General features: G+C 40.3%; 1 protein-coding gene across 2 annotated transcripts; it reads right to left on the minus strand.

Annotated features, from left to right (window-relative positions):
• Positions 1–41,145: 41,145 nt before the first annotated feature.
• Positions 41,146–59,632, minus strand: LOC143017887 (solute carrier family 25 member 44-like). 2 transcript variants are annotated; one of them, XM_076172922.1, is made up of 5 exons: positions 59,494–59,612; positions 59,284–59,379; positions 56,651–57,607; positions 47,608–47,735; positions 41,146–43,707 (listed from the first exon to the last, which is right to left on the minus strand). In XM_076172922.1, the coding sequence occupies exons 3-5, from the start codon at positions 57,312–57,314 to the stop codon at positions 43,516–43,518; spliced, it is 984 nt and encodes a 327-aa protein (XP_076029037.1). In that variant the 5' UTR covers positions 57,315–57,607; positions 59,284–59,379; positions 59,494–59,612; the 3' UTR covers positions 41,146–43,515. The 2 variants fall into 2 exon arrangements, with proteins under 2 accessions (XP_076029037.1, XP_076029036.1); XM_076172921.1 differs by lacking the exon at positions 59,284–59,379 and having other exon boundaries at positions 59,494–59,632.
• Positions 59,633–72,089: the final 12,457 nt, after the last annotated feature.

The following is a 72,089-nucleotide window of genomic DNA, read 5'->3' on the forward strand; positions in this document are numbered from 1 at the left end:
ATGAGCTGCGGCTTCTGTTGAAAAATGGTTGTCTGATATAAAATGTTACCATATTTTATTTTATTTGATAATAGACATATTGAGATTATTATATAGGCTAGTGTACTACAGCCATGTACTGGTGACCACAGTTTTGACCTAGCTCAATAGATAGAGTAACCCTGGCTTTATGTACTGAAGGGGGATTCCTGCCCAGACTTATCCGGCATTGCTAACTTAGACTGTACCTCATTACTCATCAGGTGCCATGGAGGGCAATCAAATCTTCTTAGAGGAGTCATAATTCAGTATAGAGTGAGGGCTACCAATACAGTATACTGTTCATAGAGCAGTGAGGACTGTGTTGCACAGTTACTGTACAGTACAGTACATGTTGAACCTTCATGTATCTTTTATAAGCCAATTGTATTTAAAAGCAGGAAGGTATGGCAAAATTTGCATTTATTGTCTTTGAGGAAGGAAATTAAATTGCTGTGGTTCCTGATACCTGGCTGCTGGATGGGAAATGTTATTGGCCACAATACTGTGACACTTCAAAGCTCAACAGAGCTATCAATTAAGGAGAGTCACCCCAGAAGAAAGCTGGATACAGTATGATGCAAGAGTACTCAGTAAATGTGGTAAGTAACTTTAATTTCTAAATATCCTATATATGAATAAGTTTGAACAGTTCAGTTGGCAAAATAGCAAATTGAATGATTCATAAATTATATTTTAAATTGGTTGCTTTGAATGTGTGACTTATAGGCACTGTTGTATTTGTTTTTATTGTGAGGTTGGTTTGATGGGCTGGAAGCAGTAAGCTAGAAATAGGAGTATGTGGAGAGGCAAATATGATAGCCAAATAAACAATGACATCAGAGGTCTTCTGGACAACACAATAATATGGGAACTGACAATGATATTTTCCCACATACTTTAGTAGTATTGCTGCTACCATCAAATTTAGGTGAAACTATATTGTATCAGTACATTACTGTATAATTTGTATAGATACATCTAGACCAGTGGTTCCCAAACTTTTTTTGTTGCGGAACCCTTTGACATTATTTAAAAAAAAAAATGGAACCCAAAATAAAACATACTATATTGAAAAATGAATTTATTTTAAACAAACATACTTTATACTCAAAATAGTAAGTTGTACATAATTTCCTTAAAACAAACTATACTGAAAAATGAATTTATTTTAAATAAACATACTTTTTACTCAAAATAGTAAGTTGTACAACATAATTTCCTTAAACATACTATACTTTGCATGTCTGGTGAACTTTAGCTTACGACCTACGGAACCCCTGGCCTAGCTTCACGGAACCCACTTTGGGAACCCGATCTAGACTATATAATAGCCATGAAAAAGTGATCTAAAGATCAGTGAATTTCCTTTGTTGTCAAGAAGGAATTGCCTATACACGACACACAAACAAGGTCACCTGGCTGGCCTCAACATATTCCAGTTCCAAGAAGAGTACTGTGACACAGACTACACACTCTAGTTTCTAGCTGTAGCAGAAGTGATTACTTATTTTAGATCAGAATTCATAAGACCAGAACATATGTTGGATTTTAGTTGATGGCTGAAAACTGAGTACTACTGTATTTACCATCTTAACCCTTTAGCGGGCACACCTAGAAATACTTGAGGTATCAAAAATTACTCTTAGGGTCATAAACTAGATGCATTTCTAAGACACTTTTACTCATGAACATTTTTTGATTTGAGGCATTGATTGCATGCAATGTTCTGTCAATGAAGTATCCCGTGCGGGCTAACCGCCCGGCTCACGGGAAACCATGTTAGTCCCGTCCGGGATATTGTGCCCGGTCTACGGGGAACCATATATATCCCGTCCGGGCTACTTCGCCCGGTATGGGGTATAAATAATTTACCATATAATTCTGTTTATAGTTTGTTAATATAATATATTATTTACAATCAATAAATTCTTCTATATTTCTTAAAAAATAATGCTTGTTTGAAATAAAACACAAGGAGAAATTCAATGTTTTTTCTTACAAAAAGTGCAAAAATATATGATTTACATTCCAACACATGGAAAATCAAACAGAGGACATCAGTGGATGGGAGACGGGCTCAGGGAGAGGCGGCAGAAGTTGAGGGCTGCTGCTCACCTCTGGCGGGAGGGTTGTGGAACAAGATGAAGCAGTTGCGGTCTTCCGAGAGGCAGAGCGCGATCTGGCAGACATTGCACATCCACCTGGAGCGGTGGATTGTGACCTTGGTGGAGCAGTGCTTGCAAGTCTGCCGGTTACTGACGAAGATGGGCATGTGTTGCTTTGTGTTGTCATAGCGCTGCTGGTCACTGGGGAGTTGGGCCCTTTGCCCCCGACGTGGAATGGACATTGGCTGGTCAGGTGATGCCCTCGTAATCCTGGACACCGTGGTCTTCTGGCAGCGGGCAATGCGGCTGATATCAAGCCTGAACTGCTTTAGGGTCATTGGATCCTCTCCGATGGCCTGACAGTCCCGCTTGTAGAAGATCCAGGCATTGCAGACACAGAGGTCTAGGGCATACCCGAAGAGCCTCATGTACCACCTCCTGGCTCGCATGGGGGTCTTGTAGAGGTGGGTGAGCATGTCGGACTTGTCAATGCCTCCCATCTTCCCGTTGTACTGCTTGATGACGTTGGGGCAGGGCACCTCCACCTTCTTCTTGGTGTTACGGTCGTACCTCCTCACTTTGCCAACGGGCTCGACACCTTCGTCAGACGACAGGACCGTGACGTTCTTGTTGTCCTTCCATCGCAGGGCAAGGATCCCGTTAGTGGAGCAATAGTCATATTGGCCTCGAGGAGTCGTCTTCTTGTCCAGCTCCTTGGTAGACATCAGAGGAGCACGCCCAACACGGTTGACCCTCGCCGTCCCCACGAATCGGCAGCCCACCTTGTCCTTCAGATACTCCACGAGCTCGATGCTGGTGAAGTAGTTGTCAGCATATATAGCTGACTGAGAAGGTTTCTTCAGGGTCTTGGCCAACACAAGAACGGTCTTGGTGGAAACAAGCAGTTGTGACTCCTCCTGGGAGAGCTGAGTGTGGTGGCTGCTGAAGGTAGTCTCTCCCTGGTACATGAGGATATCATGGATGAAGCCATCATTGCTTGCCCGGCAGAACAGCTTAAATCCCCACTTGTCCGGCTTTGTCTGGATATACTGTCTCAGGGTCCCAGCTCTGGTGCCCTTGTAGGACACCATGACTTCATCGATGGACTGTGTTGGGGTTGCTTTCACCTGCAGGAACTGCCTGTTCAGGAAAGCAAAGAGGGGACGAACTTTGAAGAAGCGGTCAGTGGTGCCAGGAAGGTTCTCATTGTTGTTGAAGTGTAGAAGGGATCTGATCAGCCGGAACCGTTTAGAGGACATTCCGTCAGCCACCTGCACCACCCTTGTGTATGTTCCCCAGTAGTCCTCAATTGAAGGCAAGATGCAGACCCCCATGTACAGCAAGATGCCGATGAACACCATGAGTTCATGCATGTCTGTCTGGAAGGTGGTGTTGACGTTCTTCTGCCGGGCATAGAGGTTTGTTTGGTATACAATATCCTCCAGGAGGGCTGTGGGGAACATGTCCTGGAAATACTCAAAGGGCGACCTAAGAGCATCAGGGGCAGGGTGGGTAAAGTCAGGCAGTGGAGGGTAGCTGATGTCCGCTTTCTTCCATGTCCTTTGTGGCACATCTTTCTTGCCTCTCTTAGCCTTCTTGGGAGCCGGTCCAGTTGCTTCCTCTTCATCCTCACTGTCAGTGGTGTCCTCCTCTGGCATTGGCTGTGGCCTGACCCTGGTGACAGCGCCTGTGGACAACAAAGATGCTAAGTATCGACAATTAAGGTAGTACAAAGTTAATTAAATAGTCTGAGTGAATGCAGAGCATTGAGGAGACAAGTATGGACAATTAAGGTAAGTACAATGGTAAGTAAATAGTCTGAGTGAATGTGCAGCCTTGAGAAGATAAATATGAACAACTAAGGTAAGTACAATGGTACGTAAATAGTCTGAGTGAATGTGCAGCCTTGAGGAGGTAAGTATAAACAATTAAGGTAATTACAATGTGGTAAGTAAATAATCATAGATAAGTTATGTAAGCAGAATAAACATGGTAATAATGGAAAGAGAAAATACATGCCTATCACATTACAACACTTGTCCCTTTAAAAATGACGCAAAAAAAAACATAACAAAAACACTGGGGCCTTTTAAATCACATGGCTTGTCCCTTTAAAAATGACACCAAAATAAACACTGGGGCCCTTTAAATCACATGACTTGTCCCTTTAAAGCTTACACCAAAACAAACACTGAGGCCCTTTAAATCACATGACTAGACTTGTACCTTTGAAAATGGCAGCAAAACGGTCACTGCAGCCATTTAAAGGCCACCCATATAAATGACTCACAGCAAAACATGAGTCTGTTTCGTCTTTCTCTTCAAGTCTGTGGCTCACAAATTAAATGCCAATGACATCACAACACTTGGCCCTTTAAACATGGCACCAAAACAAACACTCCTGCTCTTTAAAACATTAGCTTCGTTGCTTACCTGAGGTTGAGGGAGTTAGATCATCAGGGAGGTTGAGGAGGAAGTCAGGGTCAGGGTCGCAGTCAAAGACATCATCCAGGGCATCATCCTCCACCTCCATGTCACTGTCGGAACAGTTGGGAGGAATCAGGTATTTGGAGAGGGTCTCCTTTTCCCTCTGAGCTTGCTGCCTACGAGTAAACCTCCTAGCATCAGAGTAGAATGTCGAAGGCTGAAATGAGGAAGCATGATAGGGCCATATTTAACTAAAAACACAAAATAATGCACCATAATCTTCACAATAAGTAAATATATTGCAGGTAATCACAGAAAACATCCGTATTTTCAGGCAATATGCCACATGGGTCTCACACACAAACCAGATAAATGTTCCACATCACCATAAGTTTGTTTCATCATGAATAAATCACCAAACATTTCGTTAAATAAGATACCCATAGCGGGCCGAAAGTCCCGCATGGGACTAATATGGTTCCCCGTAGACCGGGCATAGTATCCCATACGGGCCTAACATGGTTTCCCGTGAACCGGTCATAAGTCCCGCGCGGGACACCCTCTTATTTCACCATCATTTTTCACCAATTTCTTTTCACATTTTACACTTGACACCCATATCACATTGGAACATATTTATCTGGCTATGTGCTATTAGATTTCTATACACCTACCTTCATTATTGCGGGTGTGGGAGGCGTGTGTGTTGAAGTAACTCGAAGTAGATTTGCCTGGTACAGCGTCTAGACAGAGACTGCATGCTTCTGTCCACGCATCTCAAGCTCCCGCATGGGTTAGCGTGATCTGATTGGTGCAGAACAATAGCCAAGGAGTTCCCTCATTAGCTGAAACCAACCCAAGCCGTCTACGTTATCAACGTATTGCAATACGTTTCGTAAAAAACGTAGTATTAAGTATCCCGGAATGGCTACTTGCCCGCTAAAGGGTTAATGTGTATGAATGTATGCTGAAGAACTGTTCTGATACTAATGAACAAATTAGGTGGTATGTTTATAGTACAGTATATCTGACATATGTTATTATTAGTAAAGTTAACAGATATTTTAGCTTACACAGTGTGTTATTTTTCACAAAAATATCTCGTTACTAAAACTTTCCTTTTTGCATTTCAGCTGAGTATGGTCAAGCTCGACCAATGGCAAAGAAGGCAGAATAGTCCTCAGATATTCAAAGTGAAGCAGAACTTGGAAGAGGAAACAGAAGGCATAACTTTCATGTAGTCTTTCTTTCCAGTATTTACTTGCACCATTTTTATGTAACTGCACCACAAAAAGTTTTTGGAGCTTAACTGCTGAGCAAAAAAGGAATGGTTGTAAACCAATTTTAAGCTTAACTTTTCATTGCTGATTTTATTGTATAACTTGTTAAGTTCTGAATACCATGATCAAGTATCTTTAAATTTAAACATAAGGTTTAACAAAAAGGATGTGTAATGCTGTTAATAAAGTCCATTAACATAAAGTTTTCCTCAATGTATTTGCAGGGGTTTTCCTTGACAACAGAAACTTGCAAACCATAGGATGAAATTGGAAAAACCATCATGAAGTATTTAAGGAATGCATCGGACAGATGTGGTGGTCGCAAGAGGTATTCAGATATCAATGCTTCCACCAGTAGTGACACATCATAGGCCTCCTTTATGTAAACATTTGTCCAGGTGGAACATATACACTAATTGTTGCTGCCCAATGCAGAACAGCTGGACCACTGCATACCACGACAAACTTACTTTCATAAGGAATATCTGGCCATTCTTTCATACATACATACATACATATACCAAGGCTTTTTCCCCCTTACAAGGGAGGTAGCCAAAAAGGAAAAGGCATAAAATCATTTCCACCCATTCCATCCCTGAATATACTTTTGTTCATACCAAAGAATATGGATTTGTTTAATTATACTTTTGTTCACGCCAAAACAATATGGATTTGTTTAATTTAGGAATAATTGTGCCATGTACAATTGTACCCAGGTGTTTGTGTCCATGACCCCAATTCCAGCTAACATCAACATTTGGCATCCTTGCAGTCATGGATACAAAATGGGAATAAATATGAGATTATCCTCAGTTGTTTTCAGCTTTACATCTTGACTGAAGGTGCCACATGTTCAAATTGACTGGGAATTGATATAAACACCTGAAGTTGTAGTCATGTTCTGTAGTTATATTGCAATGTCTACCTTGGTCTGTTATAGCACTATCAAAGCATTCAATACTTCTGTGGTAGAGGGGCAGTATAACTAATGTTTTTTACTTAATATTTGTTTCCTTTGAAAATTGCACATACACTGTACTTTCACAATTGTTCAATGGCTTAAATACTATATTTTGTTCAACACTGTGATATTCATTTGATATTTTCATATTTGAGAATGTGAAATGAGAATACTTTATATTTTTTATACTTAAAGAGTACATTAGCATATTAGCACATTAGCATATATATACATTTATTTATATATATGTTTCCTTTGAAAACTGCACATACACTGTACTTTCACAATTGTTTAATGGCTTAAATACTATAATTTCTTCAACACTGTGATATGTGATATTCATGTGATATTTTCATATTGGAGAATATGAAATGAGTATATTTTATATTTTTGATACTGGAAGAGTACATTAGGATATGTTTTATGGAAGGTAAGTTGAGAGTGGAGGACAGATGGAGAAAGAGGAAAGGGACAAAAGGTAGGGAGGTGCTTAGAGTGAACTCTTTAAATGAAGAGGAAAAGGAGGAGTACAAGAAGAAGCTGAAGGAGGAGTGGGAGGGAGTGAAGGATAGAGTAGAGGTAGGTGTGGAGGAGGAATGGGGATGGTTCAAGGAGGGAGTCACAAAGTGTGCAAAGATGGTGTGTGGAACAAGAAGGACAGGAGGAAATAGAAGGAAGGGTAGTGAATGGTGGGATGAGGAAATGAAGAAGGTTGTAGAAGAGAAGAAGCGAGCTTACACAGATTGGTTACAAAATAGGACGAGGGAGTCATACGAGACGTACAAAGAAAAGAAAAGAGAAGTAAAGCAAAAGGTAAAGGAGGCAAAGAGGAGAGCAGATGTGAAATGGGGTAAGAGTATGACAGAAAATTTTGAAAGTAATAAAAAGATGTTTTGGAAAGAAATTAAGAGAGGAAGAGGAGGCGAATCAAGTAGAGAAGAAAATGTAAAAGGTGCAGATGGAGGAGAAGGCAGTAAGGGGAAGATGGGTAGAATATTTTAGGGAGTTGCTAAATGTGAAGGAGGATAGGGAGGGAAAGATAGCTGCAGTGGGAAATGCTAAGAAAATGAGAGTGATGAGTGAGGAAAATGGAGGGAAAATAAGGAAGGATGAAGTGAAGGCAGCAGTTAAGATGATGAAAGCAGGTAAGGCACCTGGTCTGGATGGATGCCATGCAGAATGTCTTAAAAAAGGAGGTACAGTGATGGTGGACTGGTTGGTGAGGTTATTTAATGTTTGCTGGAGAGAAGGTAGAGTGCTGGAGGAGTGCTTGTATAGTTCCACTTTACAAGGGAAAGGGGGACAAGTGTGAATGTAGTAGTTTCAGAGGGATTAGCTTGTTAAGTGTAGTTGGGAAGGCTTATGGGAGGATCTTGATTGAGAGGATAAGGAGAGGGAGTAATTGGTGAGGAACAGTGTGGATTTAGGACAGGTAGAGGTTGTGTAGATCAGATTTTTGTGGTAAGACAGATATGTGAGAAAGCTATAGGAAAGGGGAAGGATGTTTTTTGGGCCTTTATGGATCTGGAAAAGGCTTACGATAGGGTAGACAGAAAGGCACTGTGGGAGGTTATGCGGATATACGGGATAGGAGGAAAGCTTCTCGGAGCTGTCAAGAGTTTTTATGAGAGCAGTAGAGCTTGTGTCAGGATTAGAAATGGAGAGAGTGAGTGGTTTGAGGTAAAGGTGGGACTTCGTCAAGGATGCATTATGTCACCCTGGCGGTTCAACTTATACATGGATGGGGTAGTGCGAGAGGTAAATGCAAGGGTAGTGGGTCAGGGATTGGAGATGGTTAAAGAAAATGGAGAAAAGTGGGAGGTGAGCCAGCTGTTGTTTGCGGATGACACTGCGCTTGTGGCAGGATCTGAGGAGGGATTGAGGAAGTTGGTGACAGAGTTTGGGAGAGTGTGTGATAGAAGAAAGCTAAAGATAAATGTGGGTTAAAGTAAGGTGATGAGATGTACAAGGGGTGAAAGTGGCAGTAATCTGGAAGTGAGCATTAAGGGAGAGCAACTGGAGGAAGTGGATAGTTTTAGATACTTGGGTACAAATGTGGCAGGAAAAGGTGGAGGTAGAATGTAGATTGAGAGAAGCGAGTAAATGCCTTGGTGTAATAAAAAGTGTAATGAGGAATAGAAATTTGGGAATGGATACTAAGAGGAGACTGTATGAAGGAGTAATTGTGCCAACAGCACTGTATGGAGCAGAAACATGGAACATAAGAGAGGAAGAGAGAAGGAGCTTGAATGTGTTTGAGATGAAGTGTCTGAGAAGTATGATGGGGGTTACTAGGCTAGATAGAGTGAGAAATGAGGAGGTGAGGAGGAGAACAGGGGTGGAAAGGGAGTTGGGAGATAGGGTTGATGAAAGAGTATTAGGATGGTTTGGACACATGGAAAGAATGAGTGAAGAAAGACTAGTAAAGGAGGTATGGAAGGCAGATGTGGAGGGAGTGAACATGAGGGGACGTCCTAGGATGAGGTGGATGGATGGGGTGAAGGGGGCTTTGGGGAAGAGGGGAATGTCTGTTGAGGAAGGATGGGAGAGGACAGAAGACAGGGGTGAATGGAGAATGGTTGTATATGGAAGATGTTGTGATGCATGAGGTGGAATGGAGGGGGGAGGGGGGGGAGGTAGTGTGTGTGTGAGCAAAATTTTGATGCAGCCCGAGGGGATTTCTCCCCGCCCTCTCCTTTATATGGGGGGACGGAGAGGGGGGGGTCGCCGATTTAATGAAGCGGCCTTGCTGTGGATGTGCTGTGTCTTGCGACGCTGCTTCTGACCCAGGGCAGTGGACAGGGTGCAGGGATGACCCGTCATCTAGGAGGTGCTAAGATGGGAGGGAGGGTGGAGGGGTGTGGAGTGTTTTCAGGGATGGAATGGGTGGGAATGATTTTATGCCTTTTCCTTTTTGGCTACCTCCCTAGTAAGGGGGAAAAAGCCTTGGTATATGTATGTATATATATCAATGTGTATATAGTTCCTACTAGAAACTAGTCTACATAAGGACATAAGAATGAAGGAGACTGCAAGAGACCATAAGGCCTACACTAGATTTTCATTTTTACTGCAGTATGCATTGTAATAAAAATTTGGTTTTCATATTTCTCTTAATAAAGTCTACTTGTATATAATCAGGTGTGTTTCAGTTTGTGAGCTTCATCAGTATTGCATGATATTCACTTTCACATTTGACTGTACTGGTTAGATGTTTATCTGTAAACTATACTGGACTAAGTCAACTGGATGCTGGTAAGTGCATTGGACAAGTTGATATAGTTATTCATTTTCACATTTGACTGCATCTGTTAGACATCACAGCCTTTGATGAAGAACTACTTTTCTGCCTACATGTCATGTGTATGATTCAGGACCAGACTAGGTGCCATGCACACTCGCCCTTCATCCCTACTCCATTAACCTTTTTCCATACCTGCTATACTTCTTGGTGCATTTAACAGATTCTGGAATGCATCCAAAAATATGTATCAGGTGTGGTAATAGGTTAAAGTGGGAGGGGTGAAGGGTGAGTGAGGTGGCATGTAGCCTGATACTGAGCTATGCACATGAAGCATAGGCATAAAAGTAGTTTTCCATCAATGGCATAGATGTCTAACCAATGCAGTCAAATGTGAAAATGAATAACTATATCAACTGGTTCAATGTACGTACCAGCATCTAGTTGACTTAGTCCAGTGTGTATGCGGATAACTTTATTAGTCGGACCAATTCTGGGAATAAGAATTAACGGATGTGGCCCAATTTAGGGTACCCATTCATTGCCCCTACATTGGCCCAGCTTCTAGCCGACACAGTCCAGTGTACATGCGGATAACTTTATTAATCGGACCAACTCAGAACACCTGAGTTTACATAATTGGCCCAATTTAGTATAGGCCCAATTTAGGTTACCTATTAATTGTCCCTGCTTTGGGCCAGCATCCAGCCGACATAGTCCAGTGTGCATGCGGATAACTTTATCAGTCGGACCAACTCTGGAAATCTGAGTCTACGTAACCGGCCCAACATTTCTTAATTGGCAGTGCCTTAATAGATATGATGTTGGTCGGGTTATTTCATGTTTGTTGGGTAATGGTGTGTAGCATATGTATGACTGATTTTATGATTCATGATGATATGAAACAGAAGAGGCATAGTTTTCTAAATAAGATTTACAATTCAATTGAATGCATGAAATCTGAGGACCTGGTAAATATAAACCCATTCAATACCTTTCTTCCTACGAAACTAAAAAGGACAAACAATCTATCCATAATAAGGCCAAGGTAACCTAAAACAGATGTCATCTTGCCTAAAAAGTGAGAAGCTATGCCAGGTGTTGAGTAACTGCGACCGAAGCTATCACCTTTGCCCTGTCACACGTCTTGGAGACTTGTTGGGACAGGTAACAGACACTGCTACATAAGAATCGGAAAGAAGTGGGGAACTCGAACCTGCAACTAGCAGGAAGATGAAAGACCCGTACATTTATCACAAGGGTAATGCAGGGAAGGTCCTCATATTCAGACAGAGCTGTAGGACTCGTAGTAATGGGTTTAAATTAGACAAATTTAGGTTTAAGAAGGAATTGGGCAAGAACTGGTTTACCAACAGAGTGGTTAGCGAATGGAATAAACTTAGTACCGGTAACCATGTAGTCACGTAGTGAGCGCTGAAACTATTGGCTGTTCTAAGAGAAGATTATATAACTTTATGGATAGGGATGACAGATGGTAATGGACATGGAGCTGCCTAGTGTAGGCTTTGTGGTCTTGCAGGCTCCCATTCTTACGTTTTTACATGCACAATACGGCCACGTGACATAAAACTTATGCTTCTGAGTGTCATGGAGCTGAATAAAATAAAAAGTCAAGGGGATAAATATCAACAGGAGCGGAAAAGATTACGTAATCCAACAGGGATTTGTTATTGATCCATAAAGGAAAAATAAAAGTATTTACGTTGCATTGCCTCTCTAGATCAAACTTCATCATCCAAAGTCATTTGTATACATATAGCGCTATACAGTTACAGGTACAGTATAAGATAAAGTGTAGTGTTCTAGTAATCTAGAATCAAAACAGTACTCCAAAGGTAAGAGTAATAGTATAAGGTAAGCTTCGTATATTTAATTTATTTAGTGACCGCTTTTGTTTTCTTTTGTTGTTTTATATTTTCTCTTTCCCGTTTGTATTGCCGAAGGAGCGAAATGGCTTGTGAAGGTTGTCTGAGGAGGAAATTTGACTTCTCAGGAGTGCGCTCTGTGAGAAGAGTGAATACTCCCCACAGCCCAAAAAGCGTTCCACCTTATCTACTTCTGACAGTGCCGTGAGCGAGTGGCACTCCGTGGGGTCCTGTTTGTCCAGCCCGCGTTTGGTAAGCGGGTCCCCTGTGGAGCAACCGCTGGCTCTAGTCAATCGTTTTGCTCTGCTGGAGGATGAGGTGGTTGAAAATCAGGAGTTCTTGGTGGTAGGGACTCCATGGTGCAAGGCTATGACGACATCCTGCAGCGGAAGACTAAACAACGTTGCAAGCTTGTATGTCAACCGGCCCGTGGGGTCGCTGATTGTACCCAGACCATCAGGGAGCAAAGGCGGACGAACACGGTCATGATTGTTCATACGGGAAGTAACGATGTGGGTAGGGCGAGATCAGAGGAACTTGTTCGGAATTACAAAGTCCTTCTTCAGGAGATGAAGAAGCGTGGGAGCCGTCACTTAGTCTGTGGGATCCTTCCGAGGATCTATGCTGGCACGTGTTGGAACAGTAGAGCCATAGGGATCAATGAGAGGATATCACAATTGTGCACGCAACTGGGATACCACTTTCTTGATCCTTGGTATCTCTCTTCCAGGCATCATGACCTTTATGCTTTTGATGGGATCCACCTTACTCGCAGAGGCAAAGATGTTCTTACAAGCCTTATTGTGGGTTTTGTAATGAACTAGTTCCTTTTTTGGGGTAGGAACTCAAAGGGAAAGGGAAATAGAGTGTATTGGGGAAAACAGAGTGGGGTATAGTAATAATGTAGAGCAATATGTCAGTGTAGGACAAAATATCATTTTAGGATATAATGTTGGTAGAGGACGAAATATTACACTAGGATGTAATGTCAAAGGACAAAATATCACTATGGGATATATTAATAGTGGACGACAAAATATCACGATGGGACATCATGATAGGGGAGGAAAAAATATCACAATGGTATACAATGATAGTAGAGGACAAAATATCATGGTAGGATATAATGTCAGTGGAGGACAGAATATCATTTTAGGAAGGGATGCCGGACAGAATATCAGTGAACGACGGGTGGGCGGTGTGGAACGCGATGACGTAGTGGAACAAAGCGTACATAAGAGATCAAATGACCTTGAGGGACCAGATGTCTGTGATGGGGCAAATGTCCATAAGGCATTGAATGTCAATGAAGTACCAAATGTCATTATAAAGCAATGTGTCAATAAAGAACAAAATTATAATGTAAGGCATCATGTTGAAATACAAAATGTGTCAAAAAGAAATAATCGCGAGTAGTATTAGAAATAAATTCCAAGAAATACAAGCATATGTCAAAAGTGAAAATCTCGATATGATAGGAATAACCGAGACATGGTTAAATGGTAGAGTTTGAAGCTGAATTTAATATTGCGGGATTTAAACACTTTCATCAGGATAGAAACCACAAGAAAGGTGGGGGTGTTCTGTTATACGTTAAAAGCAATGTCCATGCCTGTGTTTTAGAGAAAGTAAAACAGGATACATATGATAGTTTGTGGGTAGAATTAACCCAAACAAATGGACAAAAAATGAATGTAGGTGTAATATATAGGCCAAAAACATTATCATTAGCAGACGACAAACTGTTGTTTCAAGAACTGTCTAGTTTCTGCAACCGGGACTTATTGATAATGGGTGATTTCAATTTTACTGACATTGATTGGATGACCCTTAAACATGGCCATATAGGTAGTCGCTTGATAGATTTTCTCGGTGACAATTACTTAGTTCAGCATGTAAAAGAACCCACAAGACATGGAAACTTACTCGATCTATTGATCACTAGCCGTGAAAGCATGATAGCCGATGTGGAGGTTGGTGAAAATATTGCAAATAGCGACCACAATTTAGTTAGATTCAAACTGCTCAATTTTTTAGAATAGATATATGTGCATCTAAAATACCCGATTTTAGTAAAGCTCAGTTCATAGGACTACGTCAGGAGCTTCAGCTTACAGATTGGGAGGCAATTTTAAGCGAAAGACCTGTAGATCAGATGTGGGAAATATTTCAAAATACGCTTACTAAGATGATTCATATTTACAGCCCGTTTAAGGACAGACGCCCCCAAATCAGACTCGCCCAAAATGGCTCGACAAAGAAATTGAAAAAAAAAGTATTGCTAATAAGAGACAGGCTTATAAGAAATACAAGTGCTTGGGTGTCCCTAACGACTATCAAAGTTATGTAATAATACAGAGAGATTTAAAAAAAGACAATAAAAAAACGAAAACGACAATACGAAATGAATATTGCTATAGCTACCCTTCGTAGCTATTTACGTATCTTCTTAGAATTACAGATACGATCTTGAGTTTCTTAATTTTATTACACAATTCTAAGGGGAGTTCACTACACTTTTATACACAGTTTTACATAGAGTTTGCAGTATAGTCTTATACATAGTTTTTCACAGAGTTTCCAGTATAGTATTATACATAGTTTTTCACAGAGTTCGCAGTACACTACTTTACACAGGGCACGTCTCTCAGACCGACGCTCTTGGAGCTGTGCACTCCGTTTTTGTGGGGCGGAAGTGCTGTCTCTGTAGAATTCTGAGGTGCTCTTTAGTCACCTTGAAAACAATTTTAATAGGAAAATCCGGCCCTTTACATGGTTGTTGTTAGTTCATAAATTATCTCTTATATCCCTTTTTATAATGTATAATATATCCAGGGGGCAAGGGTTGATTACTACTGTGTTATCGTGTGTTATTCGGAATTGGCGATCGACCGCATTTATGTGTGCGTTCGTATGTCTGTGTGTGTATCTTGGTTCTGAGTGCTCGATTACTGTTAGGTCAGCTTTCCTACGATAAGTGCTAGGTCAGCTTGTTAGGGCGGACGTGTCTGGCGACAGGATGTCTGGGTGATGATTGTGACACCGCTCACATGATTTGTGGAAATGGTGATGTGGTTATAGTGATGTATACATTGCTGATAAATCCAAAGAGAATCCCAAAGAATCCTACAGTTACATTAGAGATAAAAAGCTTATTAGAAACCACATTGTCCAACTATCTGATGACGGTCAACTTGATTACTCAAACGAAGGAATGTGTAACATTTTAAACAACTATTTTAGCTCAGTATTCATAAACGAAACACCTCAAAGTGAACTCCAAACTGAAACCTGTGAAAAATCTAGGGTAGACTTACTACGGTAAATATAACAAAAGAAAAGATTTAAAGGTGTATAGAGAAACTCAAACTTAATGAAAAATGAGATTGTTGTTCCATTAGAAATCATTTCAAGAAATCCATCATATCCGGAGATGTCCCAAGAGAATGGAAGCTGGCTAACATCACTCCAATATAAAAAAAAAATGACAAAAATAAACCAAATAACTACAGGCCTATAAGCTTGACTTCAATCGTAGGAAAAATGATGGAAATTATCATCAGAGATCCTATCGAACATCATTTAGAAAGTAACTGGCTCGGCAAAGAAACTGAAAAAAAGTATTACTAAAAAGACAGGCTTATAAGAAATAAAGTGCTCGGGTGCACCTAACGACTATCAAAGTTATGTAATGATACAGAGAGATTTAAAAAAAAGAAAAAAAAAAAAACAATATGAAATGAATATCGCTGATAAATCAAAAGAGAATCCCAACGAATGCTATAGTTACATTAGAGATAAAAAGGTTTTTAGGAACCACATTGGCCAACTATTATCTGATGACGGTCAACTAGAATATTCAAACGAAGGAATGTGTAACATTTTAAACAACTATTTTAGCTCAGTATTCGTAAATGAAACACCTCAAAGTGAACTCCAGACTGAAACCTGTGAAAAGTCTAGGGTAAACTTACTATGGTAATTATAATAAAAGAAAAAATCAAAGGGTGTATAGAGAAACTCAAAATTAATAAAATACCAGGGCCTGACGGTTGGCATCCAAGAATCTTGAAGGAAATAAAAAATGAGATTGTTCCAATAGAAATTATTTTCAAGAAGTCCATCATATCCGTAGATGTCCCACGATAATGGAAGTTAGCTAACATCACTCCAATATTAAAAAAAGATGACAAAAATAAACCAAATAACTACAGGCCTATAAGCATGACTTCAATCGTAGGAAAAATGATGGAAACTATCATCAGAGATGCTATCAAACATCATTTAGAAAGTAACTGGCTCAGCAAAGAAACTGAAAAAGTATTGCTAATAAGAGACAGGCTTATAAGAAATACAGGTGCTCGGATACACCTAACAACTATCAAACTCGTGTTACAGAAAACAGTGGGTCACCATAAATGGAGTAAAATCTAAGTGGGGCAATGTTACTAGTGGGGTTCCCCAGGGCTCGGTTTTGGGTCCCTTGTTGTTCATTATGTACATAAACGACTTAGACGACGGGATAAATAGTGATGTTAGTAAGTTTGGGACAACAGTAAAATAGGACGCCTAATTAGGTCAGAAGACAACGCAGAGATTCTGCAGGATGATCTTAACGATGGAAGTGAAGTTATGGGTGGGCACAAGGAACATGTCCAGGTGTCTGTCTTTTGTTTTAAGTCAGCAAGTGTTATGTAAGTGAGGTGGGCCAAGTGTTTTGCATAAATTACATTGAACCAAGCTCTTTGTCCAATTGCTTGAGGTGATGGGTTTGGAGCATGTTGGACATGCGTAACTTCTGATGGATCCAGGAACAATCGCCGGAAAATCACCTCTCGGCATAAAAAAATGTGATGTACTTTTGGGTAAAGGTTGTGGTACTTGCCCAGGTAACTGAAGCTGCTCCCAGCAATCTGTGCCACCCAGAGGGGTGCCAAGGGCTTCTTGTGGCAGTTTGGCCCCCCAAGTCTTGGGGATTGAGGAATGGTCCCACTACTTATACGCCCCCTAACAGTACCTTTTTTGTAAATGTGTTACATGCGTGTGTGTAAAATATCTCTACCTCTTGTTTCATTTATCACAATCATAAAAAGAAATAGTGGTTATAAAAATACCTGTATTCAAATTACAGTATATTTACAAGATATGTTTATTTACAAATCCATTAAATTAATTCATAAACCTGACAATGTTGCCCAATAACTGATTTATGTAAACATTTATCTTTTTAGTTTAATCCAATGTAAAATCATTTTAAGTTAGTAACAACTGAAGAAAACATCTATATAAATGGAGAGTTCATTACCAACTGAAAATACATTAATCAACAAAATTACCTTTAGAGTGGCACTCACATGATGACTAGTTAGTGATATCATAAGGTTCTTTACCAATGAGAACCACCACTCTGGGCCAGATTATCCTATGGACTAAGTACACCATGGCATAGGCCCCAAGAATTGAGGGGTCCACAAACCCAATAGACCTGACCTATAATGAGCACCAGCCCACATATGATTTATGGGAATTCCAGAAATCTGTATAAGTATACATACTGTATCATTAATCCATTCTGGTGTTTCGATAAAACATAAAATTGTTCAGGTCTTGTATGATTTGTTTAAGGGGAGGGAAACCCCAAAACTGTGGTTGAAGTAGGGCCTAATGTAAGCTTAATCTGGCCCTGCCACCACTTCTATTACAGCAATCACTCACTATCTTGAATTCCTCTGACAAAGAACCTGCAGCCCCATGGTACCTGGCAATGGACCTCAGGCCCTCCATTGGCTTTCTCTGGGAACAACTATCTGGTAAATAGATAGTACAAAGATTGATGACAGAGCTGTGTCCATACCACTAATTAGTAAGAGGATACAGGTAGTAGCCAGCAGTTGTTAGCTCTCCATACAATACGAGGTGGAGGAATGGGGGAAGGTGATGGTGTAGATATGCTATGGAGATGAGCAACAAGAAGATAATCCTCTCCTATGTTCATCTAGCAAGATCACCATATAAACATATGATCACTGGCTTAACTCTTCTTATACCATCAACATAAACCTCAGTTGGCCAAAATAATCAGTCAATATATAACTATCTTGTAAATGCCACTATGCATAGAATTACACCAATCCTGCAATATTTTGACAACTGGAGTATACAATAACCATTCAAGCATTCTGTAGACTCTGTTCTATTTCATATACTACAAAACATTATATACTCATAGGCAACTTCATCTACTATACTGCAAGTTGCACCTGACCAACATAACTTTAATGAGCTTCATTCTTTATATACAAGACATTATATATACTTGCTACAATCAACTCAGTTCTCTTAATATTAACCCTTGATCAACTCTTCATTTGTTTGATGAAACAAGATTGCATCAATACCCTTTTCATATTCGATGCTACATTATTACCAGAGTACCTATTCATACATACACATATGTAGGCCTTAATCTCTCTTACAAGGGAGTGACTAAGACAGCATACAAATACATGCAGAGCCCTAGTGCCCACTTCCCCCACCCCATTAAGTCACTTTTATGACATGCAAGGGAGTATGGTAATGGTATTCTCATACACCACTACCAGTGTATGAAAAATGAAGGAGTGGAGTCATAGGGGTGGTAAAGGAACAGAAAGGAGGAATAGCGGAAGTGATAAATATCTTAGTAGAGATTAGTTTCTAATTAAAGAAATGTTATGTGACTAGTCCATTGAGGTGTCACTAAAAGACTGCAAAAAACTTATTCAGTTATGATACAAGGACCTATTCTTGCCTAAGACCAACAATGAGTAACTGCAAGTGTTGGTCTAGTGTGTTGGACAGCAGAATATCACCTCTTTGCTACCCATCTTCAAACCCCATCAACACCTTTATTTCCATATTTCCTTTACCCAAGACCATTGTCAGGTACTTGCAAGATGCACTTTAAAAAATACCATCTCCCTATACTGTATCTACAAAACTCATCAATACCTTCACCTCCATCTAGAAGTGCAGCTCCAAGGGACTGACATCATCTCTGGACCAGACCCAGGATCTCTCTAGCAGACTGGCAATATGTTTGGTTTGATTTAGTTTAACACTACAAACTCCTCGTCTCAGAGAGGTCTAGGACAGTCCTACCTTACAAAGGACATTTTGAAATGGAGAGGCTAATGTAGTAGGTCCTTACTATGGACTCAATCTGCCAGGCATCCTCAAACCTCCACTCCTGACCTTGCACCGAAGTAGCAATGCTCTAAATGACTCAGTCAGTGAGCATACCAACAGTATGTAAAAAATAAATATTCCTTTGAAGATAAATGAATAAATAGACTATTTCAATAAAATACTGATGAATGTTGTCACATAATAATGTGAAATGAAGAGTTGTGATTTAACAAACCTGGATGAAAAAGACTGGCTGTGACATTCTTAACCTCTTCAATACAAGTCAAATTCTTGCAGGCAGCATCAGCCTACTGATGTATAATGATTCAATGATGCATCACTATACTCACATTATATAATATAAAGTTACAGCTGTATTACTCATTCTCTTTCACTCTAAATATATTTATAATCACAAAAAAGATGATAAAGCCAGTTCACAGAATATGGGGGTCACTCAGCTACAACTACAAAATAATCAAGATGCCAATGCTGGCATCCTCATATACCCACTTGTGCTTCATGACACCTACGTGGGCATCATCGTATGGAAGGGGCTAAGATTATCTCTTATTCACCCAAGTGACTCAACATCTGGTAAACTTCTTTTATATCCTTCCTTGCAATGTCCTGCTGGATTCATGTTCAATCAGCAATGGAATACAGTTGAAAATGTATACAGTATTCCCTCGCCACTTCGCGTTTCATGTTTCACGGCTTCAGTGCTTCACGGGTTTCTCCAAAATATTAATAAAAAAATTCATCAAAAATAATCAAATTTTCTTAAAACTTACCATGCTAACACATGAATGTTGTGCCTTTCTCATGCAAGTTTTGATAAATGATTAAAATGATAAATAATATTGCTAGAGGGAATTTTATCGGAAAAAAACACTATTGGGGCGACATCACAAAGTCATGCATTTTATGACCTATGTATATCTTGATCTATTAAGATTTTAGGAAAAAACAAAATTACATGCTGTTTGTATGGTATTTGAGATTTTACATGCAAAAGCAGGTTAGTCTAGGTAAAGTATTAAGATCAGAAAACATTTATGACGTCATCAATGACATCATACGGACTGACGGATGAAGAGACAACATACATCGTTCAAATGCTCATGGAATATGGAAAATAATAATTTGATTATACTGTAAAAATATCAAGTCGATATTTAAAAAAATATATTAATATTTTTCTATCAGTGCGTCTGATCCCCCTTAATTACTATATAATAAATGTTAATTATTTTATAAGGTTTTATATAATTAACGATTTAAGTAAATATGTGTACTGTTGTAATCTTTGTCTCAAATATGTTGAGTATAAATACTGTTTACATATTTTAAACATTCTGGTACCCACATACACATACACGAAAATTCCTGGGGGTGAGGGGCCAATCTTACTACGCAGTTTTACTCCTTTCACTGGGGGTGATGGTACCCAGAAACCACGAAAAACGAGGGATCACTGTAATACTACATATTGAGTTAAACTATACTTGCTGAATCTGGCCAAATGAGTATAACAGCACCTTGTACAGATTCCTCAAGGTGTCACTCATTCTTTCAATGTGGTGAAATACTTAAACATTTTCTTCTGATAATTTTAAATTATTTGAATTGACTGTGTACCAATCTTTGACTAATGGAGTTCATTATCTTAAAAAGCTTCAGGTCAAAACCATATTTCGTAGATTTTGTTTTAATACCTAACAATACAATTCAACTAAGTTGTGTAGCCCACAGGAAAGGGATAGAATGGCTCAGCTAATTATACAAATGCAGTAGTTTGCTATGTACAATTCAAATGCAAGTAAATTATATTCAAGGAAAAAATTAATGAAAATACATAGAACAGGAAACCATTAACATTGTCTTGTACTCACCAACAACTCCAAAAAACCTTTTCACCAAGTAATTTATGGGCTGAACCTGCAGCAATGGCCTGTTTCCACTGAAGCATGAAAACCCAGGCTAACGAGTAAGTGATGACCACCAACTTAATACATGAACTTCAAGATTTAAAGCCATACTATTGAACAAAAATTTATTATGGTATGCCCCACCCCACAATTCTTGTTAAATGCCATAGTAATAATTACCACTTCAATCTGAGTTTAACTAACATGTTTTCATTTGAATGTGGACTAGTGTTTAACCCATTAAACTCCGATGACAAGATGTCTTGTCATTTGGTCAAATAAAACAAAAAATCATAATAAAACAACAAAATGTTTGATGATCAAACAGCACCAGAAAAATATGACGTCGTCAGTCCTCCTCCTCCTCGAGGAGGAGGAGGACTGATGACGTCATATTTTTCTGGTGCTGTTTGATCATCAAACATTTTGTTGTTTTATTATGATTCTTTGTTTTATTTGACCAAATGACAAGACATCTTGTCATCGGAGTTTAATGGGTTAAATAGATATGTTTAATACAGTTTTCTCAAGTTAACCTCTTCAACACGAGTCAAATTCTTGAAGGCAGCATCAGCAGCCTACTGTACGATGATCCCATGATGCATTACAATACTCACATTATAAAATATAAAGTTACAGCTCCATTACACATTCTCTTTCATTCTGAATATTAATACATACATACATATATACATACATATACCAAGGCTTTTTCCCCCTTACTAGGGAGGTAGCCAAAAAGGAAAAGGCATAAAATCATTCCCACCCATTCCATCCCTGAATACACTCCTCACCCCTCCACCCTCCCTCTTATCTTATCACCTCCTGGATGACGGGTCATTCCTGCACCTTGTCCACTGCCCTGGGTCAGAAGCAGTGTCGCAAGACACAGTACATCCACAGCAAGGTCGCTTCATTAAATCGACCACCCCACCCCCCTCTCCGTCCCCCCATGCATAAAAGGAGAAGATGGGGAGAAATCCCTTCGGGCTGCGTCAAATTTTGCTCACACATACTACCTCACCTCCCATCCCCCCGCCCATTCCACCTCATGCATCACAACCTCCTCCATATACAACCATTCTCCATTCACCCGTCTTCTGTCCTCTCCCATCCTTCCTCAACAGACATTCCCCTCTTCCCCAAAGCCCCCTTCACCCCATCCATCCACCTCATCTTAGGACGTACCCTCATGTTCACTCCCTCCACATCTGCCTTCCATATCTCTTTCACTAGTCTTTCTTCACTCATTCTTTCCATGTGTCCAAACCATCCTAATACTCTTTCATCAACCCTATCTCCCAGCTCCCTTTCCACCCCTGTTCTCCTCCTCACCTCCTCATTTCTCACTCTATCTAGCCTAGTAACCCCCATCATACTTCTCAGACACCTCATCTCAAACACATTCAAGCTCGTTCTCTCTTCCTCTCTCATGTTCCATGTTTCTGCCCCATACAGTGCTGTTGGCACAATCACTCCTTCATACAGTCTCCTCTTAGCATCCATTCCCAAATGTCTATTCCTCATTACACTCTTTAATCCACCAAGGCATTTACTCGCTTCTCTCAATCTACATTCTACCTCCACCTTCACTCCACCTTTTCCTGCCGTATTTGCACCCAAGTATCTAAAACTATCCACTTCCTCCAGTCACTCTCCCTTAATGCTCACTTCCAGACTACTGCCACTTTCACCCCTTGCACATCTCATCACCTTACTTTTACCCACATTTATCTTTAGCTTTCTTCTATCACATACTCTCCCAAACTCTGTCACCAACTTCCTCAATCCCTCCTCTGATCCTGCCACAAGCGCAGTGTCGTCTGCAAACAACAGCTGGCTCACCTCCCACTTTTCTCCATTTTCTTTAACCATCTCCAATCCCTGACCCACTACCCTTGCATTTACCTCTCACACTACCCCATCCATGTATAAGTTGAACAGCCAGGGCGACATAACGCATCCTTGACAAAGTCCCACCTTTACCTCGAACCACTCACTCTCTCCATTTCTAATCCTGACACAAGCTCTACTACTCTCATAAAAACTCTTGACAGCTCCTAGAAGCTTTCCTCCTATCCCATATATCTGCATAACCTCCCACAGTGCCTTTCTGTCTACCCTATCGTAAGCCTTTTCCAGATCTATAAAGGCCCAAAAAACATCTTTCCCTTTTCCTATAGCTTTCTCACATATCTGTCTTACCACAAAGATCTGATCTACACAACCTCTACCCGTCCTAAATCCACTCTGTTCCTCACCAATTACTCCCTCTGTTCCTCTCCTAATCCTCTCAATCAAGATCCTCCCATAAGCCTTCCCAACTACACTTAACAAGCTAATCCCTCTGAAACTACTACATTCACACTTGTCCCCTTTTTCCTTGTACAGTGGCACTATACAGGCACTCCTCCAGTCCTCCAGCACTCTACCCTCTCTCCAGCAATCATTAAATAACCTCACCAACCAGTCCACCATCAATGTACCTCCCTTTTTTAGACATTCTGCATGGCATCCATCCAGACCAGGTGCCTTACCTGCTCTCATCATCTTAACAACTACCTTCACTTCATCCTTCCTTATTTTTCCTCCATTTTCCTCACTCATCACAGTCATTTGCTTTGCATTTCCCACTGCAGCTATCTTTCCCTCTCTATCCTCCTTCAAATTTAGCAACTCCCTAAAATATTCTGCCCATCTTCCCCTTACTGCCTTCTCTTCCATTATCATCTCTCCATCTGCACCTTTTACCTTTTCTTCTCTACTTGATTCGCCTCCTCTTCCTCTCTTAATTTCTTTCCAAAACATCTTTTTATTACTTTCAAAATTTTCTGTCATACTCTTACCCCATTTCACATCTGCTCTCCTCTTTGCCTCCTTTACCTTTTGCTTTAACCGCAGAAAATATGACCAAAACAGTTCACTGAATATGGGGGTCACTCAGCTACAACTACAAAATAAATATAACCAAGACATCAATGCTGGCATCCTCATATACCCACCCGCACCTCATGACACCTACATAAGCATCACCATATGGAAGGGGTTAATGAGACTCTACATGTGTGTGTTGTTTTCAAATCAGCTGTGCACCATGGGCAGTCCTGAGCCAAGTGATTGTCTCAGGCATCAGTTTGAAGTGAGCCAACATTGTGATCTAAACATCTAGAGCAATCTCCATATTCTTTTGCCCAAGTTTTTCAGTACAAAACATATCCCCTATTTATCACAATGGCATTCTTCCACTTCATCTGAAGAAAATACTGCCAAGAAGACCAGGAAGACTTACAATTGAGAAGATAGAAGTTTTGGAGTATTAATAGATGATGGATGGGAGTGGAATGGGTGGGAGTGGGTTTGTGCCTTAGCTGGCTACCTCCCCTGTATGGGGGAAAAGGCCCTTGGTATAGATAGACAATAGGAGAGAGGAGACCTCTGTCATTGTCCTTGCCACAGGTCTTAATGATAGCAGAGGAAGAGGAAGGATGGCAACATGATTATGAAGGACAGCAGAATATAGAGGGATTGGCATGATGAAGGCCAGAAACATGACCATCAATGCCCCTTCAATGACCAGTGACATCTCTTTATATACTTCATTTGTACACAGAGTGTAAATAAAGTGAGGATGTGTGTTTATATTCTTTAACCTGTGATTGTATTAATAATGTTGCTCTTCAGGTTAGAGTGACAATCCACCCAAAAGGCAAGACTTTCCCAGGGTCCAGGAGTGCAAATCCTACTAAAGATATTTTTTAAAGGAAAATTATGTTTAGCTAATGCAATTTTGAATGACATGGATTATCCATGAATTATTCAAGTCTTCTGTATTTCAATGTGTGTATCTACAGAATTGGTCAATTAAAAAAGATTAACTTATGATATAGTCCCTCCCAAAGTTTGACATATGATCATCCCATTAAAGAATATACATTTCCCTAAATTGCCAAATGAAAAAATAAAATCTACATTGGTATTTATATACAGTGGAGTTCCTATATACAAACCTAATTCACTTCAGAACTCAATTCACTAAATGAACTGTTGAATATGAGTAATTATCTATACATGGATGCTCTTAACATAATGAAACATTATGGAAAATATCATTTTCACTATCAAATGTAAAAATTTATGAGCAAAACTGACATTCTATTTACACAGTCATTTACACTCGAGCAGACTGTTGTGGTTCACTGATTAAGCTTGTTTTAGAATTAAATTTTCTTTGGAAAAAAAAAATATATATATATGTATGTATATATATGTATATATGTATTTATGTATGTATATATATATATATGTATATATATTTGTTCATGTGAACCATTTCTACATGAGAGCCCTACTGTATAAAACACTACACTGACAATTTGTGGCACCTAATTCATCACAGCTGTCTCTTCAGAAGTTGCCAAGTTAGCAACAAAATAGCTTTCCTACATTTTGATGACAAACCCCACTCAGATGAAAGATAATGACATCAGAACTACACAAAAGTATGGCATAGTAAAGTTATACATGCACATATACATACATGCATATACTGTATACCAGAGGCCAATGATGGGCACTTGCTTATGGTGGTCCTGTAAGATGGACAGCAAAGCTGCCCATTTTTAAAACCCATAAACAACCTCAACCAACATCAGGAGGTGCTGCCCTCAGGGGCTGACACTTAGTCTCCAGACTGGGATATGGATCTCTCTTTCCCTCAACTTCAACTGTAATTCTTACACCAATACAACACAGACACCAGTCCAAAATTTCTTCCCAAACGGATCTGTGAAGCCCAAGGACCATTGCCAGTTGCTGTGAAGCTGTCCATTTCTTACTCAGTGAAACTAAAGGCAACAATTCTATTTAATCCCCTACCATCTCAGCATAACCTGGATGAAGGATCATCCCTGTGCTCTGCCACAATACTCAGGTCAAAAGCAATGCAGGAGACATGGTGTTTTCACAGCAGGGGCTGAATTATCCCCACTATTTTGATATATGACCCCATAAATTTACAATGTGTTATGCTTTAGTATTACCATAATGTATCCTCAAGTTGTCACAATTCTAAACCCAAGAAAAATAAATTCCGAGACAAAATCTATTGTACAACCAAAATGCTCATTCAAAAATGCATTTCAAAATATTTAAGTACAAAGTTACATTTTTACACTTACTTTTTTCATCAACACATACATAATTTGATATTACAATTTGTACACAGAATCTATGAAATAACCCATGTGCGTATGAGTAAATCAGTATGTTTATGCTCAACACAAACTAAATTACCAAAACATGGTCTTCCTCTCATCCCAAGTAGATAACTGGCCAAATAAAGCATCTCTGAATTATTACCATGGCCATCCTTGCTATATATTGTAGCTGTGTTCCTAAATATACTAAACTAGCCAAATTATCCGTGAATTGCTGCAAGCAAATGATGATCATTTTAATTTTGATAGAATTTGTGGAGAAAAGTTACAAGTATCAATACAACTCAATGGAAAAGGTGACACAAATAAAATGTTAACAAAGAAAAAAAATAATTTGAGGAGGGAGACGCCCTTTGGAAATCAAATATATTCGTCCGTAAGAGAAGAATTGAACCAACCTTTCATTATCTTTGAACTCAAGTATATTACCACTCGCAAAAAAGTAAAATAAAAATAACCAATATTTAAACATTTGGTAAAATTATACAATCATTTTACATTTACATGCTTTCTCCTTACAAAGGCTATCATAGTTTGTGGCAACATTCATTTCACAAATATAAATAATATGAACACATACAATGGTTTGTTTAATCATAGTAATTTTTGTCACAAAAATGCCAATCGTGTTAAGGGGACACTACAGTAGTGGTCTGTTACCACACCATACCCCTTTAACCCTTAACCCTAGCCAGAATAACATTTTTTTGGAAATTAAATATAGTTATCCAAGAACCTGGAGTGATAGGGTATCAGAGTATGGTTATGGGGGTCTATCTACAAAACCCTAGGAGTTCATGAACAAACAGACAGACAGTAGCTACTACTTTAATTATAGTAGATATAATGATAAAATGTAAAAATTAAAAATAAATAAAAAACAATGTTCATCTACCTATCTAACCATGGGCTTTTTCCCCTCATAAGAGAGGTAATCGAGTCAATAGGCACTTACCCATACCCACCCATTCCACTCCTGTCCAGCACCCTTTCCTCCTTCTCATCTTAGTTCCTGTCATATAATGACACGGTCCCTACACCAAGCTAACCACGTGGTCCCTGAGTTCAGCTGTACCACGTGGGCCTACCCAGAGAAGCATCACGAAATGCCCGCCAAGACGCACACCAAGCTGTACCATGTGGTCTAGTTCCCCAAGGAGGGCCGCCTTGACCAGGACGCGATTCTTTGTCACGGCGACCCGCGCGCTCACAAGCTAACCACAGGGCCACGTGGTGCCAAGCTGGACTGACCATCTTGGAAGAAGAGGACGCGCGGCGTGGGAAAATTCTTGACCGCAGGCCAGTGCCCAGGCCTATGGAAGATGTCACGTGAGTGCCCACGCATGCGCAGTACAGCCCCTCTTCGATTCTCCTCCCCCTCCCCGATCTACAGAGGGAGGGCGCAGAGGATTTCGAGGACACTTTTCCGTCGGCCGCCTTCCGTGGCGGTCCACTTCTCCTCCTCCTCCCAGTCCTACAGGAAGAGGATTCTGGAGGAGGACTCGGCACTTGACCCAGCAGGAAATCCAGTGAAGAGGATTCTGTGGGAGGACGCCACGCCATTGCAGGAAGAGGATTCTGGAGGAGGATTCGGCACTTGACCCAGCAGGAAATCCAGTGAAGAGGATTCTGTGGGAGGACGCCACGCCATTGCAGGAAGAGGATTCTGGAGGAGGATTCGGCACTTGACCCAGCAGGAAATCCAGTGAAGAGGATTCTGTGGGAGGACGCCACGCCATTGCAGGAAGAGGATTCTGGAGGAGGATTCGGCACTTGACCCAGCAGGAAATCCAGTGAAGAGGATTCTGTGGGAGGACGCCACGCCATTGCAGGAAGAGGATTCTGGAGGAGGATTCGGCACTTGACCCAGCAGGAAATCCAGTGAAGAGGATTCTGTGGGAGGACGCCACGCCATTGCAGGAAGAGGATTCTGGAGGACTCAGCACTTGACCCAGCAGGAAATCCAGTGAAGAGGATTCTGTGGGAGGACGCCACGCCATTGCAGGAAGAGGATTCTGGAGGAGGACTCGGCACTTGACCCAGCAGGAAATCCAGTGAAGAGGATTCTGTGGGAGGACGCCACGTCAATTGGAGGAGGATTCTGTGGGAGGATTCGGCGCTTGACCCAGCAGGAGATCCCATCAAGGATTCTGTGGGAGGACGCCACGTCAATTGGAGAGGATTCTGAGGGAGGACGCCACGTCAATTGGAGGATTCTGTGGGAGGACGCCGTCTGGAGCAGGACTCTTCAGTCGCCCCAACAGGAAAGTGTACTAGTATTTATACTACTATTTGTTTTGTTAGGCCATCACACTGGTCCATGTGTTGGTGTTACTTTTCTTTTTATTGTTGAGATAGAACAGTTATGATGTTTGTTATCCAATAAACCCATCTGTGGATGATGTATGTGTTTTTCTCTCGCCTCTCTTTTATATATGTACACGTACATATATATTCATACCGAGTCATTCTTATATTTGAACCTTATTATATGACATTGGCGCCCGAACAGGGACTCGGTTGAGAAAGAGAAAGAGAAACACAGAAACTGATGGACAAGTGAAGTGTGCATGATTAGTACTAAGTATGTCCACGCAGTTGTTGGATTAAACCAAGCGGTATAAGAACATAAGAACATAAGAAATAAAGGAGACTGCAAAAGACCATAAGGCCTACACTAGGCAGCTCCGTATCCATCACCACCTGTCGTCCCCATCCATAAAGTTGTCTAATCGTTTTTTAAAACAACTGATAGTTTCAGCGCTTACTACGTGGTTACTAAGTTTATTCCATTCATCGACCACCCTATTTGTAAACCAATTCTTGCCTATTTCCTTCTTAAATCTAAATTTGTCCAGTTTATACCCATTACTGCGAGTCCTGCCCTGTTGTTTTATTATGATGACCTTGTTTGCATCACCCTTGTTATAGCCTTTGATCCACTTGAACACTTCTATTAGATCACCCCGCACTCTGCGTCTTTCCAGAGAGTGTAAGTTTAGGTGCCTAAGCCTCTCTTCGTAAGGCAAATTTCCGAGTCCTTGTATCATTTTGGTCATTCTTCTCTGTACTGATTCTAGTGAATTTATGTCCATTCTGTAGGAAGGAGACCAAAACTGTACCGCATAGTCAAGGATGGGTCTAACTATCGCTAGATAGAGTTTAATAATTACCTCTGCACTTCTATTCGTTACCATCCTAGCAATGAAGCCTAATGCTCTGTTTGCTTTATTTCTGGCGCTAATGCACTGCTTCCTGGTTTTAAGGTCCGGACTCACCAGAACTCCCAAGTCCCTCTCGCACTCTGATTTTTCTAAAAATGTGTCATCTAAGTTGTATCTATTTTCGGGGTTGTGTAGCCCTACGTTTAACACGCTACACTTAGAGATATTGAAGTTCATTTGCCATTTCACCGACCATGTTAACAGTTTATTAAGATCATCCTGCAGAATCTGGGCGTCTTCTCCTGACCTAATTAGGCGTCCTATTTTAGTGTCGTCCGCAAACTTACTAACATCACTATTTAACCCATCGTCTAAGTCGTTTATATACATAATGAACAATAGGGGACCCAAAACCGAGCCCTGGGGGACCCCGCTAGTAACATTGCCCCACCTAGATTTTATTCCATTTATGCTGACCCGCTGTTTTCTGTTACTAATCCAAGCTCTAATCCATTCTAACACTTTTCCTCCTATGCCATGGGCTTTGATTTTATTTAGTAGTCTCTGGTGTGGCACTTTGTCGAACGCTTTGCTAAAGTCAAGGTAAATAACATCGTAATTTTCATTGTTGTCTGACGCCTTATATACCTTAGTGTAAAAGGATAGAAGATTAGTCACGCATGACTTACCTTTGGAGAAACCATGCTGTGAATCACGAATTAAATTATGCCCTTCAATGTGTTCTCTGAGTCTATTTACTATTATTGATTCAAGCATTTTTCCTATAACCGATGTCAAACTGATTGGCCTGTAGTTGCATATGGTCGACTTAGCCGGCATCAGTACAGGTCAGGCAGGTGAGACACGGGTCGCCGTTGAACAGTCAGAGTGTGACGAGTAGTTCAAGGTAGGGTGAAGAGATCTGTGCTTAGTTCAGCTAGTGTGAGCTGTAGGCAGTCAGCTGTCGGAGTGCTTAGTTCAGCCTAGAGAGAGAGCTGTAGAGAGCGTTAGTTTCAGCTAGTGAGAGCTGTAGGAGGTTTCAGCTAGTGAGAGCTGTAGGAGAGTTTCAGCTAGTGAGAGCTGTAGGAGAGTTCAGCTAGTGAGAGCTGTAGGAGAGTTCAGCTAGTGAGAGCTGTAGGAGAGTTCAGCTAGTGAGAGCTGTAGGAGAGTTCAGCTAGTGAGAGCTGTAGGAGAGTTCAGCTAGTGAGAGCTGTAGGAGGTTTCAGCTAGTGAGAGCTGTAGGAGAGTTTCAGCTAGTGAGAGCTGTAGGAGAGTTCAGCTAGTGAGAGCTGTAGGAGAGTTCAGCTAGTGAGAGCTGTAGGAGAGTTCAGCTAGTGAGAGCTGTAGGAGAGTTCAGCTAGTGAGAGCTGTAGGAGAGTTCAGCTAGTGAGAGCTGTAGGAGAGTTCAGCTAGTGAGAGCTGTAGGAGAGTTCAGCTAGTGAGAGCTGTAGGAGAGTTCAGCTAGTGAGAGCTGTAGGAGAGTTCAGCTAGTGAGAGCTGTAGGAGAGTTCAGCTAGTGAGAGCTGTAGGAGAGTTCAGCTAGTGAGAGCTGTAGGAGAGTTCAGCTAGTGAGAGCTGTAGGAGAGTTCAGCTAGTGAGAGCTGTAGGAGAGTTCAGCTAGTGAGAGCTATAGGAGAGTTCAGCTAGTGAGAGCTATAGGAGAGTTCAGCTAGTGAGAGCTGTAGGAGAGTTCAGCTAGTGAGAGCTGTAGGAGAGTTCAGCTAGTGAGAGCTGTAGGAGAGTTCAGCTAGTGAGAGCTGTAGGAGAGTTCAGCTAGTTAGAGCTGTAGGAGAGTTCAGCTAGAGAGAGCTGTAGGAGAGTTCAGTTAGAGAGAGCTGTAGGAGGTTCAGCTAGTGAGAGCTGTAGGAGAGTTCAGCTAGTTAGAGCTGTAGGAGAGTTCAGCTAGTGAGAGCTGTAGGAGGTTTCAGCTAGAGAGAGCTGTAGGAGAGTTCAGCTAGTGGGTGTAGGAGGTTTCAGCTAGTTAGAGCTGTAGGAGGTTTCAGCTAGTGAGAGCTGTAGGAGAGTTCAGTTTCTAGTTCGAGAGAGCTGTAGGAGAGACAGTTTCTAGTTAGAGAGAGAGCTGTAGAGAGAGTGACAGTTTCTAGTTCGAGAGAGCTGTAGGAGAAACAGTTTCTAGTTAGAGAGAGCTGTAGAGAGAGAGACAGTTCTGGTTAGAGAGAGAGAGCTGTAGAGAGTGACTAGGGATTCAGCCAGTGAGCTATTCGAACCCAGTTTTTTAAGGTAGGGTGTAGAGACCCACCGTTCGAGTCCTGCAGAGCCAAGGAAGGATTCCGGCTTTGGACAGTTAGCGGAACCAGAGAAGTTCCAGTCATAGGATTCAGATAGGAGAGTTGACAGATTACGCTACGGCAGCGTTTCCGTTGCATAACCTTTTAAAGAGGAGTGCATTCCATGAGTGTAGTAGGTCTATGCAGTTCCCCCGATCCCAGCAATTCCTTACGCTACGGGAAGACATACCCAGAACGCCGTCGGAGCAGTACTCCAGGAGGACGGATGGATGCACCCGGTAGCTCATCGCATCAGGAAGTTGTGGGCAGCGGAGAGAGGAACTACAGCACTAACGGACGTGAGTAATTGGTTGGTAGATGGAATGAAGAATTCCACTTCTACCCTCACGAAGGTAAGTTCGTCTTGGATACGGTCATATCTAAACCGTTCAAGATGGCCAACGCCAGGCTCACCAGGTGAGGATTATACCTTCAGCAGTGAATATAGAAATGGAAACATTAAGAAAGTGAGAGTGTGGGGGTAGACTTATTGTCCAGTCTGGGAAACCTCTTGTGAACGTATAACTGCTGTATCTTTTTGTCCCCAGATCCAGAGGAATAGGACAGCATTTAGGTATACAAGTACACTTGTACATACACACACACACAGGCACAATCGACATTGTATGTCATGCCGTTTTGGCCAGAGAAAGCCAGAGCCCTCAAACTCAGGGAAGAGTTTTTTTCCGTCAAGGAGGTTTTTTTTCCACTCACTCCTGAGTTTGAGACAGCAAGGGCTGAATAGGGCACACTTTTTCTTTAGCTCGCGACAGGCTGCGAGCTAATCGTCGTTGGAAGAATGTCATATAATGACACGGCCCCTACACCAAGCTAACCACGTGGTCCCCGAGTTCAGCTGTACCACGTGGGCCTACCCAGAGAAGCATCACGAAATGCCCGCCAAGACGCATACCAAGCTGTACCATGTGGTCTAGTTCCCCAAGGAGGGCCGCCTTGACCAGGACGCGATTCTTTGTCACGGCGACCCGCGCGCTCACAAGCTAACCACAGGGCCACGCGGTGCCAAGCTGGACTGACCATCTTGGAAGAAGAGGACGCGCGGCGTGGGAAAATTCTTGACCGCAGGCCAGTGCCCAGGCCTATGGAAGATGTCACGTGAGTGCCCACGCATGCGCAGTACAGCCCCTCTTCGATTCTCCTCCCCCTCCCCGATCTACAGAGGGAGGGCGCAGAGGATTTCGAGGACACTTTTCCGTCGGCCGCCTTCCGTGGCGGTCCACTTCTCCTCCTCCTCCCAGTCCTACAGGAAGAGGATTCTGGAGGAGGACTCGGCACTTGACCCAGCAGGAAATCCAGTGAAGAGGATTCTGTGGGAGGACGCCACGCCATTGCAGGAAGAGGATTCTGGAGGAGGATTCGGCACTTGACCCAGCAGGAAATCCAGTGAAGAGGATTCTGTGGGAGGACGCCACGCCATTGCAGGAAGAGGATTCTGGAGGAGGACTCGGCACTTGACCCAGCAGGAAATCCAGTGAAGAGGATTCTGTGGGAGGACGCCACGCCATTGCAGGAAGAGGATTCTGGAGGAGGATTCGACACTTGACCCAGCAGGAAATCCAGTGAAGAGGATTCTGTGGGAGGACGCCACGCCATTGCAGGAAGAGGATTCTGGAGGAGGATTCGGCACTTGACCCAGCAGGAAATCCAGTGAAGAGGATTCTGTGGGAGGACGCCACGCCATTGCAGGAAGAGGATTCTGGAGGAGGACTCGGCACTTGACCCAGCAGGAAATCCAGTGAAGAGGATTCTGTGGGAGGACGCCACGCCATTGCAGGAAGAGGATTCTGGAGGAGGACTCGGCACTTGACCCAGCAGGAAATCCAGTGAAGAGGATTCTGTGGGAGGATGCCACGTCAATTGGAGGAGGATTCTGTGGGAGGATTCGGCGCTTGACCCAGCAGGAGATCCCATCAAGGATTCTGTGGGAGGACGCCACGTCAATTGGAGAGGATTCTGAGGGAGGACGCCACGTCAATTGGAGGAGGATTCTGTGGGAGGACGCCGTCTGGAGCAGGACTCTTCAGTCGCCCCAACAGGAAAGTGTACTAGTATTTATACTACTATTTGTTTTGTTAGGCCATCACACTGGTCCATGTGTTGGTGTTACTTTTCTTTTTATTGTTGAGATAGAACAGTTATGATGTTTGTTATCCAATAAACCCATCTGTGGTTGATGTATGTGTTTTTCTCTCGCCTCTCTTTTATATATGTACACGTACATATATATTCATACCGAGTCATTCTTATATTTGAACCTTATTATATGACAGTTCCTCATTATATATATATATATATATGTATATATATATATATATATATATATACATATGTGTGTGTGTGTGTGTCTGTATTTACCTCGTTGTATTTACCTAGTTGTATTTTACGGGACGAGAGCTATCCTCGTAGTGACCCTTTTTCGTATCTCTTCACATCCAGTTTATTCTTAAAATTGTGTATACTTCTGGCATTCACTGTTTCTCCGTTTAGTTTGTTCCAGATATAAATCACTCTACAGTGCTCGACAAGGAAGTATGAATGGTTAGGGAGAATGAGTGATGAGGAGAATGAATGAGTCATAAATCAATAAACAAAAGCTCACTTCATACCTCTAATACTTTGATGGGTGGCCTTTACGTGCAATGATCTCACAAAGGCGGTTTGGAATGGAAGTGGCATACTTGGCAAGATGTGCAGGGGTTATACTAGCCCAGGATTGGAGAATGGCTGCCTCGAGCTTGGGCACAGAGCTCGTATCTTTACCCTGCAGGTCTTGTTTAATGTGGTTCCACAGATTTTCTATTGAGTTTATGTCAGGACTATTGCTTGGCCAGTCTGCTATGTAAGGTATATGACAGTCTTTAAGCCACTGAGTAACACTACGAGCAGTGTGGGCTGGGGCATGATCTTGTTGAAAGATGTTAGCACCTGAGCTATTAAAAGAATCCTCCAGGTGGTCATTTAAGAGTTCATAATAAACATATTGGTTCACTTTTACATTTTTCGGTAGTACAAATATTTTTTCAAAAATAGTTTTTTCTTCAATGAAAAAATTAAAAAATCCAGGGGCAATTTTACATGTGTACGTGTTTATCATCTGATTTTATTAATTTTTGGCACTGTCAACAAGTGTATTAAAACTACGAATCCCTGAAAATTTCAGCTTAAAACTCTTATTGGTTCGTGTTTTATAAGTGTTTTGTGATGTAAATAATTATAATCATTTTATAGAAAAATCAATGACAACAAAATTCACTCGGTATCTGTAATAAAACAAGAAAATAATGGTCCAGAAACAACAGGTGGGCACCCTTTAACTCACCACATGTGTGTACTGAGGCAGGGAGGCATGAGAGACTTGGTGCGGCACTGTGATTGGCCGAGCAGGCAGGCAAAACACTAGCCAGCATGGTGATCGGCTGGCTGCCTCAGCCAAGTACGCCCCTTGAGCTTGAAGTTTGTACACCTCATCATGACTCTCACTTGCCACAGAACATGATTAAATACCCTCAGTTAAAGGGACATAAAGGTCCACTTCCAGTATTCTACTTTCAAGGCTAGACAGAGGGTGCTTCCATCTACAGGATTCCATTACTAGCTCAAAAACTTTGGATGTGGTGGTTATGCCCCTCCATATTCCTCAATGCCTCCCAAGTGCCAACGGATGATCTACCACAAGTCTGTTTAAGACCTCAGGGGAAGTTTTGATAATCAGCAAAAATGGGCTCTGACATAAACACCATCATGACGAACCAGAACCTGCTTGCCATCCCTGCCAATAACTATGCCCAGACCATGCCATCACTGATCATAATTATGCTTAAAGTACATCTCATCACCATTGTGAAGGTTACTTATCTCCATTGTGAGCATATTATGATGCAAGGCTCTCTTGATCCTTTCACTAGATTCATATTTGAGGTACTCCCTTCAAGCCAAGAGCAGAGCATTCAAGTTTTGTCGCACAATATCCGAGCCAGAAACTGACTCTAAACCAGGCAAGGAGCTCCTAGTGACAGATGGCACTGCAGGATCGACACCAAATACTAATTGGTTTGGGCTAAAACTGGAATTATTCACCAATGCATTATGGTCTGACACCAACCAAGCCAAGGCTATGTCAATATCACACTTCATATCCTCACTTTTAACTGTTACCAATTACAACATTCAACCGTTCACATGTTCCATTGCTACATGGACTGCAGCAGTAATTAAAATTTTAACACCAAATAGATAGCCAAGTTCTCTCATATCACTATTATCAAATTCAAGTCCATTGTCAGAGAGAAGTTTCCTTGGAGCACCAAACAATGAAATCCAATTTCTTAAGATGCTGCCAACCACTGTCTAAGCAGACTTGTTGGTGATAGCTGATGCCACACAATATCTTATAACAAGATCTACTGTGATAAGAAACAATGTTGTTGTGCACATGCACACATCGTAACACAGACAAAGCTGCAGAAATAATCCAGCCATACCTTGATACACTCAACACATGGTTCATCACAAACAGACTCAAAATAGCTCCAACCAAATCTACAGCAACACTTCTCACCAACTGGACAAAAGAACACAAATACATACCTCATCTCTACATCAACAACACTCTAATACCACACACAAATACACCGAAAATTCTTGGTGTAACATACGATACATCCATGTCTTTCAAACAACACATCACAAACATAAAAAACAAATGCACACCTAGACTTAACGCACTTAAGTCAATCACTGGAACAACATTTGGACAAAACAAAGAAACTAATACAACAATATACAAACAATGCATATGTTCAGTGATGAATTATGCGAGTCTTGCATGGGCTCCTAATCTCAGTGAGACACACCACAACACCCTTCAAATCATACAAAACAAAGCCCTAAAAACAATTACAGGCTGCACAAATACAACACCTACAGACCATTTACACCATGAAACAAAAGTCCTCAAAGTCAAGGACCACCTCGACATGAGAGGCACACAAACACTTGCTGCAGCCACCACAAACACATCACACCCACTACACTACATAGCAGAACACCCACACACACCAAGAAACATTAAATCAACACCCAAAGACCTGTATCACACACAGATACTCTCTTCTCTTCCTCCACAACCACCAAATACCAGCCTCCGGAAACATATTCATAATCATATCACTCACCGCTCCATTAACACACTGAAAGACAACACACTGCTGCATGCCAGACCCCCTGATATCCACCCTTCTGAATCCTCTCTCCCACGAAAGGACAGAGTCCACCTGGCCAGACTGCGGTGCGGCCACCACCCAGCACTTCTATGCTACCAGAAGAAGCTGGATGACCACATTGTGAACAGCTGCCCAGGATGTAACACTTCACCCCATACCATACAACACATAATGGAAGACTGCATTATACACAATCATGCACACAAACAACAGAACATACACTTTATAAAGGATTTGTGGGAAAACCCAGTTTTGGCTGCGGCATTCCTTGGGGAGACGGGACTGCTCGGACAGACAGTCTAGGGAACGACAACAACAACTCCCTTTCCACCCCCTTCCTCCTCACCTCCTCATTTCTCACTCTATCCAGCCTAGAGGGACCTAGGAGTAATCATCTCAAGTGACTTGACACCTGACAAACATGTAAATAAATTATTTGGAAAGACTTTCAACTTATTAAGATCAATGAAAGTGGCCTTCGATTACATGGATGAGGAGATAGTTATGAAAATAATTGTTACACTGATAAGACCAAAATTAGAATATGCTGCATCAATGTGGGCACCTACAACAAGAAAAATAAGAAAATTAGAAAGAATCCAAAGAGCAGTGACAAAAATGGCACCCACACTATCAAATCTGACATATGAACAAAGATTGGAAAAATTACAGCTGTCAACACTAGAGCAGAGAAGGGAAAGAGGCGATTCGTTGACCATTTTCAGAATTATGAAAGGGATGGAAGTTCTCGATAGACACGACCTATTAAAATGGGACAAAAGAGAAACAAGAGGATATGAAAAGAAACTAAAGAAAGCCAGTTACAGAAGAGACCTGAAAAAAAATAGCTTCCCACACAGTGATCGATGTCTGGAACAAACTGAACAGAGAAACAGTAAATGCCAGAACTATACACGATTTCAAGAATAAACTGGACGTGGAGAGAGACAAAAATGGGTCACTACGAGCATAGCTCCCGTCCTGTAAAATACAACTAGGTAAAATTTTCAAATTCTTCCTCTCTTATGTTCCATGTTTCTGCCTCATACAGTGCTGTCAGCACTATCACTTCATACAATCTCTTCTTAGCATCCATTCCCAAATGTCTATTTCTCATTACGCTTCTTAATCCAAGGCATTTACTTCCTTCTCTCAGTCTACATTCTACCTCCACTCTCTTTCTTGCCACATTCACACCCAAGTATCTAAAACTATCCACTTCCTCCAGTTTCTCTCCCTTAATACTCACTTCCAGTCTGCTGCCACTTTCTCTTCTTGTACATCTCATCACCTTACTTTAACCCACATTTATCTTCAACTTTTTCTTCACACACCTTCCCAAACCCTGTCACTAACTTCCTCAATCCCTCCTCTGATCCTGCTACAAGTGCAGTGTTATCAGCAAACAACAACTGGTTTATCTCCCACTTTTTTCCATTTCCTTCAATCGTCTCCAATCCCTGACCCATTACCCTTGCATTTATCTCTCGCACCACCCCATCCATGTATAAATTGAACAGCCAAGGTGACATAACACATCCCTGATGAAGTCCCACCTTTACCTCAAACCACTCACTCTCTCCATTTCTGATTCTAACACAGGCTCTACAACTCTTGTAAAAACTCGACTGCTCTTAACAGCTTTCCTCCTATCCCATATACATGCAATACCTCCCACAGTGCTTTCTTGTCTACCTTGTCATAAGCCTTTTCCAGATCCATAAAGGCCAAAAAAAATCCTTATCTTTTCCCAAAGCTTTCTCACATATCTGATCTATGCAATTCCTACCTGTCCTAAACCCACACTGTTCCTCACCAATTACTCCCTCTGTTCCCCTCCTAATCTTCTCAAAACCCCTCCCATAAGCCTTCCCAACTACACTTAACAAGCTGATCCCTCTGAAACTACTACTCACACTTGTCCCCTTTTCCCTTGTAAAGTTGAACTATACAGGTACTCCTCCAGTCCTCTGACCCTCTACACTCTCTTAAACAAACATTAAATAACCTCACCAGCCAGTTCACCATAACTGTACCTCCTTTTTTTAGACATTCTACATAACATCTATCCAACCGTCTTACCTATTCTCATCATCTTAACAATTGCCTTCACCTCATCTTTCCTTATTTCTCCTCAATTTCCTTCATCATTGTCATTTTCTTAGTACTTCCCAGTACAACTACCTTTCCCTCCCTATCCTCCTACATATTTAGCATCTCCCTAAAATACTCTGCCTATCTTCCTCTTATTGCCGTCTCTTCCATTATCATCTCTCCATCTTCACCTTTTACCTTTTCTTCTCTACTTGATTCGCCTCCTCTTCCTCTCTTTATTTATTTCCAAAACATTTTTATTACTTTCAAAATTTTCTGTCACACTCTGACCCCATTTCACAGCTGCTCTTCTCTTTGCCTCCTTTATCTCTCATCCTATTTTGTAACCAATCTGTGAATGCTTGCTTCTTCTCTTCTACAACCTTCTTTGCTTCCTCATCCCACCACTCACTACCCTTCCTTCTATTTCCTCCTGTCCTCCTTGTTCCACACACCATCTTTGCACACCTTGTGACTCCTTCCTTGAACCATCGCCATTCCTTCTCCACTCCTAATTCTACTCTATCCTATCCTTTACTCCCTCCCACTCCTCTCTCAGCTTCTTGTATTCCTCCTCTTCTTTCTCATTTAGGCAATTTACTTAAGCACTTCCCTACCGTCTGTCCTTTTCCTCTTTCTCCATCCATTTTCCACTCTCAACTTAACTTCCACCAAAAAATTATCTGATATTCCCCAACTTTCTTCCCTTAGAACATGTACATAAAAAAATCTTCCTACTCGCCTCCTGGTTACCACTGTATAGTCTATTAAAGCCCTATCTACCACTCTTCCATCCACCACCCTCTCCCATGCGTACTTATGCTCGACTTTCTTCCTAAACACTGTATTTGCTATCATCAATTCTCCTTCTAGGCACATCTCCACCATCAACTTTCCACTACAATTTCCACTACACTGAAAGACAACACACTGCTGCATGCCAGACCCCCTGATATCCACCCTTCTGAATCCTCTCTCCCACGTAAGGACAGAGTCCACTTGGCCAGACTGCGATGCGGTCACCACCCAGCACTTCTAAGCTACCAGAAGAGGCTGGACGACCGTGTTGTGAACAGCTGCCCAGGATGTAACACTTCACCCCATACCATACAACACATAATGGAAGACTGCATTATACACAATCATGCACGCAAACAACACAACATACACTCTATAAAGGATTTGTGGGAAAACCCAGTTTCGGCTGTGGCCTTCCTTGGGGAGACGGGACTGCTCGGACAGACAGTCTAGGGAACGACAACAACAACAACAACTTTCGCATTACAATTTTTTCTTGGAACTTCACACTTCCCAACCATTCTGTCTATTGGTTCATCTACATGGTACTGAGATCTTCCAATACCACTACATTGACATTTCTTCCTAAACCCTTCTATGTACTCATTTAAATCTATCCAAAAAGCATCCCTTTCCTCTGCACTCTTCCCACTACCAGGCCCATTTGAACTTATAAAGACGCACATCTCCCTTCCCAGTTTTGCCTTTATACACATTAACCTTAAAGAAACCTCCTCCCCCTCCACCACACGCTTACCTATCTCTTCATTTACTAATATAACCACCCCTTCTCTCCCTTCATTCCTGACACCCTACCAACTACATTTCCAAACTCAAACTTGGCCCTCTCTTTCAATTTAGTTTCACTCAATGCAAACACATCCATCTTTCTTCTCGTATACTCATACTGCCTATCTCTTCCCTTCAACTCTCATCTATACCACATCCATGCACATTAAAAGACCCAAACCTTAGGGCATTGGTTGGAAAACTCCTCCCAGACCCCATTATGCCTTTGCTTTTTTTTTAGGAATGTCCCCTTTGGGGCTACAGAGAGTAGAATGCCTAGTCCTATCCCCGCCCCATTTTTGTTGCTTTTTACAGCTCCAATGGGAACACTATGAGGCAATACTCTTTCTCCCCTACCACAGGGTTCAGCAAAAAAGGAAACAAATATTCAGAGAAGTGGTACAGGCCAGTATTAAGAGTAGGGGGCCAGCATAATGGAGGGACAGTACAAGTAGCCTCATTTCTCTGTGAACAGAGATTCCCTCCATCACAGACAAAATGACATGTGGCTTTTAACCCAACAATAACATGCTCCAATACCCCAAACAGGGTATTGTGGGGCTATGACTGTTACTACTGGAAATTCATCTATTATCAATGCTGATAATGATATGTCCTGTCTATGTACATCTGTACCAAACCAAGGCTGTTTTGTTATATACAGTATCAAGATAATAACCTGACAGATTTTAAACTGATTTATTCATACTCAGAAGATAACACTATTATGTCAGGGTACCTAGATACATCACTCAGTGTTGGGAAACAAATATGGTAAGGCAATCAAACACAGTGCTTTTGGGTTCTGGCTATCAACTTTTATATTGTAATATTATTTTTGTTTGTAATTGTTATCTAATCACTCATAATTTTATATATATACTGTACAACATTTCATTCTGAGGCTGTCTGGGGACTACTAAAACAAGGGAATTTAGGTGTTAACCAAGTATCAGTATCCAACTAACCCCATGGCATACCCATACATAACCACTGGGGTACAGGGCACTTAAAAATAAAGTTTTAAATGATAGGAAATACAGAGGATACAACAATTAAAGAAATTCCTTTTTTCAATTTCCCAAACTTCTGAGGTACTTCATGGGTCTTTGAATGTCTTACAATACCAAATCCCTTTTTTGGCACTCGCTCATCTATCTTTCCCCCTTACAAGAGACACTGCCAAGTCATAAGGCACTCCCACCCATTCCACTCCCATCCACCACCTTTTCTTCTCTCTCATCTTAGCAGGAAAAGGTGGAGTGAAGGTGGAGGTAGAATGTAGATTGAGAGAAGCGAGTAAATGCCTTGGTGGTTTAAAGAGTGTAATGAGGAATAGACATTTGGGAATGGCTGCGAAGAGGAGACTGTATGAAGGAGTGATTGTGCCAACAGCACTGTATGGGGCAGAAACGTGGAACATAAGAGAAGAAGAGAGAAGGAGTTTGAATGTGTTTGAGATGAGGTGTCTGAGAAGTATGGTGGGGGTTACTAGGCTGGATAGAGTGAGAAATGAGGAGGTGAGGAGGAGAACAGGGGTGAAAAAGGATTTGGGAGATAGGGTTGATGAAAGAATATTAGGATGGTTTGGACACATGGAAAGAATGAGTGAAGAAAGACTAGTAAAAGAGGTATGGAAGGCAGATGTGGAGGGAGTGAACATGAGGGGACGTCCTAGGATGAGGTGGATGGATGGGGTGAAGGGGGCTTTGGGGAAGAGGGGAATGTCTGTTGAGGAAGGAAGGGAGAGGACGGAAGACAGAGGTGAGTGGAGAATGGTTGTATATGGATGATGTTGTGACTGCATGAGGAGGAATGGGCAGGGGGGTGGGGGGTGGGGTAGTATGTGTGAGTAATTTTTGACGCAGCCCGAAGGGATTTCTCCCCGTCCTCGCCTTATATGCAAAGGGGGACGGAGAGGGGGGGTCGCCGATTAAATGAAGCGGCCTTGCTGTGGATGTACTGTGTCTTGCGACACTGCTTCTGACCCAGGGCGGTGGGCAGGGTGCAGGGATGACCCATCATCCAGGAGGTGCTCAGATGAGAGGAAGGGTGGGAGGGGTGTGGAGTGTGTTTAGGGATGAAATGGGTGGGAGTGTTTTTATGCCTTTCCCTTTTTGGCTACCTCCCTTGGAAGGGGGAAAAAGCCTTGGTATATGTATATGTATGTATCTTAGCTACTCATGAATGACACGCCATCCCTGTATCCCATCCACTGTTTCTGACTCAGGGCAGTGGGCAGGATATTGAGATGAGCTGTCATCCATGAGGAGCTAAGATGAGAGAGAAGAAAAGGTGGTGGATGGGAGTGGAATGGATGAAAGTGAAATGGGTGGGAGTGGGTACTTGGTTTTTGACTTGGCTACCTCCCTTGTATTGGGGAAAAAGCTCTTGGTATACAGAGAGATGATTGTCAGAGAAGGGATTTGGTATGGGTATTTGGTATAACAATCATAACAAAATACTAAAGCGGGGAATGAGTATACCAATATCATGACCATTAATGAACAGTTCACTCACACATCTATTCTTATTGTGTTATATCTTTAACCATATATACATATACCAAAAGACCTTTTCTTCCTTACAAGGAGGGTAGCTAAGTCAAAGTATACATCCACTCTTTGCCCATCCCACAACTGTCCAAAACCCATTTGTTGTCTCTTCTATCTTGGCTCCTTGTGGATGAGGGGTCATCCCTGTCTGCTACCCACTGCCCAGGTCAGAGGCAATGCAGCAAGACATATTATTATAGGTAATCTACTCGTTTGAGAAAATAAAAATAGCCGTTTGTTTTTAACAATAGCTAACTATACAAAATTACTCTTCATTCACAGGTTACCCAGTTTTACACCTAGTGCTCACTTATACTCAGTTGTACTAACACACAACTGTCCCTCTTCCTTACCAACGCACCTCCTCCTTATACTCTTCACTCACAGAAAACCGCTTGACAGATTCATAGCCAAGTATGATCATGAAGGAAAAAATTACTGTCTGGAACAAACGGGGTGACAAGCCTTTTGTGAAGATACCCAGTTTCTCTTCTGTCCACAGGATGTTGAAAGTGTGGCCAAAGCTTCCAGTTCTCTGCACCTGTGGAAAGAAGAATAATAAATGAAAAGGTTATTGATTAAACTCTAGCTCTCAATTGTATTCATTCTTGCCACTCAAGTCTGGAGATGAGAAGTTTGATGGATGGCAGTTTCAGCCCTCATATAGTCAGGTAACAGAGACCAGGTACCAGCCTCTCAGGGTGAAGTGGGGATTTGTGAGCTCCTCTAGTAATCAAATTAAATGGTCAAGTTCAACCACTGGACAAAAATCAATCAATCAATCAATCAAACAATTACTGCCTCGAGTTTCATATACATGTACAAATACATATATCAAGGGCTTTTTCCCCTTTCAAGAGAGGTAGCCAAAGTCAAAAGTGACAATTCCAATCCCATTCACTACCCCTCCCTCCCTCTCTCCCACACATCTTGGCTCCTCCTGGATAACAGGTCATTCCCTGCACCTCACCCACTATCTTGGGTCAGAAGCAATGCAGCAAGACACAGTACATCCACAGCAAGCCCACTTCATTTAATCAGCGACACCCCCCTCTTCATCCCCTCATGCAGAAACACTGAAGACATAGAAGAATCCCTTCAGGCTGCATCAAAATATCATTCACATGTAACTATTCCCTAACCCCCCCACCCCTTCCATGCATCACAATATCATCCATACACAACCATTCTCCACTCACCCCTATCTTCTGTCCTCTCCCTTCCTTCCTCAACAGACATCCCCCTCTTGCTCAACGTCCCTTCCACATCATCCATCTATCTTATCCTTCATTGCCCCCTCATGTTCACTCCATCTACCTACACATTCCACACTTCTTTTACTAATCTTTCTTCACCTATTCTTTCCATGTATCCAAACCATCCCAATAATCTTTCATCAACCCTATCTCCCATCTCCTTTTCCACCCCTACTCTCCTCCTCACCTCCTCATTTCTCATTCTATGTAACCATATCACCCCTACCATATTTCTCAAGACATCCTCAAGTTTCACTAAATGGAAAACCCACAGTAGCTGGCAATTATGGCCTCACATTTGACATGTGCACGAATTTCACTCACCTTACAGTAAAAACAAATAAGAAAACGAAGAAACTAAGAACAGTTTCAGGCATAGGACTTGGACAGTAGAAAGTAACATTCATCACTACATATAAACTAAGGGTGTGCCGATTGCATTTTTTTGCCGTTGCCAATGCCAATGCCAATTCCTATTTACCATTAATTGCTGATGCTAATACCGATGACGATTCCTACTCACTCTTAGTTGCTGATGCTGATACCGATTCCACTTTACATAATTACGGTACACCAGTTTTAATATAAAGTAATTGAAATATGATTTTTTCTTGCTTTATAATCTATGTAGACTTATATACGACAGATTGGACTACTTTTTAACTATTTTATTATGTATCTACTTTTTATTATGCACTTGTTTCTATAAAAAATTCTTGTTTACAAATATTTTTAAACCAGCATCACTAAGCATAATTAATTAGTAGTTTTATTCTATAAGACAGAAGTACATAATTACTAAAACAATACATATATAAAACAAAAAATTTAAATAATACTTTTTATTATGTTGTTGATGAGCAACTTATTAGACAAAACAAACCTTAATATAAACTTTAAAAATCCTAATAAAATACGTATGATACTACACTCATGCCTCGATTTAACGGACTAAAAGGGGGGAACACCGGTCTGATATACCCGATTGTCCGAAGTTTCCGATACTACTGTATTTCAACGATTACATTACGAAAAAATGAGGAATGAATACAGTACGGTACTTTTACTTAAGCACACTATCCAATCTGTTAGTGTAAATACCTGGGATCTGGCCCAAAATTTTCACCCCAAGAGTACCAAGTCCAAAATTTTCATCAACCGAATACTTCAGCGAATATTGGGTAAGTTGTTCCTTTTGTTTACGAATATCAGACACAGTTTGTTTCTTTACTCCATATCCTCTTCCATACGGTGCCGCCTACGTAGGCGGCATGAGGAGCAAGTGGATACGCGAGGCTGCCCTATCGGCGTCTTGATTATATTTATTGTAGTTGCCCCTGCGTATTGACATACTCTCTAAACTGTCTTCATCACATTTTCTATGGTTATCAAAATTCACGGGTGAAAGAGAGAACGATCGATATAAGCGGTGACTATTTTTTATGATACGAGTATTATGACGCAACATCGTATGTCTGGCAGCTAATGCTACCCGCGAGATTTTGGCCCGGAGTGAAGTGGATATTCATCACACACCTGCTTCACCAACACTCCACTTTCCAACTTTTTAATCAACTGAAGCTTCTGTGATACTGTTAAATTGACTCTTCCTCTTTTCTACAGGATGTACAGGTGCCATGGTTAAAAAAACTGTTGAATTATTTCACAAACAACACACAAAACAGGGCCAAAAAGGTCGAAAAACACGGACCAAACAGCTCCATGTGTTCCGGCACAGTTGTAAACAAAGCGACCATAGGTCATCTGGCGGTCAACTGCAGAAACATCGGATCGCGTCCGGTCGCTCCGGAAGCTACAGATTTTGTCCGTTGCATCCGAAATCCGTTAAAGTGAGGTCCGTTAAATCGATGTATGAGTGTATTTATAAAGATGCCAGATGTTTTTAATTTAGCGATTTTTAAGCCTAAAGTCTACTTACAAAAATTGTATTTTTGAATAACAGAGAATTATCAAGCCAAAATGCATAAAGATGTATAATTATATATTTACTTGTCAAAATGCATATGAAAAAATCTTTATGAATGATTCGTTTGGCTATAAATTGCTGCGGAGTAAGCAGGAGTAAATCCGTCCACCCATTTTTCATATTTATAAGCGGGTAAAATAGACTGAGTCCAATGACGCTCACACAATTTACTCCCATATTACTCTCATTTATTTTCTATTGTAGAAACTTTGCTGTTTCAAAGAATATTAATTATTTTTAGTTTAATTTTATATAAGAAATGCAAAAATAAAATTAAAAATTAATATAATTCGCTCTAACATTTACTCCGACTTGTGCTGTTATTTTAAAAGCATTGGCATCACCATTGGCAAAATATTGCCAATGCCAATTCTGAAACCCGTTCTAAAAAAAAAAGCCAATTCTCGCTGATGCCGATTCACCAAAAAATGCCAATTCTTGCTGATGCCGATTAATCGGCACACCCCTAGTACATACATACATATACCAAAGGCTTCTTCCCCCTACACGGGAGGTAGACAAAAAGAAAAAGGTATAGAAACCACTCCCACCCATTCCATTTCCTATATATTCCACTCCCCTCCACCCTCCTCCCTCCCTCTTATCTTGGCACCTCCTGGATGATGGGTCATCCCTGCATCCTGTCCAGAGCCCTGGGCCAGAAGCAGTGCCACAAGACACACCACATCCACAGCAAGGCCGCTTCATAAATTCAGCGACCCCCCCACTCTCCGGCCCCCCATGCAGAAAAGGAGAAGACAGGGAGAAATCCCTTTGGGTACACCCCTAGTATAAACATTATATAGGAACCACACTTAACCACTTCAGTACAATGATGCCTACATAGGCGTCATGAGGCGTGAGTGGGTACATGAGGATGCCAGCATTGGCCTCTTGATTATATATATATTTTGTAGTTGTACATGAGTTACCCCTGGATTCTGTGAACTGATTTGACCATGTTTTCTGTGTTTATCATTACTCAGAGTAAAAGAGAATGAGCAATATAGCAGTGACTTTATATCTTATAATGCGAGTAGTGTGATGCAAATTACATATGGCAGCCAATGCTGCAAGCAAGAATTTGAGTGTTACTGAAGTAGTTAACTATGTTTCCATAGCATGGTATCCAACAATTAAGAAAACAAAGGAATGAAACAATATAGAATAAAGCCCATATTACGGAGTCCCTGCTGACCTGAAGTCTGGCCCGAATGATATCCAAGGGGTTGGTAAGCAAGGTTGTTGTGATTCCTCCTAAAGGTGCGGCAATGCATTGTAAAAGCAAAGTAGAGGTGCCGGATGGTGCCATATTTGCCAATTGTTCTGAAATAAGGAGAGATAAGGTTACATTTCTTCTCTACTCGTTTGATAATTGCTTATCATTTTCTATTTTTATTCATATATAAAGGAAAAAAAATCCTTTTTATTTTAACAATTAATTAATGCAAATAGATTGGAAAATGTATCAAATTAACATTTAAAACACCTAGGCCCAAATTAAAAAACAATACTGACATCTTTATTCAACCTCCCTTGGACACACATCTACGAGTATCTACCTATATATCAAGGGCCTCTTTCCCCTTATATGGGAGGTTGCCAATCCCCACCCCTCCTATGCACCAGACATCTGTTTCCCTCTCCTCTTAGCTCCCCATGGATGAAGGGTCACCCCTGTCTCCTGGCCAGTGGGATGGCCCTTCAATTTGGAAAAGTGCACATATCCATCTTGAAACCTGAGCATAATTTAAGCCCATTTAAACCTTTACCTCCAAATAGATGGAAAGAATGACCCTATGAACTATATATACAAATATCTATATGGATGAAATTGGCAGTTCCTGACAAATCTATCAAAATAAACACCATGTGAGGATGGAGCCTTTATTGGTACCACATTATACTTTTTACAAGTACTTCATAAAGTTGTAAAAAGAAAAAAATTTACCAATAAAAGCTCCATCCTCACATTTACTTACCAAGGATTTCTTTCCCTTATAAGGGAGGTTGCCAAGTCAAAGGCACACACCCACTCCCACCCATTCCACTCCGATCTACCACCCTCGTTTCACTCTCATCGTAGCTCCTCATGGATAAAGGGTCATTCCTGTCTCCTAGCCACTGTCTGGGTCAGAAGCAATGCCGCATGACACAGCACATCCACAGTAAGGCCACTTCACATACACATGTGAAAAATAGAGATGGGAGAATTCCCTTCTGGCTGCATCAAAATATCATCCACACACAACCACCCTCCATTCCCTTCCATTCACTGCCCCCTCCCTTCCTTGCTCAATGGACACACACACACACACACACACACACACAATCGTCGGATTAATGGCAAAGATTGGAACTCCGGAAAAATGCAATTTTTGTGGATTTCAACTACGAAGGAGTACCTTTTTGTATTAGTAGGGAAGGGGAAAGCTCGTGGTGTAGAAAGGTGATGAAAGGGGAGAAGGGAAGGGATTACAGAAGGAAATGAGGAGGGAGACAAACGGGCTCCCCCGACAGCAGAAAAAATATAAACAAGAGGTCTGCTGACAACACAGAGGAAATCGAAAATATCAGTAAAAGCATTAAGGTTAGAAATATAGATAAGAACAACACAATGGAAAGTGAAAATAATAATTTCCATGGATCTAATGAGGGGGGTATGCCAACCTCCCCCGATTAGCAAGTCTAGAAGAAAAACTAGAGAAAATGACCGAACATTGGGAGAGTAGGTTTGGTCAACTTACACGGATAGCGCAGAGAGTTGATAAATTGGAAGAGTTAAAGAAGGAGAACCAAACCCTAACTAAAGAAATAGAAGAATTAAAAAGACAGTTAAAAGAAGTAAAAGATGAGAATGAAGAATTAAAGAGGAATAATAAAGAGAATAAAGAGTCCATAGCAAAACAAGTACAGGGTTGGAAAAAAGTCCAAGAGAATAACAAAATTGTATTTAAGGATATAGTGGCACAACAGATGAAAGATCAAACTAAAGACACAATTATCAAAGTGATGAGGGAGGAAGAGAATATAGTGAGAGACTTACTGGATAAAAAGAAATGTATAATTATATTGGGGATGGAAGAGAAGTATAATACAAATTGGACTACAAGAATAAAGGAGAAGGAGAAAGTAAATTAAGATCAAATTCAGGTCACAAACAACAGCAGAGAATATCTTAGCAAAACCAGGGAAACTAGCAAACAGTGAACAATTTAAACAGATATGGATAAAAAGAGAAATGAATAAAGACGAAAAAGAGGATGAGAAAGCAAAAAGACAAGAAGCTAAGGAAAAAAACGAGAAAAGAACAGAGACAGAAAAAGAGAAATTCTATTGGAGAGTAGTGAATATGAAAGTGAGAAAATGGTACATAGCAGAGAAAAATGGACAGGGAACAGAAAACACGATGGAAGTAGCAGAAAATTGAAAATGTCTTACACAAATATAGATGGCTTAATAACAGGCTTAAACGAATTGAATGATTACCTGAAAAAGAACTGGACATAATGGGAATTGTGGAGACAAAATTGAAAGGTCCACTACCACCCAACAGTGTAGGACATGGTGCATATAATTGTTGGATTAGAAACAGAGAGGTAAAACAAGGGGGTGGAGTTATGTTCCTAAGAAGGATATAAATGTGAGGAATGTCACATATGGAAAAAATAGAGTAGAGATGATTATGATGGAAGCGAAAGACAAAGATAGGAAGAGCATAAAGTTTGTAATAAATTATGTGCCTCCTAAAACAGCCTTGTGGGAAGAGAGAGAACATAAAAGTATGTTAGAAGACACAAGGATAACATTAAATAAGATAATGGAAGATGGAGGAAGAATAGTTATAATGGGTGACTTTAATTGTAAAGAAGTCTGCTGGGAAGAGATGACACAGTAAAGGCTGTGGACGACTCATGGGGAAATGTACTACTTGATATGATTATTGACCACACAATGATGCAATGGATTCAAGAGAACACTAGGTATAGAAATGAAGAACCATCGAGACTGGACCTAATAATCACATCAGAACCTGAAATAGTGGAAAAGATTGAATATAAGACACCAATAAGTAAAAGTGACCACATATTGGTTGAAATGGAACTAAATGAGGAAAAATACATAAAAAGAAATGAACAATATAGAAAAGGAAGATTGATGTATGAAAAAACAAATTTTGATAAAATAAGAGAATTCTTTCAAAAAGAAGACTGGGAAAGAATATACAAAGAGGAAACAACAGTGGAAGAGAAATGGAATATTTTGACAAGAATTTATAAAGAAGGAGTGGAAAAGTATGTCCCAAGACAAAAGCAAGAAAAAGAATATGTAAAGTGCTGGTACAACAAAAGTTGTAGGGAGTTAAAAGACAAAAGAGATAAAGCTTGGACAAAATGGAAAAATACAAAAGACCTGAAAAATGGAAAATATATACTAGTTATAGAAATGAATATGTACAAGTGTGCAGAGAAAAAAATACGAAAAAGATGTCATAGAAAAATGTAAAGACCAACCAAAACTATTTTACAGATTTGTAAATAACAAAGTGAAAAACAAACAAGATTTAGAGAAACTATGACAAGGAACTGAATACACAGAGGAAATAGAAATGGCAGAAATTATGAACAAGCATTTTAAATCACTGTTTACAAGGGAGAACATACAACCTAGTGATATCGAATGGGAGGAAAAAGTCCCCCCCATGAAAGAAATAGAAGTAACAAAGAATGAAATAATGAAACACTTGAATAATCTTGATGTCAGAAAATTGCATGGACCAGATGAAATAGCAAACTGGATTTTGAGAGAATGCAGGAACGAACTGGCAGACAAAGTACATAGCCTTATAAACAGTTCATTGAAAGAAGGAAAAGTTCCAAAAGATTGGAGAAGAGCAAATAAAGTACCTATATATAAAGGGGGAAATAAAGAAGACCCTACCAACTATAGACCAGTCTCTCTAACAAGCACGATAGCAAAAATTTGTGAAAGAATTATCAAAAGTAGATGGGTAAGGCATTTAGAAAAAAACAATGTACTAAATCCAAGACAATTCGGATTCAGACAAGGACGATCATGCGTCACAAACTTAATATGTTTCTATTCAAGGCTAGTAGATATAATACAAGAAAGAGATGGATCGATTGTGCATTTCTAGACCTTAAAAACACTTTTGACAAGGTGCCACATAAGAAGTTGCTTAAGAAATTAGAAACTGAAGGAGGAATACAGGGCAAACTGCTGAAATGGATGGAAGACTTTTTGCAAGAAAGAAAAATGAGAGTGGTGATAAGAGGCAAACACTCTAATTGGGATGAAGTGATAAGTGGTGTTCCACAAGGAACAGCGCTGGCCCCAATAATGTTTGCTATATATATTAATGATATGGATGAAGGAATTGAAAGTTATATGAGCTTCTTTGCAGATGATGCAAAAGTGTTGAAAAAAGTGAACACTGAAGAAGATTGTGAGTCACTACAGAGTGATCTCAATAAAGTATAGGAATGGAGTAGGAAGTGGGAGATGGAGTTCAATACTAAGGAGTGTAGTATAATGGAATTTGGAAAAAGCAAAAACAGAATAACAGGATCATATAAATTGGGAGAAGAAGGAATAAAAAAAGTAGAAAATGAGAAGGACCTGGGAGTCATTATTATGAATAATATGTCACCTGAGAAACATACAAACAAGATTTTTGGAGAAACTTATAATTTAATAAGAACAATCAAAGTGGCATTTACATACCTGGATGAAGAAATGGTGAAGAAAATACTAATCACTTTGATAAGACCAAGATTGGAATATACAGCTACAATGTGGTCACCAAGTACAAAAAAAATGTATAACAAAACTTGAAAGAATACAAGGAGCAATTACAAAATTGGCACCAACACTCTCAAAACTATCATATGAAGAGAGACTAGCAAAACTTGAGCTACAGACATTAGAGCAAAGAAGAGAGAGAGGAGATTTGATAGCTATTTACAGAATCATGAAAGGCATAGAAACTATTGATAGAGAGGATCTAATAAAATGGGATGATAGAAATACAAGAGGACACAGAAAGAAAATCAAGAAAGACAGCTATAGAAGAGATCTGAAAAAGAACAGCTTTCCTCACAGAGTAATAGACATTTGGAACAAGTTAGATGAGAAAGTGGTGTGTGCAAAAACAATACATGAATTTAAAAACAGTTTAGATAAAATGAGATATGAAGACAGGACACCACGAGCATAGCTCCCCTTCCCGTAAAATACAACTAGGTAAATACACACCTAGTACAAAAAAAAAAAAAAGGAAATTAGAAAGAATTCAAAGAGCATCTACACTCTCATATTTGACATACGAACAAAGATTGGATAAATTACATCTATCAACACTAGAACAGAGAAAAGAAAGAGGTGATTTGCTGACCATTTACAGAATTATGAAAGGGATGGAAGTTCTCGATAGATAAGGTCAGTGCTCAATCGTTCGTTCTCTTTCACCCGTGTATTTTGATAACCATAGAAAACTGATGAAGCCAGTTTAGAGAGAATGAAAATTACGTAGGTACGACTACAATAAATATAATCAAGATGGCGACGTCGGCAACATCGAGTACCCATTTGCTCCTCATGCTGCCTACGTAGGCATCACCGTATGGAAGTGGTTAAAATGGGACAGAAGAAAAACAAGAGAACACAAGAAGAAGCTAAAGAAGGACAGTTACAGAAGAGATTTGAAAAAGATAGCTTCCCACACAGTGAATGATGTCTGGAACAAACTAAATGGGGCAACAGTGTGTGCCAAAACTATACAAGATTTTAAGAACAAACTGGATGTGGAGAGATATGAAAACGGGTCACTATGAGCACAGCTCTCGTCCCATAATATACAACTAGGTAAATACACACACACAAATGATATCAGAAGAAATACTATCAAAAGCGGCAAAAATAGCAGCCAATGAAAAATACAAAAAAAAAAAAAAATGAATGAAGAGGAAATAGAGTAAGATAGGGCACTAAGAAGTGAAGTCAAGGAAAAAATAAGAAAAGAACGGATACTGAAAAAAATTAGTTTTTTTGGAGAATGCTGGATCTGAGGCTGCGAAAATGGTACATCAGAAAAATGGAAACATAAACCAAAAAAAGAGAAGAAAGGAAGAAATTAAAAGTGGCATATACAAACATGGATGGTATGATTTCTGGAATAAATGAATTAAACGACAATTTGTCAATAGAGAAACTAGACATAATGGGAATTGTGGAGACAAAAATAAAAGGTCCTATGCAATCAAGTATGGTGGGACAAGGTTTATACAACCTTTGGTCAAAAAACAGAATGGACAAACAGGGGGGGAGTTGTCATGCTACTGACTAGAAAGGGCCTAAATGTAATAAAGGCAACAGAAGGAAAGGATAACATGAAATTGACCACAATTAAAGTCAAAAATAGCAGTATGAAAAGTAGAAAGTTCACAGATGTATGTGCCCCCAAAAACTAAGACTTGGACTGACAACGAACACTCAAAATTACTTGAAGACACAAAGAATGAATTAACTGAGACACTGAAATACAGAGAAAACATAGTAATTATGGGTGACTTTAATGTAAAGGAAATAAATTGGGAAGAATTGATAATAAAAGGTGGAGAGGAACCCTGGGGTAATGTCCTACTGGATATGACCATTGACTACACATTGACTCAATGGGTCAAAGAAAACACCAGATACATACAAAGCGAAGAGCCATCGAGACTAGACTTGATATTCACTTCTGAGCCTGAAATTGTGGAAGAAATGAACTATAAGGCACCAATTGGAAAGAGTGACCACATACTAATAGAGTTCGAGCTTAAAGAACAAAATGTTGTGAGAAGAAATGAGAAACACAGAGAAGGAAGATTAATGTACAACAAAACTGACTGTAAAATTTAGAAAAAAAAATAAAAAATGCTAGTTGGGAAAAATTTGCAAATGATGAAATAAAGATGGAAGAGAAATTGAACATTTTTAAAGAAATATATAAGGAGGGAACAGATAAATATGTACCTAAGCAGAAACAGAAAAGGGTATACATAAAGTGCTGGTATAATAACAAGTGTAGCGATGCTAAATATAGAAGAGACAAAACCTGGAAAAGATGGAAAAGAGACAAAAATGTGACTAAATGGCAAATATACATCAAACTGAGCAAAAAAAGAAACTATGAAAAAAGAAACTATGAAAAAGATATTGTAGACAAATGCAAAGACCAACCTAAACTATTTTACAGATATGTAAATGATAAACTACAAGACAACCATGAAATAGTGAAACTACGTGAAGGAAATAAAGAATACATAGGAGATGTAGAAATGGCTGAAGTAATGACCAGACACTTTAGGTCTGTATTTACAGTTGAAAGCTCACAAATGTGGGATGATGGACACCAAGAAAGATTCCCCAAAATGAAAGAAATAACAGTGACACAGAAAGAAATAAGGGACCAAATAAGGAAACTCAATGTCAGAAAATCACATGGGCCAGAGGGAATAGCGAACTGGATATTAAAAGATAAAATGCACAAGATAATTGACTTCTCACTCAAAGAAGGAATAGTACCACAAGATTGGAAAAATGCAAATATTGTACCAATACATACGGGAGGAGATAAAGAAAATCCAACAAAATATAGACCGGTATCCCTTACAAGTACAATTGCAAAAACATGCGAAAGTTATAAAAAATAAATGGACTAAACACTTGGAAGAGAACAATATACTAAACCCCAACCAATTTGGATTTTGAAGTGGAAGATCATGTACTACAAACTTAATATGCTTTTACTCAGATTGGTAGAAATAATACAAGAAAGAGATGGTTGGGCAGACTGTGCCTTCTTAGACTTACAAAAGGCTTTTGACAAAGTACCACACAAAAAGCTACTAAGAAAAATTGAAATAGGTGGAATACAGGGAAAATTATTGGAATGGATGAAAGACTTCTTCAACGGAAGAAAAATGAGAGTGGTACTTAGAGAAAATAACTCAAATTGGGTAAATATGGTAAGTGGGATCCCCCAAAGCTCTGTGTCAGCTCCGATAATGTTTGCTGTTTATATAAACGACATGGATGAAGGCATCGAATGCTATATAAACTTCTTTGCAGATGATATTAAACTATTGAAGAGAGTAAGTACAGAAGAAGATTGCAAATCTTTTCAAGAAGACATGGAAAAAGTCTGGAAATGGAGTATAAAGAACGAGTATAAAGACTTTTTCCAATCTGTCAATGTTTCTATGCATAATCGACCAAAATAGCAAAACATTATCATACACATAGACCTAACAAGATTAGGGCAAAACTAAACATGGAGATTAATGTCTAAAATTACCTGAACCTTTCTTGTAAAACTGGAACATTATATAAGACAGGGTGTCATCTCGTAAGAAGTCATCAATTAAACTTTTTACTCTAAAGAACCACAAACCCTCATAGCACTTAGTGGTTACTCTGAATGGCTAGAGATTACTATCAATTCCTCTAAAATAGTACCATTTCTATATACTATACTTTGTTTATGCATGGACAGGCAATTTTATGCAAATGAGAAGACCCTGGCCTGTTAGATATTTCAGAGAAATAACTTCTGACCAAAGTTTTATCTTTAAAAATAAAATTCTTATCTTTAAAATAACCTCTCCTGATTTAAAACAAAATATATCCTATCAAAGGAGACAAACAACTCATCACATTACAATTCACATATGATAGATGTTAATGGGAATGACAGTAGTACAAGAAAGTTGGGTAGAGTAATTCAGGGATTTGTTGAATGTGGGGGAGGCTGGGAAAGGATTCACTATGGCAGTGTGAGATGTAGGAAAATTACTGTGATTGGTGAAGAAAATAATTGGGCTATAGGAAAAGATGAGATAAAAGAGCACCAAAATGGATGAAAGCTGGAATGGCACTTAGATTAGATAGGCATCATGTTGGGCATCTGACCAAGTGAGGAACAGTTATAATGGACTGGTTAGTGTGGTTCTTTAACATGTGCCTGCAGGAGGGTAATATGCCACAGAACTGGAAGAGCACATGTATAGTTCCACCAAACAGAGGAAAAGGGGACAAATATGAATGTAATAGCTTTGCAGGAATCAGTTTAAGTGTAGCTCAAATGATAAATGAGAGGGTGTTAAGAGGATAAGGAAAGGAACATTGTGAGTAATCAAATGGTAAGAAGAAATAAAGTTATGCTAAAATTTGGTTACCTTGATAGAAATGATAGAAGGTCCACCATAGAGCTGAGTTTGGAACATATGCACTTATTGAAGCCAAGTATCCTCTGTAGAATCCTATAACACCATCCATTCTATATACTTCTTTTGTTATAGCTAAAAATGTCTGAAACTTGGTTTTGTGCTTATAGTTTATATTCAGAGGGTTTACAACTACTTTCCTCTTTCCTCGTTTTTCCAGCTGTCCAAGAACCATCATATGCTGGGATATGACATCAAATGGAACAACAATGGTCTGCCCCACAAGTGATGCACATCCACCTCCAATCATTGCACGGACTGTTGAGTCCTGAACATTATTCTGCTGTAAGAAGTGTCTGACAGTTTCATAAGTAGTGATGTATGAAATTCCAGACACAATTTGAAATGCACTGACCCAGAATCCTTTATATAATCCCCCAAAGCCTTCATATTTAAAAATTTTTCTAAATGCATCAAAAGTTCCTCTATATGCCTCCGAGTGCTTCTGAATCTGTATGCGGGTCTTGATTACTGTAAAAGGATAGAGGCAACAGCGCACAGAAAATGAACTGAGCATTGAAAGTGGGAAGAATTTGTACTTGTTCATCATATCCCACTCAATGGTGCGGATGTATGTTCCATTGCCATCCATGTGTGATATATCAAGTGTCTGCATCGTTCAATAATAAAAATCAGAATGACTGCTTTTTTCAACAGTTACATAATTATGATTCAACTTAACATTCTCATTGTACTGTAATTCACACCATCAAAGATCAGACTCTTAAATTCTGCGATTTCCTTTCATTTTCTTGATCATTTTACTAAAAGAATGAGGGAATAATGTCAATATATATCTTCTTACTAGAATGAATACAATTCTAGGATGGTGATTTGTTTCTTTCTTTTTGCTTTATTATCTCCCATTGCCTCTTCACGCTTGGCTTTTTCAGCATTTTCATGTCATACCTGGAAAAGAAGGAAAAGAATTAAAAGAAGTGGTCTAGAAATTATTTCTTCATACAATTATTGTGTCTCAGGTTAGAGCAGGGGCCAATCTTTTCCACCGAGTACCACATGAGAAGGAGTCACACAGTTGTACACCAGTCCTCCATCACATAGTCCATTAAAAACTATAAAATTACCATCAAAGCAATATTCTACTCAAACCTCTACAATAACCTACCCCTAAAACTCCAAATGTCCATACAAAAATATACACACTTAGATCATAAAAAAAAATACCTAGACTGCCAAATTCTATACTTCAATCTCCTTCAATACAATAGTAATTGATTTCTTGCAACCAACAAACTTTTTTTTTTCCTGAAAAAAAAAAATCTATTATAAAATCAGTACTGGAGCTGACAAAGAGCACTGGACACTTGTTTCCGTTTACTCTAAAGAACCATCACCATCATGAGTGCATCCCTGGACAGAAACAATAACATTACATAAGTGACTGCTGATCCACCTCTTACCTTCATTACCTTACATTACCAAACCTACATTAACTTAACCAAATCCTCTACTCAAAAAAAAAGCTGATTTTTTTCTTCATGTCACTTGCATCTTTCTTCCAATTCTTTCCATCTAGGGACACATTAGTCCTAAGATAGAAACTTTCAATTACTTAATAGTTGATACTTGACTACCAATCCAGCTTGCACCTTACCTAACCTAATCTAACCAAACCCTCTGCTCTTGGTGATATGCAACTCCCTTGCAGGCATATTTTTCGCAAGTCCTTCTGTCCTTTGGATTCACCTCTACTGTCACTGGCTCTCTAGGGAGAAAGACAGACAAGATCACACTTGCCTGAATAGCAAAAACAAAAAAAAAACAAAAAATCGAGAAAATAGTAATTTTAGGGATGCACAGTATCCATAAACTTATAATTTCACTCATTTTTAGCTTCATAGTATCCTACAGTGTACAAGTGTAAAAATTCACCTAGTGACCCAATAATTCTCTCAGCTTGAGGTTTTTCACTCAATTTGACATTGTTCTCTCAGTTTGACGTTGTTCTCTCTGTTTGGGTTTGTTCTTTCAGGAAATTCAGCTTGAGGCTGTTCCCTCAGTTTGAGGTTGGTCTCTTAGTCTGAGGTTGTTCTCTCAGACTTAGTCTGAGGTTGTTCTCTCAGACTAAGTCTGAGGTTGTTCTCTCAGTTTGAGGTTGTTCTCTCAGACTTAGTCTGAGGTTGTTCTCTCAGTTTAAGGTTGTTCTCTCCGTTTGAGGATGGTCTCTCAGTTTGAGGTTGTTCTCTCAGTCTGAGGTTGTTCTTTCAGTATGAAGTTGTCCAACCCAATAACCTACAGCTCTGACACTAATCATGTATTACTCTTATATCCAATTACAGTATACTCTAAATTAGTATTTTATAACAATTGGTTAAGCTGAAAAACTTAAATGCCTAATACTTACAATTCTACTTTAGTAGGGAATATGTTAATTTCTTATTTTATTAAGACCTTTTCATATATTTAATATTATGTTCATATATTTTTTTCTTGCTGCCAACATGCTATTTTATTACCCACGACGTCTAAGTTGTACTCCTTCAGCTAGAAAAGTTAATAAAATCATGATAGGCACATTAACTTGTCATTAAAGAGTTCTGCATTTCGCACCGATAGTGACTTACGTTTGGATGTAGCAATGCTGATTTGGCAAGAATACAAGATGTGTTTATTACAGTAAACAAAACAGTTCTTGTTGGCCTCGTCCTAAGGGAGAGTGCCTGAAACAACAATGTCATTGGGTGTACAAACACCTTAGACGGTACCAAACTAAAAAGAAAAAAATCTTTAATATTCATCCAATTACAGTTACCTACAGCGGTCGTTACACTTACTATTATAATTATATACGAGTCACATCAAAACTGTTCACCACCGATCTCGGTTACGAAAACATGCTCCAATGTATCAGCTGATTGCGTGTACCCAGACATATATTTTCAATAAATACCATTGCCTAAAGTAGCCATACGAGTTAAAGGAATTTATCTAAAAGTTAGAAAACTGCGCATAAACCGAAAATTGTGGACACTTGGTTTTTATTTCTTTTAAAAGTCTATATAGGAATGAAAAGCAATAATGCCAGATTGCGTAACCCAAATAACATTACAGAGAACGGGCAGTGAGAGAATCCTAAACTTCATTATTTAGCTTTAGTTTTGCAGTAAACAATAATTTTATAAGCAAATCAAGACAATATCAATACAAATGAATTATTAAACAAACGTAAAGAATATAGACTAAGTCACATGTAAAAATATCTTAATATATTAGGGATAACTCAAAAAAGCCCGATGAGGGACTTTTTTCCACTGAGGTCCCATAAGTTACTAGAAAACAAAAGTATACGAAAATGCTTATATGGAAGAATACTGCAATACATGTAGTAGTTTGACACAAATATTGACTAAATCTATGGACAATAAAAACTGACTAGACAATAATACTTGTACCGAAATCCCTGGACAGTGGGAGAAGGAAAGAGGATGACTGGCATCAAAATGTCTCATACATTGGGAAATTGGGGAAAGGGGATAGCTGCAGTTGGGATCCAGGATCCAGGAACTTCGGGAACAAATAGGGACCGTGCTTGCCCCTTCCACTGCAAGCACGTAGTTTCGAAAGACTAGAGGAATGTGTTTCTCGGAAAAAGGTGGAGGGGGTGGCAAACACGAGGTGTAAATTACAGGCTTAATCTTTCACTTGACATTTATTGTATTTTATGGAGCCTCCACAATTCAAACATGAATACATACATACATATACCAAAGGCTTTTTCCCACTTACACGGGAGATAGCCAAAAAACAAAAACACAAAAACCACTCCCACCCATACCATCCCCTACATACTCCACTCCCCACTACCCTCTTCCCTCCCTCTTATCTTGGCACTTCCTGGATGATGGGTCATCCCTGCATCTTGTCCACTGCCCTGGGTCAGAAGCAGTGTCGCAAGACACAGCACATCCACAGCATTAATTCGGCGACCTTCCCTCTCCGTCCCCTCATGCAAAAAAGGAGAAGACGGGGAGAAATCACTTCGGGCTGCGTCAATTTATTTCTCACACATACTACCTCACCCCCATCCCCCACCCACTCCCACTCATGCATCACAGCCTCATCCATACACAACCCTTCTCCATGCACCCCTATCTTCTGTCCTTTTCCGTCCTTCTTCAACAGACATTCCCCTCTTTCCAGGCGCGGATCCCGGGGGGGGGGGGCTGAGGGGGCTCAAGCCCCCCCCAAATTTGTTCTTCCATGAATCATTGTAAGGATGTCATTTAATCGATTTTAGTACTTTCTGATGTTTTGCCAGGTCCCATAAACTGACAGCATGTGTGCGGTATTTGGGCGGAATTGTGCTTTGGCATTATTTTTATCCCAATTATCTGTTTTGTGCTGCGCGTGTTGTAGGGTTGCCAGGGTTTGTCTCAGTTGCACTGAAAAGGGATAGAAAGGAGATATACCACGTTCGTTGGCCGTTTAACATACCTGTATTGTCACCTATATGACTGTTTTGTGTTGTTGAAGCAATGAATCAAGAAGTATCATCTGCAAACAGTAAGTATTCAGGAATACCACAATCTTTATAGATATCGTTAATGAAAATCAAAAACAAAATAGGACCTAGAATACTACCCTGAGGTACCCCCATACTTAGACCCATTAATCTCGATTTAACACCGTTAAATAAGACAACTTGATTACGATTAGATAAATATGACTGAAACATCTGAAGTTCAAAGTCTCTTATTCCGTACTCAGCCATTTTCATCAATAGAATACTATGATCAACTGTGTCAAAAGCCTTTTTAATGTCTAGAAAACCTGCGGCATATATTTTTTATTAGATAGTCGAGTTGCAATATATTCATGTAAGAGAGCAACAGGCATATATGTTGAGTGGTTTTCACGGAATCCAAATTGATTATCGAAAAATGATCCCATGGTACTCAAGGTAATCTACCAATTGCTCAAGTAAAACGGTTTCAAGTACTTTAGACAATACCGGAAGGATCGAAATCGGACGAAAATTTGATACGTTTGATGTGGGCCCATCTTTAAGGATCGGGTGTACTACAGCAATTTTAGGACATTAGGAAAGCAACTAGTTGAAAGCACAAAGTGATTAAATGCATGAGTAAATGAATAATTTTGGGAGCAGCAAGTTAAGGATCTTAGATTATTTATAATACGCAAAATATCGTGAGTTGATGGTTTTATTAGACTAAATTGTGATGAGACTGGAGTTATACTGTATATTGAAGTGGGTTTCCTGGGTCATTTGGCAGCTTATCAGCCAATAAACTACCAATTGAACAGAAAAAGTTATTAAACATGTCAGCGATCTCATGGTTGTCAGTTACCTGCCTGTTATTGTGAATAAACAAATTGGGAGTATTATTACTTCTCTTTTTTTATTAATTACTTCAAGAAGTATTGACCAGAGTTTCTTCGGAACCGATGAATTTTCTTCAAGTTTTTTGAGATAGTATTGCTTGCGAGCCGATTTAATTGATGAGAACATTACGATATATGATAAAATTGTGTTTATTAAGTTCAGAGTTGCACCTAATGTATTTTCTATAAAGTTTATTTTTTTAATTGATGCATTTCAATAAGTTATTTGTTATCCAAGGTTTGATTGGTATCTTTCTTCTTGACAGGAGGTTGATGTTCGTGTGAGATCCCATGAACAATGCTGTGTGTTATATGTAATTTAGACACTTTTATTAACAGGTTCAGAAGTTCATACACGTTTTTGTTTGCATTTCTGTTTTTTAAAGCTACTTTTATTTTCTATTACTTCTATGAGTCCATTTGCACTAACACTACACACGGATCCTGCAATAATTTCTCTCTATGCGAGAGTATACGCGTGCCAGTGCCTTATCACTGACTAGCACAAGCGTGTAACAATATAAAACGAATATACATTCTATTATATATGTCTAAAATACAGACAAATCTGAAAAACATTATTAAGTTAAGTATACCTCAGACTTCTAATACATCAGACTACTCAGAGGAAGGAATTCAGGTTAGCGCCCCCCCCCCAAATTTTTATCCTGGATCCGCCACTGCCTCTTTCCCAATGCCCCTTTTACCCCCATTCATCCATCTCATCCTAGGTCGGCCCCTCGTGTTCACTTCTTCCACCTCTGCCTTCCACACCTCTTTTACTAATCTTTCTTCACTCAATCTTTCCATATGTCCAAACCATCCTAATACTCTTTCATCAACCCTATCTCCCAACTCCCTTTCCACGCCTGTTCTCCTCCTCACCTCTTCATTTCTCACTCTATCTAGCCTAGTAACCCGTATCATACTTCTCAGGCATTTAATCTCAAACGCACTCAAACTCCTTTTCTCTTCCTCTCTTATGTTCCATATTTCTGTCCCATACAGTACTGTCGGCACAATCACTTCTTCATACAATCTCCTCTTCGCATCCATTCCCAGATGTCTACTTCTCATTACACTTTTTAATCCACCAAGGCATTTACTCGCTTCTCTTCATCTACATTCTACCTCCACCTCCACTCCTCCCTTTCCTGCCACATTCGCACCCAAGTATCTAAAACTATCCACTTCCTCCATTCTCTTTCCCTTAATACTCACTTCCAGTCTGCTGCCACTTGCTCCCCTTGTACATCTCATCGCCTTACTTTTACCCACAATCATCTTCAACTTTCTTCTTTTGCACACCTTCCCAAACTATGTCACTAACGTCCTCAATCCCTCCTCTGATCCTGCTACAAGAGCAGTGTCGTCAGCAAACAAGAACTGGCCTATCTCCCACTTTTCTCAATTTTTAACCATCTCCAATCCCTGACCCACTTGCATTCCTCTCACTGCCTTCTCTTCCATTATGATCTCTCTATCTGTACCTTTTACCTTTTCTTCTCTACTTGATTCGCTTCCTCTTCCTCTCTTAATTATATTCCAAAACATTTTTATTACTTTAAAAAAATTCTGTCACACTATTACCCAATTTCACACCTGCTCTCCTCTTTGCCTCCTTTATCTTATGCTTTACTTCTCTTTACTTTGTACCTCTCATACGATTCCCTCATCTTAATTTGTAACTAATCTATTAATGCCTGTTTCTTCTCTTCTCCGCCCTTTGCTTCCACATCCCACCTTTCCTTTTATTTCCTCCCGTCCTCCTTGTTCCACATATCATTTTTGCACACCTTATAACTCCCTCCTTGAACCATCCCCATTCCTCCTCCACTCCTAGTTCTACTCTATTTTTACTTGCTCCCACTCCTCTCTCAGCTTCTTATACCCCTCTTTTTTTTCTCTCTCATTTAAGCAGTTCACTCTAAGTACCTCCCTACCTTCTGCCCTTTTCCTCTTTCTCCATCTATTCTCCACTCTCAACTTACCTTCCACCAAAAAATTATCTGATATTCCCCAACTCCCTCCCCTTAGCACATGTAGTACATCCTTAACTCTTCCTACTTTACTTCTGGTTACCACTATATAGTCCATTAACGCTCTACCTACCACCCTTTCATCCACCATCCTTTCCCATGTGTACTCATGTTTGACTTTCTTCCTAAACATTGTATTTGCTATCATCAACTCTCTAGACACATCACCATTAACTCTCCACCACGATTCTTTCCTGGAACTCCACACTTCCCAATCACTCTGTATATTGGTTCATTTCCTACCCTAGCATTAAGGTCTCCAAGTACAACTACGTTGACATTTCTCCCTAATCCTTCTATGCACTCATTTAAATCCATCCAAAAAGCCTCCCTTTCCCCTACACTCTTCTCACTACCAGGCCCATAGGCACTTAGCTTCACCTTCACCCACATTAACCTTGAAGAAACCTTTTACTCCACTACACGCTTACCTATCTCTTCACTTACTAGTATAGCCACCCCTTCTCTCCCTCGTCCTCTCTTCACTCCTGAGAACCTCCCAACTACACTCCCAAACTCACACTCTCCCCTCCCTTTCAACTTAGTTTCACTCAATGCCAACACATCCATCTTTCTTCTCACAAACATACTGCCTATTCTATACCACATCCACACACATTAAAAGACCCAAACCTTAGGGTACTGGTTGGAAAACTCCTAGACCCTCTTATGCCTTTACTTTTTTTTTAGGAATGTCCCCTGTGGGGCTACAGGTAGCAGGATTCCTAGTCCTATCCCCCGTCCCGTTATTGTCCCCTCGTACGACTCAAGTAGGAAGACTTGGTGGCAGCATTCTTTTCCCCCACCACAGGGTAGGCGAAAAAAGGAAATGAATATTCAGAGAAATGGTACAGGACAGCATAACGGAGGGACAGTCGCAATATAATAAAAGTGTCATCATTTCTCTATGAACAGTGTTCCTTTATCACAGACAAAATGGTGTGTGGCTCTGGTCCGTAGAGGCGCCCCATATAAACCCTAAAGTATGAACTGCATGCTACTTTGTCACAATAACATGCAGCCAATACCCTAGACGGGGTATTGGTTAGTAAATTCGTAATAATTTATGAATCCAAGATAATATACATACACATGGTTGTAGACGACCTTCCTGACTCTGCGCGCTCTAATATCTTAAGCTAAAATTATATCAATACTTATCGTAACACATTTCCGTTCATCCTGGCAACGTTGTACTAAGTTTGCAGCGTCCTTTGATAGGGAATCACTCTCACTCGTATGATATATTGAAGATACACGACGATAGATAATCCTTTGCCCAGGATTGCGTGTGGGCCGACCACGTTGAATCATCCACGCGTGGCTGGCAATGGTCAGCGGTTGGATCCTCGCAATTTCACATTTTGCCGTTCACAGAATTGACACTGTGTCGATGTTGGAAGTATTCCAAACACAACCTTTATCACACGACTCGGTGGCGCGGTTGGTAGAGTCCCCGACTGACAGTACAGCGGTCCAGGTCCGAATCCTGCCCAGGGCTGAAATAATTTCAGTATTGCTGCGCTTCGAGTCGTTACTCCAACTCGTGGGCGGGGAGTTGGGTGTGTGTGTGCGATTAAGGTCACAGCATTACCCATAGATCGGTCATCAGAGTTTTGAATTCTCTTTCAGGAGGGAAATAGCTGTCGATCACGAGTCCAGCTCGTGATCCAAAAGACCAAGGTGAAAGACCAAGGTGAATACCAACTCATCAAAATTATTCATAATAGTCGATAGTTGGACCTTCAATTCAATTTTCAAACAGTTGCCGTGTTCATATAGTCTCAACGAGTACATCCTCTGAGTATGTGTCTCCTTTGCCGGCAGGATCTGAGTACTGGACCCGAATCCCACAGATCCGAGAAGAGCTGACGAATCCGATTACCGACGCTGGTACTCAAATCCACTGAGACGAATAATCATACGATAACTCAGGATTTTTTAAGCTTCGATATTCAATATGAACGTTATTTGTATTGACCATCATATTTATAACAAACTTAATTTTACCATTGATGAGTAAAAAACAGTTCTAGTTATATGTATGGAAAATATCTTGGCTAGCGATGTATAGCAGAAATTTAGTGTTGCCATATGCATGTCTTTTTTACAAATGCTGATTGGCTGGGTATGTGTGACGGCGGAGCCTAGCCGGCAGGGATCCGTTAGGAGGCTGGGATTCGATTACTGGCCGGGATTCGATTACCGCCGGGATCCGAGTACCGGCAGGGATCCGCGAGCAGGCTGAGATTCGATTACCAGCCGGGATCCGAGTACCGCCGGGAGCCCGAGTACCGCCGGGAGCCCGAGTACCGCCGGGGCCCGAGTACCGCCGGGACCCGAGTACCCGCGCGGATCCCTCTCTCTCGCTAGCCCCCCTGCGCGCTGCAGGTACTCGGATCCGGATCCGAATGCCACGGATCCAGTAAGGTCAAGTACTCGGATCCACGAATCCTAAATGTCGGATCCTGCCCAGTACTACTACCCGACGCGACGCCTGATGCAGTGTAGGCAGGAAATGATGCGCTGTTTTTGGCGGGTGTTTTTCTAATCGTTAATTTACGTAAAGAATGTGGTGTGACGCCGGGGCAGAAGATGAAGTAATTCTAGTAATCATGTGAAATAATTACTAGTTAGCAAGTGCAAAGGAGGGAGTATGAAAAGCAGCGGGCTCTCCAACGAACCAATAAGAATAAGAACAAATGATGATACATAGGCAAAAAGGGTCTGTATAACACAAATATAAAGGAGTAATAATAATGACATGGTAAATAACTGAAGTCAATTAGTGATTTGAGACGCTTCAAAATAATAGGAGCCTTTTGAAGACTCTCAGCATAAGAGGTTCATGATGACAAACTTTGTACGCTGAGTACATGCTTAATAAGGTACTCTCAACCAATTAGTTTTAAACTCTCACACAAAACTGTGGAGGAGAGGGACTTGTAAAACTTACTCGGTTGAAAAAGGAGTAAAAGTATAACAAAAATAATCATTGGATGCTTTAGGAATTTCAACACTTTCACATAGTGAAGGAAAAGTAATAGCTAAAGGGCCGAAAAGAAACAAAAATTTGGAAAACACTAAGTAGTGTGTCACAAGGCCAAAGTTGTGACAATACTAAGTATAGATATAATTGTTATGACTGCTAGACAAATAAGCATATAAAAGAAATTTTCTACAAGATACTATGAATATCCGTAGAATGGGTGAATTTTCACCACCTGGCTATTTGTCCCAACACATACCTGACAAGCTAGTGTGGTGTCTTGCCGAAAGATTTTGTGTTAAGAGACCATGAGTTTATGTATAAAAATGTAATTAAACCATATTCTTGTCATTCAATATTTATTTCAAAACAAATGCAGAATGAAAACACTATGTAAACACATGACACAGTATGAACACCAATGAAAAACAGTAGTTTACAAAGGTTCTTGTAAACAGTACTGTTTTTCATGTGGTGTTCGTAGTCATGTGTTTACATTATAAAACACATTGCATGTGGGGAAAAAAGAATAAGATTTTCAACTTACGTCGTAAGACTTGAAAATCATAGAAATTATGTAAGATTTACGAGAAAAAAAAAAAAACAGAAAAATTGACAGGTATGCACAACAAAAGGCAAATTTTTTTTCCATGGAGGCAACATGAGGCGTCCTAATACAGACGCTCCTCAACTTACGTTTTAGTTACGTTCCGAACGGCCGAACGTAACGTGAAAATGAACGTAAGTTGTTACTGTACATTCCAGTAATGTATGACCGTTCATACTGTACTATACATCCATAAATTCTATTACCGTATCTTATAAAACACCCCTAAAGCATTAATTATAAACATAACATTGTAAAATAATAACATTAATTTCAAATAAATTAAAGCAACATAAAGTGAGATGGTGGAGGAGAAGGAGGAGGCAAGGCACGTTCCGTCTGTCGTTTGTGCCATGTAAACAATGGACGCAGCGTCATGCGTAAGTATCGTTTGAACGTCTCGTACTACGGAGAGCGCGCTAAACTAAAAAATTCACTCGTTTTTTTTATTTTTTACAATTTTTTTTTTTTTTTTTTTTTTTTTACAGTCAGTTCAAACGTAAAACGAATGAACGTAAGTAGAGGAGCGTCTGTACTCACAAAACATATGTTAAAAAAAAATTGCCAGCAACATTTGCTATTTGTACACATTTAACCATAGGTAATTGATACTTATTTTCCATACAGTAAATAAACATATAAATATGAAAGTAAGTAGTTGTAGCATTGTTTATCATTTATAAGGAAATGCGTAACGGGTCTGTGTTTGTCATGTGCTCAATGCTGTTTCTCGGTCATACATGATGAGCAGTGTGGAGAATATGACTTCCGACAAATTTCCCATCCCTTTTAATACGTAATACTGACGGTGATCGCCCCACCGAGTTAATTCTGGGGTACTCCCGTGAATTACAAAGTCCACATTGGAGGCATAAAGCTACATATACCTGTGATCGGCAGGGACTCATCGATCCCTGAAAAGTACAATGGCATCACAAAGCATCATGTATCATTGTGAATATGTAATAATTTCAATATTTCTGTTTTGTTTGGATATTTCATTAAAACGTATTATAATTTACCGTGGCCTTGGGGCCACTTCGTGATTTATTTCGTCTTTGGTCTGTTGTGCGTCGATTTCGTGGCATGGAGGATAGATATAGGAATGGGGGGATGAAGGTATGCGTTGAGGAGAGACTGGTTCTCTCATAGAACGCGTCCCCTCACTTTGGTTAAGCACACGCTTCGTTGCATTTGCCCTTCACACTATTGAGTTTATATGAGGTCTGTGATTGGGGTAAACTTCATATCACTCCCCAATCACGAATCACTAACACTTCTGGTCATTTTCAAATCATGTTTCGGAATATGTGAAAAGGGGTCCGACGTCGCGCCGAACGCCTAGTGACCTTTGACCTCTCGTTGCCAAAGGTCTATGGGAGGTACTACTTCACCTTAACTGAAGTGAAAATGTTGCACGATACATATAATAGATAATCCCCATACATAAGTGTGGTGTGAATGTGGTGCAGACGGGGGTGCGCAGCTGGCACCCCCGGCGCGGGGTCAAAAAGGTCACAGTGAGGGAGGAGTGCCGCGGGTACACGACGGCGTCGGGCCCCAGTGCGCGCGCGTGTGTGTGTGTGAAACGAGGGGAAGCAAGTGGAACTGTACTAGGATTAGGTTTACAAATAGGCAACGGTTTTAGGTAAGCTAGAATAGGGAGTGAGAGAAGTGAGCAAGAATGGAGGATTGAAGAGTGAAGCAGAAGCAACCGAAGGAACGGGATTTCCACAGAAATCATGTGATCGACAAATCTTACAAGCTATCTAAGCGCTAAAGATGACCGATGCAAGGAGCACAAAGGAGCCATTCAAGAACAATATCACCTTAAGGACATTAGGTGGCAATGGAGACGTCGCCGGATGGTTAAAAAAAGCGGAATTATACTTCTTTCATTATCTGGTAACCCATAGGATGTGGCCGGCAAAACCAGCAGCGTTCCACGTCTAAATGTTGGAAAGATGGTTTGATACTTCCAAACACGTTGGTGGTTCTCTTCTTTATTGAGGTCTGCCTAGTTCTCATACAAAACATCGCTGGCAGGTCCGAAGAAGACTTCGGGAGATGCCAGATTTTCCTAGCTAATTTAATCTAATTACAAAAATGGGCGTACCCATAAGAAGGGCAGCCAATAGAATGTCTTGAGGTGCAAGAGGGGGCCAGAGCCGTAGGTGTGAACTCTGACCCTGGATTGAGCGCAAAGTCGTGTTGTTTTGGGTGATTTGACAGATGAATGTAGGGGAGGTCACTTCATGACCTCTGATAGCGCAGCTGAGGTCCACGCGGTGAATGGGCCGTTCTTCGATGGGCCTCTCGTAATGAAAGGCCTCTCTTCTTGGAAGTGGAGGTAAGCGCAGCTGTCATCTGCCGCTGTGGTCCACGCGATGAATGGGCCGTTCTTCGATGGGGCCTCGCATGAAAGAAATCGTCCTCCGCCTCGCGGGGGAAAGAAATCATCTGCCGCCTCACATAAGCAACCTACAAAGAAAACGGAAGAGACACCGTTTTCTTTATATTTGCATGTACGACCGGTATAATTAAATCAAGGTCCGTGTAGACTGGTCAGCCAGCAGAGCGGACCGAGCGCGGGCGAGGAGGGGTGGTGACGTCAACCACGCCACACCTCCCAGCCACTCACAGTACTGACTTGAACTTGACCACCCTTGGATCCTGTTATCTTTTCCCCTCCCCCCTTTTTTTAACTGCATTACATATTACCTACATGCATTACTAATTAGATGAACACTTGGAATATTAAAGGGTCTATTGTAAGCACAAATATATTCATAGTAATTATGGCAAATAGTAGTCGTAATACAAAAAAAATTAAGTTTACACCATTCATAATGTTAGCATAAATATTCAATATTTGTTATTGAATATAAACCACTTAATCATAACATAAACAATAAAGGAAAACAGGTAATATGGTCCTAGTGAAAAAGTAAACTACATATCATTCATGTAATCAGTTTCATTAGCTTTCTGTTTTGACCTTTGCATGACTTATGTTTTTTCTTATTTGTCTTCATGTTATTATTTAGATTCCTAATTCTAATGTACACAGATATTTTGGCAAAAAATGATATGACATCATGAGGTACATCAAGTCCAACATTTTCTAATTCACGAACAAGTGTTTTCAAGCACTCTTTTCCTTCCTTGAGACTGTAACCGTGTATTACTTTAAATGTTTCTCTCATAGTTGTTAATTGGAAAAAGAAGGTGTCAGCAGGAGCATATAATCCACCTGTTTACTTCATCAATCCATGTTTTAGCCATGGTGGTAGGCCTACAGTCACTTGCTTTGTGGGATAAGTGAGGATATTTTGTGTTAATTCTTTTAACAATATAACCACCAATGTATTTGAGAGGTTCTTCTTCTATAAGTACGTGGATTGCTTTCTGTGGATTAGAAACTGAGATTACACAGTCTCTTAGGTTTTCATCGATGTTATCGTAATCATAATTTACATCTGGCCCAACATCCAAATCTTCGAAGCAGAGACTAGTAATGTACAGTTCTGATGCCAACTGCCTCTCATCAAAACATGAAACTTCATTTTCCCTTTTCTCAAGTTTAGTTTTATTTGACAGTCAAAATTTGCTGCAGTTGTATTTGGTTTCTGAGCAAGAAGTGTAACGTCTTTTCCTAGGAGTAAGTGTTTGAGGCGATATTTAAAAGTTACAGAATTTGAATGGTCGTAGGTTCCTCGCATTTGCCGTATGCACCCTAATAAATGCTCCAGGCTGTCTTGATTTAGATTTCTAGTTAAAATATATTCAAGACTGAAAGACTTTTGCAGCATTATGTACAGCCCTATGTATTGCTTTAATATTCCAAGTGTTCATCTAATTAGTGATGCATGTAGGTAATACGTAATGCAGTTAAAAAAAAAGGGGGGGAGGGGAAGAGCTAACAGGCTCCAAGGGTGGTCAAGCTCAAGTCAGTACTGTGAGTGGCTGGGAGGTGTGGCGTGGATGACGTCATCACCTCATCGCCCGCGCTCGGTCCGCTCGGCTGGCTGACCTGTCTACATGGACCTCGAATTAAATAGACTGCAAGCGGCCTGAAGACCCGCATTCAGCTTCTCTGTGTAATTCTCTATGAGTGACCTGTGGACTTGGTCGGGAGCCGGGGCAACGTTGCCTGACCTGAGATGCCACATCGTTTAACAAGTCTCTTCTTTTCTTTACATGTATAACAATTACTCATATCACATACCATTTAATGAAAAAATCAATATGCATTTAGAATATTCCATGTTAACATACTCGGGGTAGTGGACAGCTTTCGGTATATGCAGAATGTTTTGATTAAGTACATCTGGGGTATTGGCTGTATGTTATTGTGGCAGAGTAGCATGTTGTTGATACTTTAGGGTCTAT

This window comes from Oratosquilla oratoria, chromosome 33 (assembly GCF_046742065.1).
Source record: "Oratosquilla oratoria isolate Oo_2021 chromosome 33, ASM4674206v1, whole genome shotgun sequence".
Taxonomy (NCBI): Eukaryota; Metazoa; Arthropoda; class Malacostraca; order Stomatopoda; family Squillidae; genus Oratosquilla; species Oratosquilla oratoria.

Excerpts from the sequence above, each read along its gene's own strand:
- LOC143017887 (XM_076172921.1), bottom strand. The coding sequence starts at position 57,314 with ATGCAGACACTTGATATATCACACATGGATGGCAATGGAACATACATC. Across the intron at positions 47,736-56,650 it reads CTTCTATCATTTCTATCAAG|AACAATTGGCAAATATGGCA; the intron begins GTAACCAAATTT and ends TCCTTATTTCAG. Across the intron at positions 43,708-47,607 it reads TCATTCGGGCCAGACTTCAG|GTGCAGAGAACTGGAAGCTT; the intron begins GTCAGCAGGGAC and ends TTCTTTCCACAG.